The 72089-nt window shown below is 39.8% G+C and overlaps 3 protein-coding genes across 4 annotated transcripts in view; all 3 read right to left on the reverse strand.

Annotated features, from left to right (window-relative positions):
- Positions 1-6716: 6716 nt before the first annotated feature.
- Positions 6717-30322, reverse strand: ctnnbip1 (catenin, beta interacting protein 1). The gene is made up of 4 exons (XM_023427660.2): positions 30199-30322; positions 21010-21124; positions 19166-19256; positions 6717-10046 (listed from the first exon to the last, which is right to left on the reverse strand). The coding sequence occupies exons 2-4, from the start codon at positions 21103-21105 to the stop codon at positions 9988-9990; spliced, it is 246 nt and encodes an 81-aa protein (XP_023283428.1). The 5' UTR covers positions 21106-21124; positions 30199-30322; the 3' UTR covers positions 6717-9987.
- A 2642-nt stretch (positions 30323-32964) lies between these two features.
- Positions 32965-53593, reverse strand: pik3cd (phosphatidylinositol-4,5-bisphosphate 3-kinase, catalytic subunit delta). Of its 2 annotated transcripts, none has more exons than XM_087179637.1 (23): positions 53312-53593; positions 52228-52402; positions 51203-51431; positions 50259-50485; positions 49760-49936; positions 48390-48545; positions 47702-47788; positions 46410-46631; positions 43877-43973; positions 43333-43463; positions 43177-43239; positions 42916-43083; positions 41892-42013; positions 41656-41799; positions 41473-41572; positions 41216-41382; positions 40600-40709; positions 40285-40363; positions 40017-40184; positions 37009-37132; positions 36468-36613; positions 35976-36108; positions 32965-35887 (listed from the first exon to the last, which is right to left on the reverse strand). In XM_087179637.1, the coding sequence occupies exons 2-23, from the start codon at positions 52366-52368 to the stop codon at positions 35750-35752; spliced, it is 3129 nt and encodes a 1042-aa protein (XP_087035763.1). In that variant the 5' UTR covers positions 52369-52402; positions 53312-53593; the 3' UTR covers positions 32965-35749. The 2 variants fall into 2 exon arrangements, with proteins under 2 accessions (XP_087035763.1, XP_023283199.1); XM_023427431.2 differs by having other exon boundaries at positions 47702-47791.
- Positions 53594-59987: 6394 nt separating this feature from the next.
- The window catches only part of tmem201 (transmembrane protein 201), an 18450-nt gene continuing 6348 nt past the window's right edge, over positions 59988-72089 (reverse strand). Inside the window, exons 7-11 of the mRNA XM_023427526.2 lie at positions 67767-67987; positions 66545-66607; positions 66144-66434; positions 65740-65871; positions 59988-62616 (exon numbers count right to left, since the gene is read on the reverse strand). Coding sequence (XP_023283294.1) covers positions 62519-62616; positions 65740-65871; positions 66144-66434; positions 66545-66607; positions 67767-67987 — 805 coding nt within the window. The 3' untranslated portion in view covers positions 59988-62518. The remainder of the gene's footprint in view (positions 62617-65739; positions 65872-66143; positions 66435-66544; positions 66608-67766; positions 67988-72089) is intronic.

Consider the following 72089-nt stretch of genomic DNA (forward strand, 5'->3'; position numbering starts at 1 on the left):
CAGGACACTGCACCAGCTTCACTGCTCCAATTATTTATCTTGGGTCAAAGTCCACGCATAGCTCGGCCCCTCTGCGGGTCACAATATTCTTCACCCTGCTTTTTTAATGGTCGGGTTTGGTGAAGCACCTGACCCAACAGTTCATCCCTTCCATAACCACGAGTCACACAAATACACTAAGATTAGTCTGTCTCGTATTGAAATTGAAATATTCAAACATATTGAAAGGTTTATGTTTTTGGTTTACAAACAGAGGAATAGTAAAAGATACAGCTCAGAGTCTGTTTCATTAATCAATGCCAGAGCTGCTGCTGGCTGTGCATCTTTCGTTTCCCCCCCACAACCCCCTCAGGGAGGAACTTTATCACTTTTAGGTTTCAGCTTTTTGAAGTCCTCCAGCATTGGGTGAATTAAATTGAGGAAGTTTTTTTCTCTCTAGAAGAAAAAAAAAGAACCTTTCAGTGTCAAAAAGGACAAAACTTCACCATAATGGCATCAGACAAAGAAATACATTTGTATTATGAGCTCCTATTCCTATTGAGCTTTCATGTCTGAGACGCCGTGGCAGTTGGCTGCAGCACTTGTGTTATGGCTGTAGTTGGAGCTTCTCTAAACAGTGTCTAACTATATGCTGTTCCTGCAGCAACAGCAGTCACTCATGCTTATTTCAGTCAACATGATGCATACTTGAGGCCTGATGGCACAGCCGGAATCTGTTTATTATGACAGCCAGCAACAGGCCTTGCTTGATATTTAGAGGATGGAGCGGAAACTCGTGCGAATGATTCATGAATAGTAATTACATTTCTAACATTTGGTCTGTTTATATTTGCACACAGCATAGATTTGAGACATTTCCAGAGCACCTGGATTTGTCTCTTCAGCACCTGTCAAATTTTACTGTATCACAACAAATTGTTACACAGACTTTAAGATGGAAAATATCATAAATATTAACCTGATTTTATTTTTCAATAATAAACAGTTTTCTGGATGAATGTGCATCATTACCATAAATATTAGACTATTTTTCAAATGTCAGTGTAAGTTTTAGATTTACTGTGTAGCAGGAGTCAAAAGTTGGACACAATGATATACAAGATGTTTCTGAAATTCTTCCCACAGTATTCTCCTCTTCACATATATCATTTGAAAAAAAACAAGAGATGACATCTCCATATAATTTGCCTACGTACTGTATCGTATATAGGAAATAAATCTCACTCTGCGGGAACACTGGAGTGGGAATCCTGGAGGTGGACAGTTATGTTGATCCTGAGTGTATTGTGGAAATAAGCTTCTGTCAAAGTGATATCACAGCTAGAAAGAGCTCGAGCAGATGGCTGGAGTCAACACGCCTTCAGAGGAGCAGTGTGCCATGACACTCAGGTGGGAAACAGGGTGGAAGCTGCAGATCTTTGTTTCAACAAACACAGTGTCTCATGGCCCTTGGCTGATGTGCTTTAAAAAGGGATGTGTGTTTTTTTAATCACAAAATGAGATGAGTGTAACACAGGTGGTCCAAACTCATGACGCCACAGCAGCTAAACCAACATATCGCCCAGATTCAGAGCCACCAGGTGCAGCATTGGAAAAGCGTTCACTTCAATGAAATGTGGACCAAAACTTGGGTGGCAATTTAAAATCCATAAAATACTTTCAGAGGCAAAAGGATCTTAGAAATATTCTGCCTTGTTAGGGAAAAAAAACAAACATACTTTGGCTGAATCCCATTCTGCCATTAAACAGAATAGAATAGGAAACAGGTAAGTGCAACAAGTGTGTGTGTGTTTAAGACAGATATAAATATAAGCTACTGTCACCATCGAGCAGAGGGTCACCTGCGCTCGAAACCCTCTAAAAATACAGTGAGAATTTAATTTCTTCTTGTTGACCTCTTAAACTCCACTGACCTGCCAGGGCCAATCATTTCAAACTCATGCTCTGCAGTGAAACGTGGTTCACAATCACAGAACCTTATTCTGAATCCTAGTGGGAATCCCAAAATCTCTAAAGACACAGAGTATGTCAGGAAAAAAGACTATAGCTACACTAGCTGTTCTGTGACTATATCTGCCCATATAGAAATGTAATGTATGACATATATGTCCATATGTCAAGAGCGATGTTGCCATAATAAACCTATATAACATAGGCTATGTCTAAAATATAAACATACATACATACATAAACATACATATTTGTATGGGCTAGACATATATGCCAATATGTGGAATTGTTCCAGTTTTTAATAGCTTTCATATATAAAATATTAAATATGTGTTTGTACATATATTTCATATATGGAAATTCAGTATATGTTCATATATTACATTTGTGTATGGATCAGGCTGATTGGAATCTCATTAGTTTTGATATTTGGTCATAAACCAAAGTATAGACCATATTCACACGGCGGTCATTTTCCTCTGATGTCACGCTGAGGGTGGGAAGCCTCGCACACTTTAATGTCTCTGAATAAATCCTGCGTGAGAAAGCCGAGATGGTTGAAAAACTTGACTTGTTTACATTCAGCTTCCTTTGACTACATTGATAAATGGGCAGATGAATTTGCCAGATGTTGAAGGTAAGACCGGCCCACGTGGGAAACATTGTAAGCTAATGCCATAAATGTCAATTTTAGCTCTACTAAAGCTGTCACATGACAAATTAATCCACTGGCTTGTGCAAACGTTAAACATTAACTAATGTTATATAGTTTCATTATCAACCTGCACCAATGATACAATAATATGCTAACTTAACCAGGTAGAAAGATAGCACGGCAGCTAATGCTACACTGCAAGCTTAATTACATCCAGTGTGTTTTACTTCCAGGCTTAATAAACATGTCTGATATATATGATATTTCAGAATTAAATTATTTCTTTCCTAATGTATCATGAAACACTATCAAACAGTAACGTTTGCTAAGAAGTGGTTTAATGCTAACGTTAGCTGTTTTCTAATGGTAACTAATGGTTTATCAAATATATTGTTTTACTTTGAAACATGGGTCGATGTCGCTTCGGATTTTCAATACCCATTGTCTTTTCTGTTGCTCATCGATTGGGAAACGGTCGAATAGAAACGATTTGTCAGAATCTCTATGTTTATGTGACCTGCAACCTGGAACACAGCAGTACAACATTATTCTTTCAGTGACAGTATTTGAGCTTCCCACCCTCAGCGTGACATCAGAGGAAAATGGCCACTGTGTGAATATGGTCTATTGCACAAAATAAAAGTCTGACCTAATAGTACAGCTAGATTAGAGTTAAGGCATCATCAAAGTGTTTTATGGCAACCCATCTAATAGTTGGACATTTCTAATGTCAATTTTACGCTGGTGCTAAACGAAAAGCTTCATCCTCTCTACAAAATTTCATGGCAGTTCATTTAATTGATGTTAAGCTAATTCGCTTTGGGCCAATCTAGGTGACCGATGACTGTTCATCCCTAGAGCAATCCTGTTAGCATGGCAGGTACTCTAAAGTTATATATTCACATTTGAAGTGCTAACAGCCAAGCTCTATCCTTTATAGATGGGAGGTATGGATAATGAAAAGTGCTGCCATGAGGAGGTCTAGGACATCATCCCTCATCTGTCAGTAGACTGCTGTATTTTCTTTATAAAGACATAAATTCCCGTATATGAGAGTCAGGAGCAAAACACTGATCAAAGTTGTTTCAGTGAGATTCTAGATGCAGTGAAGAGCTTTGTGAGGGAACTCAGAGCAAATCTCATCTATTAGTAATGAGGTTTAGGGTGGACCAGAGTGTATCTGCAGAGCTCTGTGCGGGGCTCCGAGTGACTGTGCACTGCTGCATTACTCCACAGCATGCACGCCTCTCCCTCCTCCTCTCTGGATTCCTTCTGGCTTTGCTTAATAATGTTGAGTTATAAGGTGGGAGGGAGAGACACCTCCCTTGCTCCTGGAGCTCTTGGCGCTCACGCTTACAGCTCGTTTTTTTTTTTTTTTTTTTTGCTTTGAAGATGAAAGGTGGAGCTGATCACATCCACTCGGGCTGTAAAGTTATATCCTTCCTCTCAAATTTATGGGGAGGAGTTATTTTAGTGCCGGGTCAGCAGAGGCATGTAGTTTGAAACTTTCTTATAAAATAAGGCCTCTCATCCAATTATGTTGATTTTAAACTCTGACAATTATAAATACTGACATCAGGCATATTCTGCTCAGATCATGACTGTTTGATAAATACTGAGCATAGGAATTGATAGAGAAGTACAATTTGTAAAGTTTCTGTGGATATTTTGACTTTTATTTTCTGCCATGAAAACTTTTGTCAGACTCCACTGTTACTGAGATGAATTCAGTCTGACCCCAGGCGCTGTCCTCTGTGAAGGAGCTGAGTTTGGGTGGAGAACCACTTTGTCATGTTCACAGACACTAATTAGAAGTATGTAACATCCAGTTTCACCTTCTTCTTCCCTAAACAGCTGTCCTCAGTGTGTAGACAGAGCACACACACACACACACACACACACACACACAAACACACACATACACAGAGACACACTCATGGTTGCATAACGTGATGTGTGATAGTGCTGGTGGCAGTTATCGGCTGGCTGGTGCTGCTGTGCGCGGAGCTCTGGGTCTGATCTGTCTGACATCAGATAAACACGACGTCAAAGCTCACGTGTACAGTGAGAGAGGGAGCTCATGTTGTTGGAAGCAGAGACGTGCTGCTCTCACATGCTGCACTTAGTCTACATTTCTGCCAGCGGCAGACACCGGCTTGGCACCATTGTTCCTCTGTTTATCTGAGAGCCTGTGTTTAAATAATATCATAATGGATGTCACCAAACTCTGCGTCTTTTTAAAAAATAGAGTTTTGTATTAAGGAAGGACATTTTAACTTGAATCCACACAACTGTAGTGTAAATAAATGATCTTTCCACATTTACTCCGGTTGTTTTAAAGAGTCAGCAGCGACCACAACAAGTGTTCGACTTGTTCCAGTGAGAAACATCAGTTTTAATGTCAGTAAATGATAGCTACCGTCCAAAGAAAAAACTGTCCAGCAGCTGGTGTGTTATTCCCAGGGCTCGCTGCCTCTGAATTGCAGGATTCTTATGCATCTGTGAACGAAGGCTTAGGAACAGTGAACAGATGTTCATCATTAGCACAGGGAGAACATGAAGCCTCTTTCCCCTCATTTCTGGTGAGTAGATAGCAGCAAATTCCAACAGCTACCTCAATTAAGTCCTGACAGGAAAATGTACGAGGCTGTGGCCGGTTATCGTGGGTAACAAGGTAAGTGGTTGTGTTTTTAAATGACAACATTTTACAGTGGATGTCATTAACCCTGCGACAAAGACAGATGCTGAGTGTGAACTGCTGGAAAGCACAAGAACATGTAAGTGACAGTAAAATGACAACATCTCTTTTACTGCAAAATACTGACAAAAAAAATCACCCATCAAGGCCCACTTACTTACTTGTTCTGGAGCTTTTAACCAGATCATGCTGTCTTCATCAGCAGATGAAATTTGCTCAGTTGTCATTGAAAAATTCCAAAAACATTTTTCAGACCTCTGGAGAAACTGTCAGTCCTCGTAAAAACTGAGCAGCTTCATCCGCTGATGAAGACCCTGTCATAAATCACGACGCTTCAGAAGAAGCGAGTAAGTGGACCTTGAGTAAAGTTGCTTGGATGTTTTCACTTAATTTTTATTTGGAACAAAAGATACAGTTGTACACATTATACAGCATAATTAATTTTTTTACTATGTTCCTCTTTTTAACATTCAAAGCCAAGAAAATGAAAATGATAATAAAAAACATATTCGTGCACACAAGTCACACATGCAGTAGATGTGTTCACATTTACACTCACTAAAACCCATCTACATGTGTAAATAAATACATTTAAGGCTAAAGAAACTAAGGAGAGGCCGATAAAATAAATAAATAAAAAGGGGGAGGGATCTTGCTGCAGACATGTAATTGTGCCACTTTTTACCTCATTTATGGAGAAAAAAATAGCTTAAGGACCAAAAGGGAATTCATATAGTCTTATTAGTTTAGTTAAAATCAGAAATAGTGATACATTCTCAACCCAGGATTCACAGCAGCATTGAAATGTATTGACTTCAGAGAATTTTACAAATTCCATCTACTGATGAAAACCATAGAATACATGTCTGGGAGCTCCTGAACAAGCAAGTAAGTGGCCCTTGAGTGAAGTTGCTCATGATGTTATGAAGACTAAGAATTTCTCTAGATGTCCAAACAAGTTGTTAATATAATGGAAAATAGTTTAATAACAACTGAGCAAATGAGAGACATGCTTCATGTTAAAAGCCGCAGAATAAGAAAGTAAGTGTACTTTGAGAAGATTTTTTTTTTTGCTGTGTTGAAGGTCAAGAATGAACTATTGAGAGCTCAAATTCATAATTATTTAGCTTTACAGTAGCCCTGCAGTTTTCAGACCAATCTGAAAGTTTAGCATGTCTTTGTACACAAGCTGCATTTTTCACTTATCAGACTGAACACGACTCGTCTATGCAGGCGATAAGAGGAACAAAGAAAGTGTGATTTTACCATTATTATGACTTTGCTGAATACTTTTGCATGAGGCCTTATCTGAAGACAAGCAGCCATTATGGGCTTTAAGAACAAGTTTCTAATCTCTGGGCTGCATGTTTGAAGACACTGAACTTTATCATGGAGAAAAGAAGAAAAAGCAACTTTTCACTGTTTAAAATTTCTTTAATGGTTCAGTTGGTATAGGATTTGGAAGCATTAAGTCAAGACATGGTCAGCAGCCATACAAAACAAAACCAACTAATCAATGAGAGGAAAATAAAGTACAAAGGGAAAAAAAAAACCCTAAAAGAAAAAAAAAAAGAAAAAGAAAAAGAAAAGGACAATTAGGCAACGTCAGGTCATCACAGTAAAAAGATATATCAACCCTAGTCAAACTCAACAGCATGCTGACAATCAAAACTGGTAGCAAGTTCAGTGATGGTCACACACACTTCCAACACACACACATTCACACACATTCTCACACACACGCACTCACACACACACACACGCGCGCGCACACACACACACACACACACACAACTTGAATGAAGGCTGTAGAACAACCCTGATAGGTAAAATGTACAGTAAGACACCTTTTAGAGAAAAACAAAAACAAACAAAAAAACAAAACAATGCATAGACAAATAAAGAATGCTTTAAAATAAAAGTAAACATAAAAAGACAAATTTCTTTGTCATAGGCGGACAGCGTGACGGGTCTGTTGGCCGTTTACATTGCGATGATTGTTGAGGACATTCAAATAAAAATTATTGCCAACAAGACATAATGGATAACACCCATACAAAAAATGATTTTTTTTTTTTTTTTCTGAAACATTTTAAAAGAGCTAGTAGCTTCCACAAATGTCAAGAATGTACAAACAATGGTCATTGTGGCAAGGCTTCAAAGATCCTCAGCTCCACTTGAATGAACATTATAAACCACGAGGCAGACATGCTTGGCTTTTAAACGTTTAAACAATTATTTTAAGTTATACAAGTTAACAAACTGTATTTAAAACACATTAAATATTGAGCATGTCACTAGAAAAACATGTTGGCTGTTAACAAATATCCATTTGAGTTATTCCAGTTGAGTCAATAAACACAGAAGATATTTTTTTTGAAATCACCAAAGGAATAAAAACATGGTGACAAAGTTGTCTTTTCTCCATTGAACCAAACATAGAATCTCTGCGCTAAATATTAAAAGGATTTTTTTTGCAAATATCCAATTAATAATAGTGCAAGAGATACAGTACAGTCAGAGATAGCACACAGCTCTTATGTTTGGCTTCACATGTTTAGTTCCAGGTAGTTAGAAATTAGAGTTTGTATGATTTTAGTGTGAACAAAGAGCCACTGCTGAGCTGATGATACTGAAGAGTGACTCGTGTTAGGCTTTAACTATCTACTGGTTCTCCATCTTTAATGATGCGTTGGAGCAACAGGGAGTCAATTCAGTAAACAATAAATTACAACTACAACTTGTCTCTTATCAATTTTCTTAATCAATATGTTAATTTTATCTTACAGATAAAAAAAAACAACAAAAATACAATTGACACAATCAAATCATTATTGTATTTTCCCCAACTATCTGTACAATAAAAAAAAAGGTTTTACATGTCACAATAACCCAAAACAGTGGTATTTGTTTGGGGAGAATGTGTACACTTGTGTTTCATGTGAGTATGTCTGCTAGTGTCTTTAATTCTTAACACTTTCCTCATGGGGAAAGCATTGCTGCACTCTCAACAGCCTATGGTTCAAAATAAAGCAGCAGAGGAAAACGAGTGGGGCCTCATTTGTAACAATTGAGTACGCTCAAAAAAATACCCTCACCTTAACGCAGAAATCCCATCGAGAATGTCACAAGCCTCATTATCCTGCCCTGTTAACTCCCATAATTAAACATGAATGATTAATGACAGGCCTGTTGTGAGTGCTAATACACACATCAGTCAGTTTGTCATTCAAGTCAGACTACAAATTTCAACGAGAAATATTACACCGTGTAAAAATGTTGCAGATCTTGAGCCGCATCGACTAAGTGTTTTGTTTTTCTCACAGCTGCAGTGAGCCGTGCAGGATCTGAAAGCCAAATTATTCTGAAAGGAAGATATCAGTTGGTAAAGCAAAAACAGGCAGGGGTGAGAGGTCGGAGTTCACCGGAGCTCACTTCACTTCACCTCATAAGTGTGTCTGGTTTGTACAACTGATGCGAGTGGAAAAACAGGCTTTGATTCGATGTTAAGTGAAATGCATTGTCGGGAGGATTTTATTGTACATTTTACTTTGACGTTCCCCTATTAGAGATTTATCGGTAGAAAACATTTAACATGATTTATAGAACACTATAATGGAGTTGTACGCCGCTATAAGGACATTTTTAAGTTTTAATTGATGTACAGTATTTGTTAAGAATTATAACCTCCTATAAGGTCAGCTGCAGTTTACTATATTGTCATTCATTATCTGTTTATACGGCAGCCAATTATCATCCATTTATCCATCCGTCAGGAGGAGTTAAAGCGGTGACAAATGCATTAACAAACCTCAGAGCTGCTTACAAATACATTATAGTGTGTTATAAACCATTTATTAAATGTTTGTTAATTCTAAATCAAGGGACATAAAGTAAAGTGTTTATGAATTTATTTTACAGACTTGCCTTCAGCATGCAGGTTCCAGCAAACGTTTGGCCGCTCTCCAGAAACAGCTGTATCTCTAAATCCCAACATCTGCGTGGGAGATGGTGAACGCATCTTTCACACTTGTTCTTTATGCACACAAACTGTTTAGAAATGAGGCCCCTGGTGTGACAGAATACAGAAGCCTTTATAACACGACAGCTAAATCAAAAACAATTTCAGCCCCGTTAGGGGAAGCAGAAATAATTAAAATCTCTCCCCTAACACGATCAGTCATCACACTCACTGCTTGACCACAACTATATTTCTCTTTGCTTCAATCAGCTGCTGACTGGTCGATTCCTCCAGTGACCACAGCAGATAAAACACGTAACACTGCCTAAAGTCTCAACACAGACAAGATAATACAAAACAAAACCAACCCTCCCCCATCAAAAAAACAAAAACAAAACTACATTTGATATTCATCCACACAATCTGTGAGTGTTTTCACTGACTGCCTTGTTGCCAAGGCTTCAGCCCACAGTGACCCACTTGAGTGCATCTCAGGTAATGGTGTGCCAGCTTGTGTGAGGAGGAGTCGGGGTGGAAAAGGCTGGGGGAGAGTGAGGCGGCCACCTCCTGGTGTCTCTTCCCCACCTCTTCTGTCCCATCCTGGTGCCCCCTCCTCTCCTGAGCTCATCAGTGTCGTGTTTGTGGAGTTTGGGATGCTGTGGATCACGTGCAGGGCGGTATGGGGGTGGGGTGGGATGCAGTGGGGTGGGATGGGGCCCAGGGTCACTGTCGCCGATCCTCCGTCTCTGACCGTGAGAACGCCATCACCACGTCCTCAGCACCTGAGAACCAACAGCAGATTGTCAGATAAACCTCCTGAATCAATTACAATTAAAAACGCAGATTACGACTACACTGATGTTTGTATGACATGCTCTTCTGCCACAGCTGAAAACATCATACATTACTGAACACAGAGGAGAATCTGTAATTCACTGTATCTGTTGCAGCTGTTGGGAATGAGGGTTTATTAAGGACAAGTAAAAGTTACTTCCAGGTTCTTCTAACGGAAAAACTGTTTCAAAACATAAACCAACATCCAGAAATGTATCCCCTCTTACTGATAGACTATTTAAAGTGTCAAAAAAGAAAAAATCCAGACATAAAGTAGAAATCAACTGACAACTTGACTTAAATTCCAGCTGATTTGCTGCATCTGGAAGTATGACGTGTAAATGTCGAGCTCAGAAAAATGATATTTACTTTTCTGACTAAGTGGAAATGTGTCATCTGTTTGCTTCATATCGATACTGGGTGCGAGCTGCAGTGGGCAGTTTTGTGTCCACACTGATTAAAGTCTAAATGTAAGAGTACCTGCTGACCAATACACTTACAGAAACACGCAAAAGACATTATATACATCAAGATATATCCACGTGTACAATTCCCTCCTGTACTGAAATGTAGGAGCAATCAACTGCGATCGGACACACACACACACACACACACACACACATTTGGTCTCGATCGTGTGGCTTCAGAACAGGACTCTGTCTTGACGCATTGTGTGAGTGGAGTCATGTTTTCTACAGGTCCTTGGATCCTGTCGGTATCCTGAAAATCCTGTCAGCTGTGACTGTAAAGCTGAGAGGGAATATGCAGCCATGAAAATCCTTTTGGTGCATGCAGGTAATTTCAAATATTGCCATGTTCACCTGCTGCAAAGCCACTGCCTAACATCCCCGCACCCTGACAGCAGATACTGTGGCACATTGAGCGGCCCCGGTGACAGCAGCATCTACTCCGCCATGACAACAACGCCCATTCAATCTCCTCTGCTGCTGCAGCTCTGGCCGTCTGTGGGTAAACCATACTAGATTTCAGCTTTTCATATTGACCTCGCTAAAATGTGGAAAAGAATCAATAGGCACAAAGAAGAGAGGCTGAAATGATTTAAAGTACACACAGTCTGATTTCTTTCCATTCTTTTTATGCCTCTTTCTCTTTTACCCAGTTAACAAGGACCAAATGATAATTACAGCCTCATCTCGGTTGAGTCAACTAAATGATCCTGCCAGCTACACAATAGGACTTAGTCAGCTGGCTTTTGTTTAATAAGCAATCATTCATTAGTCTGTTGCCAACTGTGTTTAATCAGATCGTTTGGGCCTGCCCACACCTGCTGGGACAGTCTCTCCCTGATAAATGAATATACACTTTCAACTTCTATTAGAGTAAGGGCAAATAAAATTACACAATGTTCTTTCAGCGACTCATATATCCAACTGTTCTTTCATATAGGCCAAATGTTTTTGGCAAGAACTCGTTTTAATTTGAGCAATTCACCCTCCAAAAGAGAGAGAGAGAGAGGGGGAGAGAGAGAGAGAGAGAGAGAGAGAGAGAGAGAGAGAGAGAGAGAGAGAGAGAGGGGGAGGGATAAAAAGTCTTCAGCCAGATGAAGTAGGAAAGTATTAAAATCCCTCTTGCACTGTCATGCTCGGCAGCCTGGTGAAATGCATTTGCTGCTTGGTAATGGAAGCAAATTGACTGTGGAATATATAAGAACATAAAGTACATACAGCAACATTTCTAGTCTCCTCTAACCCTTAATTAAAAAAAAGCGTCTCTTAAAGTTGAGCAGGCCAAATGAAAACTGGGTGCTGACACCAACAGTGAGCTTGATCACATAGTGAGATAAAAACATCTGACAAGCTACAATCACATAAATATCATTAACACCAAGTTCCACACCTTTGCAGACGGTCGAGAAGAATTCCTGTCGGCACCTCGTGCCTGTCTGCTATAAAAAGACTTTCTTCTGTGCAGCCCCAAGTGCTTGTTAGATTTAATTATTGTGGAGATATGAAAGTAGGCCAGGGACTATGAGCTTCCACATGTATTTGGCACAAGGGGCGGACCCTCCTCATCAGACAACACAGACCCTCGAAACTGAATTTTTTTGTCTTTATCTCTAGTGTGAAGATAATTAGCATGTTTCTATGCTGCATTCAGGTCATCGTGAGATTGGTAAAATCAAGACTTCTGGGGGAGGTCTCTTTTAAAATGAACTTTCAAGTTCCCCTTCCCGTGGGAGCTCGCTGGCCGACCAAATAAGGTTTTGGCAAAGATAAAGCCAGTCGGCAAAAGCAGCACCAGGAGAGGAAACTACAGACAGAGTGATGAAGGAAAATATTGACAGACACATGCTGTTAGACTTCAATTCATAACATAAACCTCATCTGCATGGTGACAGTATGTTGGGATAATCATGCTTGAACAAGAGACAATTATGTAATAGCACACAATAGGAAATTTGACCTGATTTACACTACTGCTGAATAGCACTGCTGTTCGAGAAGATGTTTTGGCACAAGACCTTGTAAAAACAGCCATTTGTCTGTATAAATGTCAGTCTGAATGATTTTGTGGCTGTGTGAAGGAGTTCACCCTTGTGTAATGGGCAGTTCAGAGGACGGACATGTCAGACATTGCGCAACTTGAGCCCAATGACCAGCAGAATCGCTCTCAAAATACACCCACAGAGCTGAGAGAATGGCTGGGCTATATCTGTTTTACTTGAGTGTGTTGCCTGAGAGTCATGTTCGGACCTCGCCCTGCCACAAACACACACATGGTTATACAATACACACACAAATACACACACATACACACATGTAAGCTCTAGCCAACACGATGGAAACGTGAGGTCCCTCAAAGCTGTTGCCTAGCGACAGATAAAAATCAGACTGCATCAGTGGATGGCAGGCTGCTGCTCCTGCTGCTGCCTATGAGCAAACAGCTTCTGGTTTGTTTCAATGCAGCTCAGCGTCTGGCTGCTCCCCGGCCCCTCCCTCCACTGTGCACTGATCCCCCACCTCACCCTGCACGGTGGAGCTAAACAGAGCAGCTCCGGACGGTGGATTACATAAATAACAGCAACAACAGCTATGTCATCCAATTTGTCCTCCATAAATACTTTGAACGAAAGAAAAGCCCCCTCATTCATAACAGAAATAGTCTTTCCAGAAGAAGAACATGGAGGAAAGAGGGTAAGTATTTCAACACAGAGTAAAAGTCAAGAAATCAGGGAGAAACATGAAACATGTCTCAGGCTGAAATACTAGAACTATTTGATTGGCTGAGTGACAGAAAATCTTGGTCATTGAAAAATTCATGAAAAAGTCATTTATCAAGCAAAAATTCCTGGTTCCTGCTTCTCAAAAGTGAGAATTTGCTGCTTTTATTTAATTGTAAATTGAATATTGTTGGCTATGTTCTCTTGGTCAGAAAAACTTTACCTTGGGATCTGGTACTTTACCTGATGCTTTTCTGACATTTTATGTACAAAGCAATGAATCAATTAACCAAAAAACCAATCAAAAGCAAACAAAAGTCTCTCGTCACACACTGAGAGACTATAGATCAATATGTGGTTGAGAAAAGGTAGAAAAAAAAAAACCCACACAACGTTCCACTGAAACCTCTCAGGATGTGAAAGCTGTGAAATGAACCCAAAGGCAGCTTGTTTGAAGTTAAAGTCCCTCATCACTGAATGAGAAGAAAAGCAGCCATGATGATTCCAGTGTTGCAGTGATGAAGCTCTGAGTTATTAGTCAGAGCAGCAACAGCATGTGAGGTCACAATCTGTCCAGGGTCAGCTGAGAGGATAAAGACACAGGACCACCCCCTCCAAACACACACACACACAGACACACACACACACACACACACACACACACACACACACACACACACACACAAACACACACAAACAGAGAAAACGACAGCAGGGGCCGGTTTAAGAAGCCCGATACACAACAGGGGTGTGTGTGGTCCAGCTCAATATGTTGACATCAACAAACACAGCGGGTCTACTTTAACACAGCAAGTGCCATTAATGAATGATTAGCTATTTCAGGGTAACATAACTGCACTCTATGAGCAAATTATTCAAATATAAAGTCCTTTCTCTTATCTTATTCTTCAGTTGAGTCAGTTAAAAGAAAATGAAATGAATTAAATTTATGGTTACTATTACTTCTCTTCCTTCTTTCTTTCTGATTATCCTGGGCTCACATGAATATTATACAGGGATTTAAGTTCAGACCTCTGCACCGCTTACTAATGCTTGATTATTGTTTTGATGACATTTTACATTACACTACCATTAGAACCAGGCTCATTAAAAGTTTAGAAGAGAGACTGAGAATTGGAGTGTGTCTGTCTTTTCCACTGGATGCAGAAAGGCAGTCAGCCACATGTCTATCATAGCATTACAAAATATGAGAAAAGTTGATAAAAACAAAACAAATTCTAATGAACTATACAGGATATGAAATGCAAATTAGGTAATAATGCAGCAGATTTTTAGGGAGCAGGTTCAGAATGCAAAATGAGTTTGGTTAAACTTTTAGTTTCTGTTTCCAATTGAGCAGAGAATAGCAGAAAGAGAAAATGGCTGATCCAGCACATCTGAGTTGGAAACAACTGTTGTAAAACTACCGTATAACATCTGTCTACACAACCTCAAACCTACTGACACATCTGAAACAGAGAGGAGAAAATCAGACCTCTGTCTTTCAGCAAGTTGAGTCAGGTAGATGTGGTGGTTCATAAATCTGAGTGTCTGGCTCTGATTCATGCTGCAGTGAAGAGCAGGATAAAGTAAGAATCAATACCACTCTGCCCCAGCTGAGTCGCCAAACAAAGGCGGGTCCGTGCGCTGTGTCACTGTGCTTTCTGTTGAAAAGGCAGGTTTAAGGATTGCATGATACTGGGACTGTATCACAGACAAGAAACAAGATTGTATATTGATTGCTCAGGGCTGTTGTAATATCTGAAATGAGAAAGGCCATATTTTTGTAAGCATGGATGGGACTGACAGAGAGAGATTGGAATATCACACTCTGACTGTGTAATTAGCACTCCAGCTTGCCTCCAGGCCCCCTAATGACACCTGCTCCAATCTACCGAAGCAGCACGTCGCAACAACACCAAAGCCCACAGGGAAGCTCCGCTTTCCTGGGACAACTGGGGTTGCTATGGCAACCCTTCCTCGTCTCTCCTCTTTTGTTGAGGCCTCAGACGTCCTTCTGGGAGGAGTAAACTTTCTCCGTCAAATCAGACAGGATAACAAGTTCTGAGACGATTGGCTTTATGTGAAGCTCTGACAAACTCTATTGTTTTAAGTGACATGATGTCAGTTAGAGAAAGCCGTGAATGGAAGAGTTAAAGGAAGGAGAATAACAGCCTGCTTGTTAAGACAAAACCAATATATTCCCCATAGTATGCTGTAACTACTGTGCTGCAGAAAACTCTGCACCAGAGTGACACAGTTATTATTCAGTATACCCCAAAAAGGAGCAATTTACTCTGAAACAAAGCCATCCAAAAACCCAGGCCTCACTTAATGAGTTCACACTTCATTTCCAATCATAATAACAGCGTTTAAACATAGCATGTTTAGTCCTGCTCGCCCACAAACCTCTGCTTCTCTGTGCCGCCAAAATTCAGCTACATCAAGGTATTCACAAAGCTGAGTGGAGGAAAAGAAAAGAAAAAGAAAAACATTCACAGCTCCACCGCCTTTGGCAGAGAATTCCTCTTTGGCCTGATTAAAATTGCAAAACTAAATTCTGTATTTGCATGTATGGTAATCAGCCAATTAAAACTATCTGAAATGCAAATTCAGTGACCCGTAGACTTAAAAGAAATATGAGTGGCAACCCCCGAGTTGGTTTTCACTTGTTCCTTACAAGGAAAAAAACAAGAGAACATTTGACAGCTAAGGAGAGTTTGAGAGAAAGATTCAAGGTCTTATCGGATGTGATGATGGATGACAATGTTTCTGGACAGATTAGACTGCAACACCTACAAATTTGTTTTCTTATCAGAATATGTTAAGCTGCAACAACAGCAATGATGTAATCCATTTGTAACATCAGCTTCTCGCACCTACACTCCTATTTAACATTTCTTGAATGCAGTCTGGCCTTGACTGAGAATAATCAATATCTGAGTGTGTCTCCACTACGCCATTGTGCCCTCAACGCCCTCTAAGTAGCCACCATTCGATCGATGACGCCATGTCTGACACACGACACTATCGCTCCACGCAGAGACCCCTTGAGGACACTGGTATCAAGGCATCCTGCATCAGCATGTTCAAACTATGTTCAGCTTCACATCGCAGGGGGTGGATACTGTGGCTGAATCGGTTTAGTTTCTTACTCCCAACCGGAGAGATAACTCTCTCTAAGACAATGATAGGAACTTTTATGCTGTTGCTGGCTGGACCACATCATATACTTGTTTGCTATCTCAGTCTGAATGTGTGCTGAAGGTTACATCCGTGGCAAAAACTGGAGCATCAAAATGTGCTTTGCAGCTTTGGAAAAAATAGCTTCAAAAAAAGTATATAAGTCAGCTGTGCAGCCATGTCTGCTGCAGATACTGACCCAATCGGTATGAGTTCTGAAGGTAGAGCTGCTGGGACGGGTATACCAATAATACAAGATCAGACACAGACACAGACAAACAACTCTGCCTGGAACACTGCTGACCAGTCACAGAAGGTGTCCGCGTGGCTACTGGGACAGGCCGTGGTCCTACTGCATATAGCAGGATGCGGGAAAAGGTCTGCTGTCATTGTAATGAAGTGAGCACAGGGTGAAGCACAGAGAGTGCAACCTGATTTATCTCCACACCCGTCTGGCACAGACATGCAAGATTTAACCAGTACAATTAACAGATTGAACTTCAATTCAATTGTGTGAATGCCCCCCCCCCCCGCCTCATCTTCATGAATAGATTTCCCACAGTATCATTTATTCTATTCTATTCTTTTATATTCGATTCGTAAAACAAAATTACCTTGTATTATGTCACACTGGTAATTTGTTGTTTGAAGTCTGTGCCTCTGTAAAATGACACTTTTAAGAGGCACAATGACTATGCACGTTGCCAGGCAATAAAACGTTTCCTTTCATCTATCGTTTTTACCATATTACCAAGTCTAAATGAGATCAAATAGCGGGCTTCCCTCCTCATGTAACTGAACCTCTTCACACCACCTCAAAGGATCCCAAATGTGCTGATACTTACAAACTGCTGTCCTTCAGTGCAGTGTTGAATATTTAAAAGTGATTAACTCTCAGCTATCTCCACAATGCCTAATCACAGTACTTTAGACAAGATGCAGGCCACAAATAATTTATTGCCACACCGAAGAGCTGGCAGGCTGCCGGATGACACTAAATGTGTCTGTTTCTGTGATGTATAATGTATACTCGGAGCACCTTTAACTAGTCATATTCCTCCATAATTAATGAGGCTCTTCGTAGCTGTATTGACGCAGCAAAGACGTGGAGTACTGTATCTACTAAAGGGCATGAAGAAACAGAACGAGGCCAGGCAGCACAAACTGACAGCCAGTCTGCAGTTGTTCAGAAAACATCCTTCCTAAATGAATGATTTAAGAAAATCAGTACTGATCTCACATTTGGGCACAGTACTTTTTAAGATGTGACGCTGTCCGTCCTGTCTGATGCAATGCTTTATATTCTGCCTCTCTCTGAAGAAACACATTTTAATAATGAAATGTGTCTCTGATGCAATGATCCACATTAAAATTTTGATGATGCATCCCATACTGCAGAATGAGCCTGAATTTAACAAAATATGACAATGTAGTTTAATAGCCTGCAGGCTAAAAAAGAAAACACAAGAGAAGGACAAAAAGACAAAGTCACTGCGCCTGTTACTTGCCTCCTTAATACCTTATATAATCATAAACCTAATCCTTCTTCATCACAGAAAATCACATATTTATCTTTTTTTCAAACACTGATTGTTTCCTTGTAGCGAAAGGACACAGATATGGAGACAAAACACTTCACTAAAGGTAAAGTGTCGCAGCCAATCTTCCAGACTTAAAGCTCCCTTGAGAGGCCAATATCATATAGGACAAAGCAAAACCTGAGCCCCAGCAGGTTTTACCACAGTAGGACAGCAGGGCTCCTACATGACCCTCATGTTTGGACTGCAACTGGAAAGCAGCTGCTAGTCTACTTACAGAAAGAAATGAACAAAATAATTACAATTTGCTGCTACTCCATCAGGTAACTGCAGTGCCTCTCCACATGTACTACTTTTTAAAAAAATCTAGCACCCTCTTGTGGTTTAAAGGTATGGAAACTGTTCAGGAGCTAAACAAAGCTCAACAGCGCTCTCCAGTGCCCCGAAGAAGCATGAGCAGCATATGCAAGGTCATATTATTAAGCAAACCAAGTCTCACAACAACACGCACGGGTTAAGGTTACGGTTAGTGATATGCTTTCACAAATAAACACCGCAATTTTTTAAACGTGGTTCTCTATTTAGGCCACTTGTGAGAAGCAGTAGTGAAACTAGCAATGTACTCATGCTGGAGATGAGTCACTTGGTTCCAGTCAGCCACACTGTTTGCTGTGTGAGTAATCTCACAGTGCTGGTGGGCCGCTGAGTCGGCCTCAGAGCTCAGTCAGGGAATCCGTTAGGCCGGCTGGGGTACAGATTCTAGAGGAGCGATGTGTGCGGAGGGATTTTCCCTTGTTTTCAGTCTTGGCACAGTAGCACCTCTGCAACGTGTGAGCACGGTGTTTGTTTTAAATGTGTTTCGTGTTAACCGCCTGTCATAAACACAGACTGTTCATACTTGTTAAAACCAAAACATAAAAATTAGAACTACAGATATATTAAAACTAATAGTGCAACTATTGACCTGCATTGAAAATGTAACTTCATCACATTTGACAATGAAACAAAATTCAGAAAATTCCAAACTAATGAATAATTAGAAATAATTAAAGCTATAACAACACTAGCTGGATGACTGAATGTGTGTGTGTGTGTGTGTGTGTGTGTGTGTGTGTGTGCGCGTGACTGGCCTTTGAATGTGTCAGCGAGTGTGTCACAGCCTTACCCTGGTCTATGTTGTGCTGTGGTAGCTGGCTCATCTGACTGTGGACCACACCTGCGTAATTTCGGAGAAAAGCCTCTTCACTCGGCGTAAGCTGAAGAGGAGTACACAAAATACAATTTCAAGTTATAACACAAGCTCATCTAAAAGGAGAAGTCAAGCATTCTTTTCTAATGCCAATAATACTATTAAAACTATAATCATTCTCCAGGAAGCAGGGATGTAACATTGTGGAGTTTTTACATGAATTCATTTGAAGAAATAATGTATTTCTTTTTCATCGGTAGTGTTAACCCCCCCAAATCCAAATTATACATACTGACTGTGCACTGACTTGCACTATTGTATTCTTGTTTACAATGTACACAAACTGATTTTAATTTCATATAGACATTGAATGTTGTTGTTCATTGTTGTATATATTTATAGAGGAATCTCTTATTTCCACCTACTTGCACGTACACAATAGTTAAATGTGCTGTTTTTATCCGGCTCTGCTGTTCTTGGTTTTGGCTGTATACTCGGCCAGTAAAGCTGATTCTGATCACAAAGTTGGTCTTTCACTCGCTGAAAATCTTTTAATGTTGTCTCTTGGTGACTAGTGTTTCAATTCTGTGGTTAATAACTCTTTGAAGCACTTGTTTGTTGTTGATAGGAAACTCTACAAAAATGCAATTTAGAGCAACAAACCTAAGAGAATAACACTTGGGGTTATGAGTTGATAGTTGATAACGATGTTAGCTTTCAGCCATGTAATGGGAATTTCTAATCATGGTATCAGAAGATATATTAATTAAGAGATTTGGCCTATAATTTATCATATAACTAAATTAATGCACACCCTCGAGCTTATGTCCACACAGACTGAGCATTTACAGTATCAAAGTTAAACATATGATCCGTGAATGACGGCTCCATTTCAGGGTTGTCATTTCAGCCAGCGACGGAGGATTTTTCTGCCTGAAATGAGTTAGCCATAGTCATTAAACTATTCCTGAGAGTTGCCCAAGTCACAAAATTAAGCTCTTATCTGTTTGTCTGGTTAGTGTGCTGTCATACCACTCCCACAGGCTGAGTGTAAAGGGGAGGGGGCTGTTTGAAAGATGAAGACCTTGCATGAACAAGTCTTTGCCTTTGAATCTGCTTGATACTGTATCATCTGCAGCCTCATGATAACCATTCAGAATGCCGTCAGGTTTTTGTCCTCCAGAGCGCTGCCTCTGGAGACTTCCTCCAATTCAATGTCAAAAGTGGCATCTAGACAAGAATCACTACCTGAATTCCTGTCACTACCTGAGCAGAACAGAAAACATATCTGTGGATCTACTCTATGTGCTGCCTGATGTAGACGCACTGAATCTGATGGAAATACTTGCTGAGTGATGAAAGTGTTTATCCTCTCCAGAAATTATGAAAACATCAGTTTTCACACAACCAAAGTTTGATTTTTAGCATAGCTTCAGTATGTCCTCTGTCATCATCTCTTCAACAGAAGAGATGTGCTACTCGTAATTTACTGTGAATCTATGCTGAAGTTCTTGACATGAAATAATTTGCTCTAAGACTCAAAGTCTATAGAGTTTCTCTCTCAGCTACTGCAAGCACCTATCTTAACGACACATTTTGGCATGGTGATGATGGTTTCTGGTGTCGATGGCCAAGGTGGAAAGGCTGATTAGGGGCAGATTTAATAAGATGAAGATGACGACTTGTGACTTTGCTCGTCAAACAAAACACATTGTGTGCAGTAGCTGGACAATAAGAGTTTTTTTTGAATTTTGAATTTTATTTTTAATCTGTAAAATGTGAATACCCAACTACAAAATGCCACACCACACTGTACTTACATTTGATCCCATTTTCTTAAGCATGAGCAGGACCCGCACTTTCTGTTGGATGTACATGTCTTCAGGAGACTTCCCCGGGGCCTCCTCGCGGTTCATCCCCCCTGCTCCTGTGGCTCTGAACACACAAACAAATCCAGATTACACAAGACCTGTGAAAAATCACAGCTACGCAAACACTCACTCACAGAGTTATTAGAGGTTAAAAATACTCAGTCACACAACCTGACTAGTCATTAGATGACCGAATGAAATTTTTCTATTGTGAACACTAACCCCTGCAGCCTGGAACATTGGTAGTTAAGACTGTTTCAACCAGGTAGCTACATCGTGAGTTAACTTGTTTTTTTTTTCCTTTTTATTTCGTGTGTTTTGTATTACATGACTTCTGTACTGAATACAGCGCCGACAGAACCTTACATAGTGTTCTTGGCAGTGCTCTTTAGCAGATATGAGGTTTAGGCTCTTACAGTCAGCAGCATTGAGCTGACACCCCCTGGAGTATTACTATTACAACAACATAAAAGACAGACTGCATTTCAATTATCAAATGTTTTCTAATCTGACTTCTCAGACGTAGAGCACCAGGCTGGATGTTTTACCATTAGGGTAAATAATACAGATGGTCTGTGTGTGATAAGCACTTCATTCATATAATCCAAACAGTGATGATATTGGAAGTCAGTGGCCTTGTCTCAGTGCAGTCATAGTGCAGTTTTGGCACTTCGCAGCGTGAATGGCTGTCATTAATATTGCATGGCAGTTTTCACACAGATCTCGCCACTGCCTGCTCCTTCCATCTCTTATTCTCCGTCTAACTAATGACCTATTTTCACTGTCAGTCTGCAGAGATGCGAAATATAGGCAAAGGGGGAGAAAAAGGGGGAGGGAAAAGAAGGCGATAAAAGGAGCTGCCAAAGCTAATGCGGATGACGGAAAAGGGATAGGTTCCGCTGTGATAGCGCACACACATCAAGGTCGGCTGCTGTCGCATTAGATCTCTGTTATAACACACCAACAAGATGAGGCGTACAGCACAGCTTGCTATATACAGCCTAAATTTTCTAATTGAAAAATCTAAAACAAACAGCAAAACAAAAACTTAAAGGATAAATCTGGTTTATAGAGAGAATATCAGTATGCAAGTCAGGATTTGTTCTGCCCTAAGAATCTTTCATAAAAAGCCTACGGGAGCCACAGTGACTATGATAGTTCTGGCAATTTATTTTGGCCTCTTATCTATACAAAGGACCACTAATGCATGTTGACAGGCGGTTTGATGTGGGGTTATATTTAATTGAGAAGCTGGCTCGCTGTCCCCCCCGTCACCAGAGCCCAGGGGTGGAGGATGAATGGGGCACCGTTGGCCATTGGCTGGCGTTTGGGTGCCACTGTGAGCGTGTGGATTCATCCAGATCAGAGCAGCTGGAGAGCATGCTTCTGGCTACAGGCCTTATAATTATAGCAACCTTTGGTGGCCGTTTACTGTAAGCAACTAACACTTGACTTTGTCTTCTTGTCTGTTTTCAGTCACACACAGTGATAGCGGGACACTGAATAAAGGGCAGATGAATACATTAGTTATTCACTTCAACCTCCCGAGCGTCAGACATAGTTTAATTGGAGAGCCGCTGAAGACTCAAAGCAAGACAGACATGAAAAGATTGAGAGCGCTTGCTGGTGTCAGTTCAGTAGCTCAGTGCACCTTCAGGGTAGTGGTGGCGGTGTGTGAATGCGTTTGGGTGGGGGGTTGTGAAAGGGTGATGGTGAAGGGGGTTCAGGGTGGGTTGGGGTGGGGGCGGGGGGGGCCCCAGTAGCTTCAGAACAGCAGCAGTGACACGTTTGATCAAGTATCCGAGCTCCTCGCCAGAGAGCTGCGACTCCAGGCACAGAGACCTACCAGCGAGACGACACACAGTATGAAGAATGACAGAAACTCATGAGCACAAATCTGCCAGTCTCAGAAACACGCTGGGAATAAAATGGTCACTGTGTACGAGTGGATAAAGAGTAGAGGATGAAAAGGAAAACTGAAAAACACAATTCTCTAATTGCCAAAAGGTGTCGTCTCGTCTTTGGATTTGTAAAGCCACAAATGATTATAGAACAAACATCCATTAATATTCAGGAATATTTTGAGACTTGACAACTTAAACATTTTCATGTCTGCTACTGCCCATTAATCATCTGTATAAATAGGCCTACTGCTTTCACGACTGATGCATTTCTGATCCTCTGATGTTTTGCTTTTGAAGTTTGAAAAATGGCCATATTTAGTACCATCTATGCTCAGGCTCCTGACTGTTTTGAGGGTTGCAATTGGTATTTTTACCAGCCTGAAAGTTTTATTTTATCTTATCCCACTTTCACAGTGATATCTGCTAAAAGAACAACAAACGCAGTACATGAAATCCCATAGGGAGAGTCTCTGTAGCAAGAAGAAACAATGTGGAATTGTAAATGAGGGTGATCAGGGATGTTCTTTTGTTGTTGTGACATGTTTGTGAAGCCACTAAAAAAAGAGTAAAGGGGAAGCAGTCAGATCCCATCTTTTTGTGGAGTTCACCTAGTCTTCTTCAGGCTAGAGGGGGCAGAAACACTAATTTGTAGATGACTATTTTGGGCTGCACATTAGCTACAGAACTGGAATCATTACAGTTCTCGTACTCAGTGAACTGGATGACAACATGTATACAACAGTGATTAACACTGTGCATATTATTATGTAATGGGTAGTTTCATCCCTGCACTCCTACTGAACCAACTAGGTTTCCAGCCATGTTTATAATTCCAGCAATGCTCCAGATGGTGCCTGCCTCACTGCCACAGACTTAACCTCTAAATAATGCCTTTCAGGGTATCAGTGGTACAACATTTGAAACACACTGGCTGGGTTCAGCTCAAGATGAATTTAAAACCAAGAATCACACGTTTTCAGAGTATTACGGGCCTGCATTTGAAAATGATAAAAAATATGACTGCTGCAACTAACTGTTTTCTTTATCTTTTTTTTTTTTTTTTTTAATGAATTTGCTTCTTGAAGTGTTAAACAATAGTGAAAAAAATCAAAATTTTCCCGGGCTGTTAAGTGAGACTCAGTGTTCTTGTTTTATCTTAGACATAGACCAAAACCTGAATATTTCCTTTGCCATCTTAAACAAACTCTACAAAGTCTAAAACTCAAACATTTTAAATGATGCATTACATATGAGAAGCAGAAACCAGCTCGGGATTTCTGCTTAATAAAATGACAGATGATTAATCAAATCATAATTAATTTTCTATTATCCCCTTACTCAATTAACTGACAAATCGTTTGCACCATAGCTGCAATGATTTGTCCATAAATCAATTAGTGCAATGCAAATTAATTTCATTTCTTCAAACTCTGTTCTGATTTAACTCTTAGAAACACTTAAGACATAAAACATAAACTAGGGCTGCCGATTAATCGACGTATAATAGAGATGGCAATATGGCCAAGTGCAATAACCAAATTGCAGGCGCTGCAATGTTTTGATAAAGGTAAAATGTGTCACAACATTGTTGTGCATTGTTAGCACCATAAGCCTTGTGGTGCTACATAGACGCCTCGGCCTATAAATCATATTCTCTAGAGTCTAGACGTACAGGGACATGTTGGTTTGGTACAAGACCCAACAAAAATCATATCATTATCGTTTTAAATTATTACGCAATATGATTTCTTTTTTAAACCTTGCAGCCTTAACACAAACTCCTCTATTTATTGAGGCCAGTGTCTGAATTACATGTTTGCCACTTCAGCAATGAGCCAAGTCCATCTAGACCACTCACTGAACTACTTTCTGTCCAAGACATGAAAGACTTGTCAAGAAGCAGCGACAAACAAGAAAATTACTAATGACAAAACTGCTAAAAAAAATTTAAAAAAAAAAAAAAAAAAAATCTGTAAATAGCATCTTAGGAAGAAACCTTGCTATGTGTAGCCTACTAGGGTCATTCTGGCATTATTTTGATGTACATGGTCTTCTGTGTAACATTTCTTAAATAATTTCAAGGACAAGAAACAAGGATCCCGTTCGATTCCTTTGTGTGTGCCTGATGTTCGGCTCTAGAGGTGGGCTGGCTCAACACTAATCCCCGGAGGGATGCTCAGCCTCAGACACATGCGGCTAATGTTCCAGACGTAATCAAAGGCTTTCTTTAATGCTGATCTAGGCCTAACCCCCCCCCCTGCCTGTGTTGCGCTCTTGTCAATGTTGTGATGTTGGGCTGAGCTGAGGCCCTCTAGGCAGCCCAGTGAAATCACAACATCACTGACACTGAACTGAGAAAACTTAAAGGAATGACAACAACATGGGGGAAAGATTCAAATTTCCAATCTGCTCACATGGCAGTGGTGTGAGAAATAAGAGATATATATTGCATTAGGACTGCAACCTCATTATCTATCTATCAATCATTCAATCAATCAATCAATCAATCAATCAATCAATCAATCAATCATTTTTTTTAGATTAATCATGAGTAAAATGGCAATAACAAATTCCCGGAGCCCAAGATGGCATCTTAAAATGTCTTATTTTCTTATAGATATTCAATTGACAATGATATACAACAAAGAACAGCAACAAATCATCTCATTTAAGACATTGGAATAAGAGAATGTTTGGCTCCTTTTCGCCATTTTTTCTTAAAAAATTATTGAAACACTTAATCAAATGCAAAAATTGTCGGTCGACTAATCGATTAAAGGTGGTTCATCTTTTATGGTATTTTCATATTTAAATCATGGTAATCAAAAATGTCAGTTGCTCTGTGTAAGTGCTAACAAAAATCTTAAAAATTTGTATTTAGGCATATATGAATGTGTAATATATGTACTTTAATATATGAATTTAGAGTTCAGTTTCTCTGTTGTGTAAAAATCCCAGGATATATATAATTCTTAACAGACAAAACATTTATTTCTAACTTTTGTACAGTTATTTTGTGTTTTGTTTGTCTTACATCATTAAACTACACCAACATGAAAACCAAACATGGAGGAGTTGCTGCTACATTATTTCTTTCACTTAAAAAGGTTTCAACACAAATAAAGAGACAGGTTTCTCTTTGATAACTTCTGTGCTGATGAATAAAATATAACCATCAAAATATGCCCTGTTTCAGAAGGATAGAAGGTGTAAAATCATATTGTGATTTAGAATCACTGTTGTTGTGATTATTTTCAGCGTTTACAACAAGTACTGCAAAATGTCACACAGCTCCTGCGTATGGGATTAGGTTCACATTTGCTGCCTGACAGAGGCTCTGTGCAACATTTCTACAGGACATGTACACGTTCAGTAACGCCACTTTACAACAGAGAGAAGCCTATTCATTGCATGGCCACTGCATTCCAGATCTCTAATGTACATTTGTCTGTATGTGTCTGTTAGTGCCTCTGAAAAACAAAAACACGGCCTCTAAAGACGGTTTCAACACTGTGACCAGGCCACACAGTGCAGTGAGGGTCTGCTGCCAGGGATTACAGTATGCAATGTGATAGGCCCTCACATTTGCTGCGGGTCATGAAGAGCAGAAGCTGCCACAGCGCACCACCGGCCCAGTCCCACATGGCCCAGTCCACTTGTTGAGCTTGTTACTGGCTCTGGCTGCTCACATGATGCAGGACGTCTGATTGTTTCACAAATCAGATTCCTCTAGCGAGCAGGAACAGAGGAAACAGGCCTCTTGAGTTGGCTGACTGTCTTTGAGTGGGCTTTAGCTTTATACAAATGCTGCTAAAAGCCTAAACATCAGTGGACCTAAGAGGTCAACAGCTTCCACAGAGAGGAAAAACTGAGAAGGAAAAATAGCTTGAAGTCAGTCATGAGCTGCTGTAGCATCCCGAGCAAATGTGTGAGAAACTTAAGTAGGGCTACAACCCTGGTGTGGCTGCCAGCCGAGCTGCCAACAACCTGGCCTGGTTCTGTGGAGCAGCTGTGTCACTGCAGGTACACACACACACACACACACACACACACACACACACACACACACACACACACACACACACACACACACACACACACACACACACACGCGCGCACACACACACACACTCACACTCTTCTACCGATGGATAACCATGTCAAGAAACCTGTTAAAGCAACTAGAGATCATACTGAAATTAGGACAAACATTATTCTCATTTATTGTCATATTGCGGTAAAGATTATGTTCTCTGATTTTATAAAAAATACAGATATCAACTAAATGAGTTAAGAGACTTTATTTGACAATTGTTTCTTTTTGGCAGCACACCCAACACTGCAGTTCAGCAAAATAAACAGCAGTTTCATTGGTTATTTTTAGAGCTGCAGTGATTAGTCCATCGAGAAAAAATTTACTGGCAACTATTTTAACCATTTTTTAATGTGAAAATGTCACATATTCTCTGGTTTCAGCTTTTAAAATGTCAGGATCCAATTTATTTGTCACATATGATAACTAAGCTGGGTTTTGGACATCATTGATTGTTTCACTTCATAACATGTTTAAAGGTGTGAACAACCCCTCGCAGATTCTCAGAGGAGAAGATGAGGTCCTCTAACTGTATTTTGCAATTTTTGCTTGTTTTTCTGACAATTAACCCATCGCCTTCAACCCTTATCATAATTTTGACAGTGATTTCAGAACTGCTGCCAACACAACATAACTTACACACATTCAAATGAAAACTATTTGACCAGCCATGACCAGACTGACTCTCTCAGGGTCGAGCCAGCGTGGGGTCTTGAAACAGCATGAGCCAGACGAGCAGACACTGCAGGGCAGAAAGGCTCTGGCTTGGACTTACTGGATGTCTGCATGCTGCCTTTGTGTGGAGCCATCTCCTCACATGTACAGTGCCCACAACAATGGCTACAGTATTTGGGGACAATGGTGATGAACTGGATTGTGAAAACATGATTGATAAGTAGGTCATGTCTTGTTGTCACCACGTGAGGCATGAACTCAAACAATCCTGCTCAACTGTACAGGCTTAGTTCATAGCTGGGTTTCTGGGTGTGCTTAACTGTTCTTTGACTATTTCTGTTTCCACAATAAATTGATGCTAGGACCTAGAGAGACTGAATTACAGCAGGCTGGATATGACATTTCCAAAATATATAACTAACGCCATTTGGAAATTATTCATCAACAGTTAAAAAAAAAAGATTTCCCCATTATTTAAGCTTCTAAATTGGCCTGCAAGAAATATATTGTACATCTGCAATACTGCTACAGTTCAATTAAGAACTGGTATGAAAATAAACAGTTTTTCAGCAAAAACACTTAACAGTAAGATTTAGACAACCTGATTTTCTAAATGGTTCCACAACATGCAATTTGATACAACCGAGTTTTTCACAGACCATGCTATGTAACATAATTAAATATGGTCTATGATCTCAGAACATCTTTTCTCGCTCCTCTGGGTCTCTCAATGGAATTGAAACAGAAGCTGCTGCCTTAAGCTGGTCCCTTGGGGGTGCGGCTGTAAGATTTCAAAAGCGCCAACGTCAAGGCAGGGCATAAAATTCTGATTTGCGAACAGTTATATGATCTCTCTGCTTGGAATGATACAATGCTATGCAAATGCACAGGGTACCACGCACAACAGACAAAGAACTGCACACAGAAAAGATGGCTATGACTTCAAGTTTGATTCTAAAGTTGGAGGCCTCTGTCATTTGGACTAAGGGTGTAAACGACGAATAGATGCAAGCAGCTCTTGTATCATAGTGTCAGGCCACGATGCCTGGTTAATGCTGACAAGCTGAAAGGTGCTTGTGCCAAACGCAGAGCAAGAGGTTATGAGATGAACCAGCCCTTCCTCCCAAACACTGCTCACAGGCAGCTGATGAGGTCCCCTCGGGGCTCGAGGGAGTTGAGCAGCCGCTGAAGAGCACCTGCCCTGAATGTGAGGAGGCGAGGAGGGGAGAGAGGCGAGGCCAGCGGTCTTAATCTCTCTCCAAAATCCAGCCAGCTAGGGGAATGTGCAAACTAAGGCAGGCTTGACATACTGTGGGTCCATGACCAACTCTGCTATTTGCCAGGAGGATTCAGTGTGCTCGCCTGTGGCCAAGCTCTGACACCCACTGACTGCAGCACTCATCAATGCCCTGCTGCCGGCAGGATGCCAGCTTCACCACTCAAAGGGTTGTCAGCTATCTGACATGTGGGGGTAAGCAGACACTGTAAAAGGCAGGGTGGCACAATGCATCTATGGGTGGCATGATCCAAAAATAGAGATTCAATGATAGAGTTATGTGAAAAGCAAACGTGAACATGAAAACTAATTTGAAAGAAAGTGATCAGATGTTGACCAGCTTGCGTGGTTGGAGCAGCATTGTAAATGTTCTCTTAGCATTGCCTTGGCTGACTGGTGGGTGTTTGGTGAGTGGGACAAATAGGTCTGTAATTAGTATTTTCATGCAGGCTTGAATCAAGTACGTGTGGTCTGCTGAATCTCTTGTCAGCAGGAAAACAGAAAACTGTTCTGAGGTCGTTATTTCAGACACGTTACGTACAGTAACATCATGATGGTGGGTACAAGTAAAACAAACTGTTAAGGTTAACGCTGGCGACAATCTGCCTAACGCTCACTAACGTTAGCTGAGTAACTGATCGATTTTATTAGTTTTCTTCAAAGACAAACTCTGAATGAAAAATACATATAACACAGCAAACAAAAAACCCAAACCGCAAACACACTAGACTGAAAGTAAAAAAAGCAGATGGACACACATGACTGTGAATGGTCCTTGTTATCATGTTGCGGGACGCAGACTGTTCAAACTGTAGCAGCGCTCTTGCTAGCAAGCAACGAGCCTTCAGCGCAATCTCGATATGGATCTGAAATAATATCCGCCATGGAAAAATGCGTAGACACTACTCTTAATGACTAACAAATCGTCTTCATTTTAACCTGGACAAACATTTCATTTAGTCTGTACTAAACCCACGCGACCCTTGGCAAAGCAGTCAGTGCTAAATAGCCAAGCTAGCTCGCTAGCATGCCCGAGACAAAAGCCTGAATGAAGTTCCTATGGGTGCAAACACCATCCAGGTACCGCCGCTGTGCCAGAAGTGTAAACGCTGGGATTCAAACACACCTATCGTTTCTAAAAACCCCTGACAATATGCACCACGTCAAGAAAACGAGACGTGTGAGCTTACCCCTCCTGGTCCAGCTTTTCTTTCTTCTGTGCTCTGTTTGAATGGTGTGTTGTTGTAGGAGGGCGTCCTGTTCCGGGGTCACATCCCTCCAGTCGGCACAGCTACGGCGGACTGACTCAACGCAGCGAGGGTCCTGCTGGTTGATCAGTACTGCTGCCGGCCACCGGGGGCGCCATCGGCACAGCCAACGCTGCACATATCAGGGATCAAGGGTCAGCAACTAGGCTTAACCAGGGGCCTGTTTTTTCAGCCTGTGTCGATGTCAATGTACAGACAATGTATGATTTCTTGTTTTATTTGTTAAAGTATTTTATTTTATTCATGAATAGAACAGATTTATAGAACTTGCTGTTCTAATGGAAGAGCAGTATGACAGAATGGAACTTCAAGGGGCCCCAGGGCAGAAAATGGCTGTTGGGCTCCTATTAACCACCAGTGTACATGGTCGTTTCATTATTTCTCTAGGGAACCACTTGGCCATCAGTTGTACAGGTGGTTTTTTGAATAGATGATTCACAGAAAATTGACTGGCAACAATTTTTTTTAATTTGATCAGTCATTTTATAAGCAGAAAAGGCTAAAATAAATTAATTGGCACCAGCTTCTCAAATGTGAATATTTGCACGTTTTCCCTGTTTTCTATTATAATAAATTCAACATATATGGGTTTTAGGCTATTGGTCAAACAAAAGTTAATATGTTGTTTCCATAATTTTCATAACATTTTATACAATGAACAATCAATTGATTAATAAAAAAAAGAGATACTGATGAAGAAAATAATTGTTGGTTTCACTACTTTCCTTATTTATCTTGTTTTCTGTGTGTCAATTACTTGACACACAGAAAATATGGAAGCAATTTGATAAAACACAATGTTAAAACAAATTAGTAAAATATAAACTAGATTTTCACACAGGCCCCCCCTACAACACCAGAGTACAAGATAGAGGATGATGTGTGAGAGTTGATACTGTACCGCAGGGGTACAAATTTCTAACAAAATTATGTAGACCCAAATAATATAGAGCAGACCTGGGGTTTTTGGGCCCCTGAAGGTTTGGGCCCCCTGGGTGTGTGTTCGCTTTGGTTATCCAGCCTTGAAGGGCAGATGTCATTGTGTGAGGACTGACAGAGTTACAGCAGCTTATGTTGCTACTTGTTGACCAAAAATGACTCATATATGTATGCTTTGTGTTGCTTGAAATGTAATTGATAAGTAATCAATACTTGATACACATTGCCTACTTGATTTGTGGTTGAATTTACATAGTGTTGTTGTTGTTGACGCCATTTTGAATATATACAGAACCGCTTTTTTCAAACAAAACAAGCATACACACACACACACACACACACACACACACACACACACACACACACACACACACACACACACACACTGCCACCAGGCTGACATAATTACATTCAAATTACTAGGGTATGCTGTAGTCAGTTCCAATGCTGTTAATTAGGTAGAATGAAGTCCAGTCCAGACGGGTCCACCGTGTCCAAGACTGGCATATCTTAATGAATACTTCGACATTGTCATAAAGGGTGAGGGTCAGTTTTTCCAGAAGGATTATTTTCTGCACCTCCTTACACCAATTGTCCAGTGCAGGGATGTCTTTGGAAATCCTGAATTTGAGAATAGTCTTTCTTACCCACCTCATCTATCACGTGTATCTTTGCACATTTCCTAATGAATTGCATTTAATACACTTAGAGTCTTACTTCTCACTAATGGTGTACTATGAAGCCTGTGTCATATTTTAAATTGTGTCTCTTTATCAGTATTACAGCTCAGAATAGAAAGTGTATTTGATATTACTGATGCCCAGATATTTTCTTCTATCTGACATTCTATATCACTTTGCCATTGCTTTCAGATGTGATGAGAAATAAATCTTTTTGGCATGAGTTGTTTAAGAATGTCTTCCAAGAAATACACATTTGGAGCATGTATTTTATTTTTGGTATATAATGTCTTAAATGTAGCACACCATTTCTGTTCTGTTGTTCTGTGTCACCTATTTGTACTCGAAAGATTATACTTATTGGCAATGCATTTACATTGATATCTAGGCTACAGCAGATTTATGAAGAATTATGAAAAAGTTTTGATGTAACTATAAAATTTTGTTTTGCCTTTTCAAGGTCTCTAGGGTCTATTGTAAAACTGTAAGTATCGAAACACACACATCTCAGATAATACAATACAAAATGATTGATGTTTGCAGGGGGGGACATATTACTTGTTGGGGTATTAATGTTATAATGAATAGTCCACACTGTTGCTATTTCTTGTCCCCATATAAGGAAAAGCCATAAGAAATCTACATAACATAGAGTTGTAGATGTAAATAATATGGTTTATGTTGTCAATAAAGACATTTCTCGCATTGAAGTATATCTTTGAATTTTGTTACATCATTGCCTAAACAACAAACCACTGTGGACCCATTAGATGGACTTAACATTTGCCAGAACAATTCTGCCTAATCAGAAATCAATCAATTGCTCCAGCCCCAAATAATGGAAGCTTGTTTGAGTATATTCATTAAAAATAAGAGATTCATAAAAAGAAACATTTATTCACCTTTTCTCTGTTCAGTTGTATAGAGATTGCACAAAAATGGAAAAGAGTGGTGACTTTAGAAGCTGTTGCCTTCATTCACGATCAGCCTTTTTTGAGCAAAAAAAAAAAAAAAAGGAGAAAACGAAAGCTAACATATGACTTATAGCTTAGAAAGACTCAGTGAGATCTGCTGTTGCAAACTGTTTATTGAGTGTATGTTTCCCTCCCATCAGCAAGTGAAGTAAAGGTGAAAACAGGATGCAGACAGATAAAGGACAGGTCTACATGAGACCTATGCTAACAGGACAATTCGTCTGCTTTAGCTGCACACATGTAAATAAGGCCTGAGCCTTAAAGGATTTGTACCATTTGACACAATTCATAAATTACAATCAGTTCAAAAGGCAACAGCAGTATATTTTAAATTCTGCAAAAATAGCCCATAAACTGAGTAGACTCACTCCTCCTGGCTTAAAGCAGCAGTGATTAGCTAAGCCCATTCTGAGGGACACTGATGACTCATATTTAATGTCTATTCCACAGTGTATATTTCAGTAGTTTAAGGTATTTATGCTGTATAATCTACAGCTACACTTGCTCTTCTGTAAAAGTCATCATTGTACAGAGACTCATACAAACGGTAGAGATCATTTACGCAAAACAATAAGGCTATGAAAAGCACATCATTTTCTTTCTCTGACTGTTCCTTGCAGGACTGACAGCAGGATATACAGCATGTAAAGTAATATGAACATACCATAAAATTAAACCCTCACACAGCCAACACACCATTCTGCACAGCATTCGATATGCCAAAGTATAGAGGTGTTTGACATTGTAAGCATGAAATCTCTTTCATGGAACCTGGCACATCAGTTCGAAAAAATGCAATGGAAATCACAAAGCATAACTTAAATATCAGAAAACAACACATACTCGTAAACACACGCACACACACACTCACAGACACACGTACTGCATCATCTGAGATAGGACACATATTTGAGATTAACACTTTCAAAAGGGCGTGTGAACAGTAGCACATTTTCAGAAACTCAACTGTGTCTATGGCTTACACCAGTCCATAGATTGTCTTATTTGCATCGTACTGAAGCTTGTATTCAATATTTTGGTATTTTCACCAAACATCAATAACATCTTTTTGCCTCGCGCCTGAGATCATTTCTTTGTCCTTTTGCTACTGGCAGTCATGTCATTATATTTAGATATTTTGTGAATAACTCTCTAGACAACAGTTTGATGAGAAAATCTATACTCATCTCATATCTCTCTTTTAAAGGGATGGTTTGGTTTATTTGATGAAGGGTTGTGTGAGGTAGTCAAGCAGAGTCAGTGTGTTACCTGCAGTAGATTAAGATCAGCACGCTGCGAGTTATGAGAGGCAGCAGGGAACACGGTACACTAGCAGAGCGATGTGCTGCCGGGCCAGAAAATCGTGTTTTGGACACTTTTAAAAGACGCCCACCGAAACAATCCAATATCCATTTAAATGTACACTTCATGTAGAATATTTGAACGGATATCGGATTGTTTCGGCGGGTATTTTTTACAAGTGTCTAAAACACATTTTTTCTGCCGGCCCCATGCACAGTAACACATCCCTCTGCTATTGAGCCGGTGCTTTCAGGCTCCTCTCGTAACTGGCAGTGCTCTGATCCAAATGTACTGCAGGTAATACACTGACTACGCATGACTACCTCACACAACCCCACATCAGATAACCTGAACTATCCCTTTAAATATGAAGCTGGGCCCAGGAGACAGTAAGCTTAGCTTAGCATTAATACTGAAAACAAGGGGTAACAGCTAGCCTGGCTCTGCACAAAGGTAAAACCAAATCTGCCTGGCAGCACCACTAAAGCTTACAAATGAACAATGTGTCATTTTTAGAAGCGCTGCTGGGCAGATTCTGCTGCCTTCGGACAGAATCTAGTTGTTTCCATCTGTTTCTATCTGGCTCCAGTTTCACATATAACAGACAGACATGAGAGTAGTATTGAACCTCTCATCTAACTCTCGGCAAGAAAGCAAACCAGAATATTAACCAACATGTCAAACTATTCCTTAAATGTGTAGTTGCTGTTTAGTGAGGGTCTGCTGGGTATCACAGTCTGGTACACTGGGACGTTTCAAAATAAAGATCCCATTCAAAGTTATTTTCTCATTTTACAATAAACTGTAAATGTTATAACATTTCCTGTCTAGTGGCACTCCAAAGGCAACATACTGTACTTCAAGGCAATATTACACATCATTAAGTGATACAGCAGTAAAACACATATTTAACATATTTTTTAAAATATCCTTCATGGCTTTGTACAAGTACTTCAAAGTTACCACATTAAATAAAATACAATAACATAAAAAAAATAAGACACAATTGCAAAGAGGCAGTTGAAATGAGAGGAAATGATACAGCCATTAAACTGTATTGAAAGACTTGAGGTGAAACTGCCACCCTGTTATTTTACTGTGACTGGAAGATATCATCTAAAGTCATCATAAATCATCATCACTGTCTGCCGTTTGCTCCCTGCTGAGTAATGCAGTCGGTGAGATGATCTTTAAGTCTCTGCTTCTGTTTCAGTGATTCACACCTTCGCACGAGCAGGTTTTCAAGTAGCGATTTCAACAAATCAAAAACACATGTGTATCGTCTGTCTTGATATGTCTCCAAGGCAAAGGCATCCCGTTGTTTGACGGGGTAAAGATGACTGTGATGGATTTCTCTCATTGTGAAAATATCTGTGTGCTGAAATGATGCTCATTGTCTTTGGATGCCTCCACTTAGTCGTACTTTACCACACACAAGCCAGTCGTATGTAAACATTTGCTGAGTGTCTTTGAATGTCGTCAAATAAAGTAAAAACATTTTATTGTATTTTCTTCCCTTTTATCTCCATAAGTTAAAATCCATCATTTTCTGGCTGGTCCTCAGGTGTTCAGCGTTCTTCAGGGTCTGTTATCTTTGGCCAAGGAGTGCATCATCCAGTTGACCTTGGTCTTCCAGCTCTCTCGCAGGGCTTCGTTAAACTTGACTTTGAAATTCTTCAGCGCCTCCTCCTCTGATTTGCCCAAAGCCAGAGAATCCTTTTGGAAACAAGAAAAACCAAAACATTGTCAGCATCATTATCAGCCTCATTACCAGCAGCAGCATCAACAATAGAACTGTTGCTACCTTTAGGTACTGGATGTCTTTGAAGGAGGTGAGCTCTGGCAGTCCTGCTGCCTTCATCATGGCAAAGAGGTTGACGAACAGCGTCCCGTTCCGACACAGGATCTTATAGGCCCGCTCACAGTACTCCCTGAACCTGACAACATGGATGCAACAATCAGTTATCAAGTATAAAACATGTAAAAAAAAAAATAGAATCCCTGATCAATACACAAACCAGTACAAAAATATTGTACCTCTTTTTTTTAACTGGTGAAAAAACAGAAAGACATGAAAGTCACTGTGACCATAAAACATAGACAAAAGTAAAAAGGGGTTCCCAGCCCAACCACCCAGCGCCACATCTGGGGGCCCACGCAGCAGACAGCCGGGGAAGCCTGGCAGGGGCCCATCTCCCACTTTCCCCCTCCTCTTTCCTCCAATCAAGGGTTTTTTAAATTGGGCACATAGGTTTAAATTTAGGGCAGTTTATTATATAGTTTAAAAATATTGTACCTCTCAAACTTCTCACTGTTGTTTGTCCTTCCTTGCTGGATCACATGGACAAAGTCATAAGTCAAGATGAAAGGCACACGCTCCCTGTTGATCCCTAGTTTCCGCTTGAAGTTGCCCAGGAAATGCCCAAAGTCGATGTGGAACAGCTGAGGGACAAAGGTTAAAATTATGTTAAGTAGGTTCTGAGTCACTGACCACACTCACATTTCTTAAAGACTCACTAACTGTTGAGTGACTTCAGTGATTTCACTCTAAGATGACACTTTATCTAAGACTAAATAATCACTGGAATTAAATTAAAAGTTACAATCAAGTAGCTTACTATTAAGGCTGTTGGCTAATTGGAAACTTTATCGCAAACCTTGACACACCAGTCAATTTGACAATTTCTATACTATTGATTTTGGCAGCTGTAGTAATGTAGTAATGTAAGTTTGAGTTTTATGTTAAAAGTACAATCTATTTCCTTCTTTGCAGCCTCTTGTACACTTAGTGTCGTAATTATTTCTTGTGATGTAAAATATCAGAGGTAAAACCTCACCTGTCCAGTTTCCCTGATCATGATATTGTCATTGTGACGATCTCCAATGCCCAACACGTAAGTAGCTACACAGTAGCCAGCACAGGACAGCGTGAACTCTTCTATTGCTTGATCAAGTTTTTCCCTGGTGACAAAAACAAAAACAAGGATAGCGTACATCACTACTACATAAACACACATGTATCGTTCAGTCATGAGGCAGGGTTTTTTTTTATTGCAGCCATATAAAATATTCACAGAGGAGTTCCTGTGGCCGATTAATGATTGACTGACACGTCCTTCCACGGTCTAGACGTGCATGGGGTTCACTGTGTTAAGCTTTAACTAATTCTCTCCGCTCCATCTCAGCCGCTGCAGCATTTCAGCCTAATAACCGCTCTGTTCTGTCGCGCAGTCAGCTGGGCCTGTGTCGCCAACGTGACGTACGTGAGGCTTATTCATTACATCGAATGGTTCTCCTTCTTCAAGGAGCTTTTAGAGGACACAAGACCTTCAGACTGTCTGGCACCGAATGAACATCTACTCTCATTTAATGTGGCTAAAGCTGTAGTTGCCTACGCACTTTGTCTTGGTCTGTCACAGTCTCACAGTGCTGCACAGTTAATATTTTGATGCGAACAATTCAGACCACACACACACACACACACACACACACACACACACACACACACATACACACACAACTGCTGCAAGTTTCAGTTACTGCATTCAGTTACATGAAAAAAATTAAAAACTGGGGTCTTGACATGAAGTGAATGGCAGTTCCTATAATTTCTATTAACTCAAATATCATAAACATATCTGGAAACAATTTGTTTTTAACCCCTCCATTTAGCATTCATAACAGCTGTATAAACACTTAATTAATAGTTCATAACAGACTATAATGTAGTTGTAAACAAATATAAGGACCTTTAATAATGTTCAGTATATGTTATAACTTCTCAGATCTGGATCTTTGACCTTCAACAGATCCAGTCTTTCTCTCTCTCTCTCTCTGCATGTTGTCCTAGTCTCTCTCTCCCTCTGTGCGTTTGTCTTCCTTTCTCCTATATGTGTGCGGTGTGCTTCAGTTTGTGTATTCTGTCCTCTCTTCATGGAGGAGAGGGGGTCGTATGGCTTGGATCCAATCTGTTTGGCGGTACCTGGATGTTGCTCCTCCTGGATAAGTTTTTTCCTATACGTTTACAATCTAAAATTTTGTCATCCTGGTCGTCTATACTGTAAATCTACTTTGTGGTTAAGTCTCTATTCTGCACACGCGACATCTATTGCATGTCTGTCTGTCACGGAGGAGGGAGCCCTCCTGCGGTGGTCTCCCTGAGGTTTCTTCCATCTTTTTTCCTGTTAAATGCTTTTTTAAAATTCTGACTTGAGGGGCTCCGAACGGAGGGTGTCGTATGCTGTTCAGATTGTTAAGCCCTTGAGGCAAATTTGTGAAATGTGATATTGGGCTATATTAATACAATTTGACCTGACATGACTATGAAGAACTGCGTTTTGCGATAATATTGTTCATTACCTGTCATACATCAGCCTCACATATGGTCATAGTCTTTAACAAATACATAAATAAACAATTAAAATGTCCTTTTATCGGCTTATGGCTACACTAAAGTGTGTTATATAAGATTCATCAGCTGTTTATGTCAAACTGTTATGTTACCACATATCACACACACGTGTATCTTCTCTGTACTGATCAGGTTGTCAAGTCATTCCGATCTTAGTCGACACAACAGAGCTAGTGCGATGACGCGTTTAACGCCTCTACTCTGTTTCAGTTCTCAAAGATATCAAAATAGTTCTAGTGCTAGTGAGAGCGCACATGATGTCACATATCTTGCAATGCACTCGGACACGTTATCTGCGATGTCGAGAAGAAATCAATACAATGTACCATTTCGTACTAACAGTAAATGACACTGTTTGAGCACAGAGGGAAGTCAGGTTTGACTTTGGAGCGAAACCCCTTCGCATATAGCAAGCACACGTTTTTTCCACAAATTTAAAGTTATAATATGTAACTTTTCCGCATTAAAATGTCTAAAAATGACTCGACCTATGTTATACCATTTTTTGAGTTGTGTTCTTACACTATCCCAAATGTTTCCAGCAATTCTCAAACCAGAGAAAAACACGATTCTAATATGGTAACGCTCCGTGTCATGTGGTCACCTGTCAATGACATCATGTCACCTATGCGCATGGGTCGCATTGCAGTTTCCTGCCAGAAGCTCAAAATGGACTTTTGTCTACTTCTAAGCCACGTACACTTTTTACACCTTGGTGGTTTCAAACTATATTTTTAAACCAGATGAAGGATTTTAGTCGTCGGACGTCTGGATCTGAAGTTATCAGAGAAACAAGCTGAGGAAATGTTAGACAGCTCAGCTCCCAGCTGCTGCAGACGTCCTGTCATGTGTCACTGAATTGTGTCGGTGAATCACTGATTTTTAAAGTGAAACTGCTTTATTCAGTGTTTTTTAATGGTTACAATCTGTTACAAATAATGGTGGTGAAGACAACATCTCCCATGATCCCTCGCTATTTCATGATGTCACCCAACACCGTCTTTTATTATTGATTTGACTGAGAGGCTCCTAGCAGCAGAAGTTACATACCGTGCGTTTAATACTTTTCTTTTGTTTTTCGGGGATCTCGACACACACCACCAATTTGTTTTTATATGTTTTTTTTCACATTTTGACTATCAAAAGCAGGTAGTAGGGGTGCTGCAGGAGATATAAAGTGTCAGAGAGGAGGAATGGCATGGAGTAATGTCTGTCTGGACCCTTAGGCCGTCAGCGTGCGATCTAGCTCCGCCATTTCTGTTGTAAATTACATTGTGTCCCTTAAAACTCAATAACATTGTGCATGGTGGCCTTCTTAAACAGAGCTGGGGTAAAGATGCTCATCACTTCTACAGAGATCAGTACAGTATCTGAACAGTAGGAGATGACATTGTGAGGCTTAGTAACCGTGTCAGAGTAGTTCATCACACTCACTCAGGATTCTTAGATTTGAGCCAGTTGAGCAGAGCGTCCTTGTTGAAGGCAGCAGTGGCAGCGCTGTTACTGTTGTTGCGCTGGATGTTAGCGATGGTGTCAGAGTTCTTCACTACCTCGATGAGCCCCATCTTGTTCCCAGTGGACAGGCAGCCGTATGGGATCATCCTGTGAGTGTGGGGTGAAATTGACAGTATGAAGTTGGTGTAGAAGATCTCTTTGTGCGAAACACATCAACAGCTGCTGCAAACAACTGCTCCCACTGTACCTGAGATCAAGGCCTTCTTTCTTCCATAAGGTCTCCATGAGCTGGATCATCTGCAGGGTCAGCATGTCTTGTCGAAGATCTTTAAAAAAAGAGAAAATCTTAATTTAAATTTCCTGCTAACTTTCATCCTTGCGCTGCTTGACTACTAACGTCCGACATCCCTTTCCAAACCCACTAGGTATGTTTATCTTTCCGGTACACTGTAATGTACAACCAAGTATTTCAACCCTTCACTGTGTTGCGCTAAACTAAAGCAAACTACGGCTTCAAACCTGACACTGTGTGGTCATGAATTCAGATGTTCTTGTATCTCACCATCTCCATTCTTGAAGATGATGCCCACCATGTCTCCTTGAGTCCAGTGGTTCTTATACATCAGCCAGAGCGGCTTCATCTTGGAGTCCATGAATCTGCACTTATCTATACTGCAGGAGTAAACACACTCATTATGAATACGTGATCATCTTAATAAAGTTACTAATATTAATAACAGTGTTTCATGTTAATAGACTGAGGACAAAATTACTTAATAAAATGCTGTTTGTTTGTTTTTTTTGTTTTTTTTATAAAATATGGTGCCACTTTTAGTTTGTTGGGGACATTTCAAACACCAAGAACAAGGCAATTTTGTTCACAGCAAACAAGCTAAAAATGGCACCATCCTCACCTGTAAAGTTTCCAACAGTCAGAAATGAGTGTAAAATTGTGTATACTTTGATTTAAAATACAAAATGTAGCGGTACTGTCCCAATTAAATATCAATTTGCCAATATGGTTCCTAAATTTATTATTTTGTAATTCAGCAATATAATCCCCATAAAGGGATCAGAAATGCCCCATATAATTAAATTATGGTGGAAAAATTTGCAACTGGCAAAAACGATTATCCTGCGGCTTTTGCGTGTGTGTCTACTGTGTGTCTGGCACTAACCAGATCTCAGCGAGGATGATGCTGGGGTTGAGTGGTGACATCAGGTCTGACAGGGCCTCCACATACGAGTCCTGTTTGATACACGTCTTCAGGTCCTCTGCTGTCATCCTCTGGGAGCCCGACTTAACAAAGTCACTCAGGGCCTTCATTTTGCCCAAAGCCTCGTTCTGTGCGGCAGAGGCTGAGATTTAGTACAAAACAAATACACACATCTCAGGCCACTGACTTCATCAGTGTGTATGAGTGAGTGCGATTACCTGTTTGGATAAGAGCTTGATGTGGTGGATGTTTCCCCTGCAGTATGCTTCCAGAATCAGGCCAAAACGCAAACTCACAGACGCCACGTGAATCTCTGACCTGCGATGAACACAAATTCTCCCATAAAACAAAAGGCTGCAAAATGCAAGTGATCTTGTGTTTTCTGTTGGGCTGCGTCTCACCTGAGATGCCAAAACAGAAAGTGTCCTATCCTCCTGTTGGACAGAGCCCTCTCTAGCAGGAAAGTGGTGAGGTCACAGTCTAGGTAGGACTCGTACTTTAGGACCTGGACCAGCTGGATTAAATACTGCAGCAGTTCATCATCACTGTGTGCAGGGAAAATGGTCCATTAACGATTGTGCTATTAAAACTTCAAATACAAAATGTCTTATCGACATAAAAACAAATCTCCTTCTACCTGAGCTTCCTGAGGCATCTGATAGTGAAAGAACGGACAGTCGGGTCGGGAAAACTGTAGTCTAACAGCTCCAAGGCATGGATGGCAGGGAGGTCCGGCCAGTTCTTCAGTAGACTCACCATCTGAGGAAAATCAGTGATCCTTTTTTTAACCTTGATGAGAACAGTTAAATCTCTGATGTGTGAGATGACAGATTATTTTAATGTACTGGATTTTTTACTTTTAAGCATTTCACTGGTTGGTAGTGCTGAAAGGATTAACAAGCAGCTACTTTGATTATCGATTTGTCACACTGTTGAAGTCACTTATCAAGCAAAAATGTATTGCTGGTTTCTCCAGGGTGATGAGATGCTGCTTTTCTCTGCTGTACATCATTCTTGATTAAATATCTGAATTAAATATCTTTGGACAAAATAAGCTATTTGAAAATCACCATTGTGAATTCTAAGAAATGTGATGATTATTTTTTGTTTTTAGCCATGCTAGCAAAGTCACCCTGGCGCTGGTCTACCTCTGGTCCAGACTGAAATATCGAAACACTCTGTTTTGTGACCAAACACCAGAAAACAAATGAGATTCCCATCAGAATTAGCTGAACTTTGTGTTTAGTGCTAATTTGCAAATGTTGTAGCATGCTAACATGCTAAACATTACAGTGTATACTAAACATTAAGCGTGTTAGCATTGTCACCGTGAGTATGCTAATGTTAGTAAGCTAATGTCTTCTTCTAACATTTTAAAAACTAAATTGATCGATGAATCAGCTCATTAATTGTATCATTAATTGTAACAATAAATAAATATATATTGTCAGCTAAAGTCCTGCTGGTTGGATCATTAAACATGACATTGATATTGGCAAGTCAGTAAAAATAATTAAAAAGTAAAAGTTTTATGAAATATGTGAAATTACTGAGCAAACAAACACGTCGTATTTAGCAACAAAATCTTAAATCTATCTTGGACATTTTCTAGGTGTTCTGTGTTTTGACCACAGTGGGGAAATTCTTTTCTCCATTCATACCTGAACTACGTCCTCTCGCTTATTCCACTTGGTGATGAGGAGCAGCTTGGACAGACTTTCAGGATAATGGTCGCGGACGTCGGTGCGGAGCTTCCACAGGAGTTCCTTCTCATCCTCGAAAAACTCAGTGTAGTTTTTGTTGTCCATGATTTCTTTTAGTTTCAAGTACTAAAGAGAACGACCCGACAACAAATTCATATAAAAGCAACAAACAGCTGCTGTATTTTTTTTCTGTGAAATGAGAGATGTAGAAAGTCTTACCTCTTCTTTAGTGCCACTAAAGAAACTGATAGATGCATCGCCATTCTTCTCTGTGTCGCTGATCTGAAAGCAGAAAGCAGACGATTTTTTTTTACTGACAGAATTCCAAATCAAAATTTTAGGATTTACTCAATATAGTCTTTTGGGCAGAAGTACCTTGTCAAGCGGAGGATAATAAAGCGGATGTGGTCGGATGTTGGGGAAACGAATCAGAAGCCCGGCAGCACTGTCCACATTGGGGTTCTTCTCGACTGTTCCCATCGGGTTCAACAGGTCACTTTTGTCATCTGTGATAAAAATGTCACATATGAAACCTGTCATCATTTTATCCACTTAGTGTACTGTACTCCCTGTACATTTTCACAGTCAAACCACTCTCTAAAAGTGAGTGTGCATGTTAAACTATACTGCTCTTTCAAACCGCATAGACAGATAAAATCATTTTAAACTGCAGTGTAAACATGTAGCTCTATTTGACAGCCCAGCCTCTGAGGCCAACAAACAACAGCCATTTCCACTTCTTAAAATCGCTATCTTGTGGATCAGCAAACACATAATATGTGGGGTTTTGATGGCGCCACATGTCACTTTGGGTATTTCAGCCCTCACTGTGTGTTCTCAGACACTGTGGGGGAGGCTGTGAACATGCGAGGTGTTTTTGAAGAGGAGGAAATGTAAGAGGAGGCAAGGCTGAGAGTACCAGGAACAGATGGCCATGTGGACAAGAGGAACTCCCCGGTCTTTAGCTGGTCCTTGTAGTCGAACACCATGGTGTTCACCCAGGCTATGGGACAATCCTGAAAGGAAAGAGATAGCGGGACGGGGAAGATTAGGTTTGTTGATCCACTTTACAGACCATCTGCAAGCAGTACAATCAGGGAAATGTCGGTGTCTTTGAGACTGAGTTAAAAAAAAAAGGAGGGAAGAAAAAGAGGGACAGAGGGAGAGTAGTCCAAGTCTCTTAACTAACCTCCACTGTTTTCAGTCAAAGTTAAATTAAGATTTACTCAGTTACAACAAAATCAGGTCAATTAGTGGAATTTATCTCTATCAAACTACATACACTAGTTGAGATATAAAATCATATAAATCATCTCTAGTGTCATTCTGCTCTTTTCAAGCTCTTTTCGTTTCTAAAAGTAAAAATATAACCAACTCCTATTCCAAACATCAACATCCAAAAGACACACTGAAGAGTCTTTAAGATAAAGCATTTTCATCAATCAATCAAAAACAATTTGAATAATTAACTGTCTCTTGTAAAAAACATATGCTTTATTTTGGAGGTTTTTTAAAATATTTTAATGACATACTGTATAGAAGTTTAAAGCGTGTCCGTGGCTTCTTTTATTTGATCATTTATCACATCAAATAATAAACTGTAAAGCAAAGAACTTCTGCTGCTTCTGGTAAAAGATTTACATGAGTGGGATTCTGTATTTATAAAGTCTCGTGTGTCGTGGCTAAAGCTAACATGTAAAGCAGCAAAAAATAGAAACAAGTTCCAGGCAATGATCAGAACAAAAATAGCTTGACCGTTCAATGTGTTGAAAATGAAAAAAAAAAAAAACACACACACGCAAAAAGCGGAGATGCACATAAACAACAAACTTGGCTAAAATAGCTCAACTTCTGTCTATCTTTCTGCCGTCTGGCCGCGGGACTTCTCTTCCGGGCAGAAGAAGAGAGAAGTGGCTCGGAAAGCAGAAGCAGCCTCGATACCAATAGAACACACCTGGCGGCCATGTTTGGGCAGAACTCCCACAGCCGCTGCAGCGCATCAAAACAAAAGATGCCCAGACCACAGCCGCCAAAAAAAGGGAAATTAGTTGCTGCTCACTGTACCTCTCAGTGTACAGACAGTGGGTGTGTGGAGGATCCTTCCAATGTGGGCTCACAGTGTCGTAATACAGATGTAAAGCATTAAAAAAAAAACAAAAAAAAAAACTCCCTACTGACTTAATTAATGTTACATCAATGTTGTAATAGGGAAGTGAAAGAACATATTCATTTTTTTCATGTTACATGTAATCGGGGCTACATCTTAATATATTTTGTATTATTCATTAATCTTCCAATTATTTTCTCAATTAATAAATGAAATGTCAAAAGAACTGTTGAAAAAATGGCCACCATAATTTCCCACATGTTCGAATTGCTTCTTTTGTCAAACGAACAGACCAAAAAGAAAAGACGGTCAATTTACAATGATATGAAACAGAGAAAAGAAGCAATTCCTCACATTTGAGAATCTGGAACCATCCAATTAATTCAATTTTCTGTCAATCGACTTATCAGTTCTGTATTGGTTCTAAATGTAGGCAATTGTTATATTGTTGTAATGTATTACTGTCACATTAGACACCATTAGACATCATGGTTTCATGCATATTTGTCTTTTAAATCTCATTTACCATCTTTTTGTTCTATGCTTTGCCAGTCATGTATAATAATATGTAAATGATGTACAGCTGCACAACGACTCGCTGTCCAGAACATCCAATATGTTTGTGTCATGGATGTCGGGGCGCCCGGCGAAGACGTTTACTGTTCTCCCGTCGTACTGTCTCTGACTTGTGTCAGATGGTGACTAGTGTCAAAAAAGTTTTTTAAAATAGTGATTTAAAAAAGTTCTGCAGCTGTGTCACAGCTGGACAGATGTGATCGGTTAAGAAAGATAACTACACACAACACTTTGATAACTATGTTTGAGGTCTCCTTGCAAAGGATTGTACTTGTTATATGTTGTTACTCTGCAATAACCAGTATTTGCCACAAAAAGTCAAATATAGCAGCGCTCCCCTGTGTCCCCTTGAGAAAAGTAACAGTAGTAGAAAATTGCTTTGCAGTGTTTTGGGCCCCCACTTTAAGTTGAGGTAAAATGCTTTGTGGGCTGGAGTAGAGTGTTATAACTACGAATGAGTGTGAAGATGAATTTAGAATTCCTTGAAAATGTTTGCCAATTCCTTCCTTCCTTGGAGTGATGTACAGATAAAAGGGCTGAAGCGGATGAAAAGTTAACCACAGCCTTGCCACTGAACACACTTGCACAACCAGACGCAGCAGCAAAACCCACCCACACAGCACCCAACGTCTACACACACTCAGTACTAGAGAGGAAACAGATCTGTTTGTGCTTGCTAACAAGTTCACACTCACTGGCCCAAAACGCCTTCGCCTACTCAATCACAAGTTGTGCACTAAGGCCCGAGTACGTTTTCTGCCCGACTCACCGCTTTCTTGTTCTTCTTTTTGGTGCCACGGGGTTTCTTGGTTTTCTCAATGACAGCATAGAGAGCAAAGCACAGGCGGCTCATGCGAGGCAGGTCGGCCACGTTTATGTCAAACTCCAGCTTTTGATCCCACAGCGGCTCAGAGCCCACTGTCACCTCGGAGCTTGTCACCACCTTACAGAGCAGTTCGCTGCCATGGAACAGACCAGCCTGCACCACGAGCTGGAGGGGAAACACACAACACGACAGCGATTAGATGGAGGCATGACGTGTGGTTTGGAAGCTGAACAGCTTAGCACATCTGTGAGGGAGATTGTTTTGTGGAAGATGTAGAGACTTCACTAGATGATTCAGTTTCCTGTGTCACTCAGGCTATGAGTCAAAGGGTCTACACATTCATAACGTGAGCAGGTTACGATGCCTTTCAATGCTATGCAGAGTCAAAAAATGATAAACAACCAGGACAGTCAAAATTCAATACTGTACGGCCATTAAGCTCCTGGCTTTTGCCAAATCAAGATAGTCTGAATCTATATTTACAAAATATATGAGTGGCTATTCTCCCCCAGGGTGTGTTTTCAAAGCAGTGCCGGCCAACTGCAGAAATGACTGATAATTATGTGACAGGACAAATTTGTCATGAGTCATGATGTGCTCCAAGGCAGCAGACGGAAGTGCACTTACACTTAATAACCCAACTAAAGAATAACATAGTTAGTTATGAAACCGAATCACAAACACAGACACACATTAACAGGGTTCCCTACTTGTCCTCTCACTCTTTTTCTTTTTTGTCAAATTGGGTTGTAAAAACAAAAGAAAAGTGACAGCAAAAAAAAAAAGAAAAGAAAAAAAGGAGAATGAGTATGTAGTGTGACTGGATATTTCTACGTGTTCTATGTTTTTTACAGGGAGACACTTATCAAATTTGAACATAGGTCAGAGCCTATCTGCAATAGTAACAGAATGCATGCATCGCCTTCAAAAAAAGAAGTGCGTTGACAGTGAGAGAGGGAGAGACAGCACAAAGTCTCTCTTTTTTCTTAGAATCTAGGCCTCAGAATGAGACGTAAAAACCAGATAGGCCCTCCCCACTTCCTGTTTTGAAGTTTTAACCAACCGCCTTGATGAATTATGGGAAACGTGTGGTCTGGACCATGTGACCCACCCCCCTATCATTTACATGTCAAGCCTGCTGTTCCTACAACTGAAATTAAGATATTGGTAAACAAGTGAATGCCACATTTCATTGAGCAGCAAAGTCAGAGAAACCCACGCAAAACCACACCAACCTTCATTCCTTCGTCTGCATTGACACGGTTGCCCCGCAGCAGGTGAATGTGAAAAGGCTCATTGATGGACCACAGAGAGGAGGTGTTCTGCTACAGATGGGAGAGGAAAATTTGTTTTTCCCTGTAATTCTTTACAGTTAACTTTCATTAATAGCATTCACTGAAGTCTAAACTCATAAAACTGCTGCTACAATTTCCTGTTTGGCAACATGTCAAAATATAGAAGCAAGGCAAAGCAATATTCAACACTTTCAAAATAAAGTAAAAAAAAAAGGGAACAAGCTATGAAACTGGAAAAAAACTGACAGAAAGTTCTCGGAGGTTCAAATATGTGTTCTTATCACATTTCATTGTGTGAATCGCTTTTCGCTAAAAGCTTAAAAACATACAATAGCTTTAATTTTGCCACTGCAGTTATAAAGTAGGGTCCAAAAGCCTGACACCACTTTCCCATACACTTATAGGAAAATACTACATATACATATATATGTATGTTCAACTACAGATAATGCAAGCAAAGGTGTCACGTGTAAATGATCTACATTGTGTTGCACAGCATGTTTCCAGTGTGACAAAGTCCACGTAGGGACAACTGTGGTTAGGTATGAGAAAAAGGAGAAGGAGGGAGAAAGAGAGAGAGAGCACCGCTCTGTTAATGAAAGCCACCAGCCGGCCGCTGCCCTCTTACCTTCTTCAGGGGCAGTGGAGGAGGTCTGGACATGGAGCGACTCTTGTACCCCTGGCTACACATTCTGCCCTGTTCCTCCTGATACTTGCTGATGGTGGAGTGGTGCACCATGGTCAGATGAGGGTTTTGGCCATTTCTCAAACATGAGAAAATGTACTGATGGAGAGAGACAACAGGAGGGGACAGAAGCAGATATTTTTTTGTTTACTGGTACAGCCATCAGTCAGTTCACCCACAGATATTTCCCAGTGTTCTGATAGCACTGGTTAACTCCTGGAGGCTGTTCATTTGCTGTAGGTTAATGCAGTTGAAATCTCATTATGTGTGGATGGATGCAGTTCCTTTCTGCAGGGCTGCTAGACAGATATGAGTCACCCCTGCAGGTAGCTGGAGTTTCAAAATCAGCAGTGGAGTCTCCTGCCACCAAAACCTTGACTCACCCCGCTCCTCAAAGACACTCAAAGATAAACAGCATCAAATAGAAAATCATCCGCATCCACTAAGAAAATATCTGCTCTAGTGCCGACAAAAAGTGTTCAGGATAGTTGGGTTTTTTCATCTTTTATCATTTTACAACACTGAGGCACAAATAGAAAGAAAAAGACTTTTTAATGTCAGTTATTTATCCTAATAAAAGTAATTGATTGTATAAGTTTTAACAGTTTGATTTCAGAATAGACTGAAGTATTGAGTGTTTGCCCTGCTTACAATGATGCATGAGTCATGAGTGGTTAAAAAATGTCACAGTTATAAATATCCTCCAAAACCGAGCGTCCACATCAGGAGACCAAAAGTGAGGGTGGCCCCCCCCCATCGCATCTGCTCCGTAAAAGAAGGAGCCTACAGGGTAAAAAAAATTACATGACACTAATGGAGGCACGTGGGAGCCTCTGAAACAAAGTGGAGGAATGATTTTAGCTTTATGCTAATCGCTGTTTGGCACAATCAAAACACCACGCATCAGCAAAAAAAAAAAAACACCAGCACAGCCATGAAGCATTGTGGTGGTGGCATCAGACTCTGGGGATGCTTCTCTGCAGCAGATCCTGAAAATATCATGGAGGGAAAACTGGCTTCAGTCTGAAAGAGAGCTGAGACACCGGAATCGCTTCCAAACAATGTCTTAAAGTCCAAATCCAGAATTTCCGGTAGCTCTCGAACATACCTCTTCTATCAACTCTCTCACGTAACTAGACTGTGCCTGAGCAGTTTGGCAAAGATCCTTATAGACTCAGGGTGCCTCTCTACTTCATGCTAAGGGGGTGAACACTTACACAACCAGCATGTTTGTGTTTTGTATGTGTTGTAAAGTCGGATTCTATTGTAAAGGTTGGACACTGAATTTTCTGGGCGTTTTTGCGGTCACTCACTTTGAACTGGCGCAAGGGATGCTTCCCATAGATGAACTCCCAACTCCCATTGACCTGTAAGGTGTAGTCCTCTGGCTCCTGTCGCAGTGAGCGAAAGACGGTGGCCTTCTTCTTCAGGGCGCTCCTCATCAGAGCCCCTGGGTGGTCCTGAGGATCCTGCTGCAGCATGAAGCTTTCCTGTAAGAGCAACAGACAATACGATTCAAGTAAAGTGGCCAGCTTTACAGAAAACCCTACAAAATGTAGCTTTCATGTCTGTGGATCTTGTTCCTGAGAGACGTTTTTGAAGGTGGTGTTTGTGGTGTGGGAGGGGGATTTCCACAGGTGCTCACATTTACTTAACATCATCCTCCACAAGCTGGAACCAGTTTTTCCAATCCAAGCTATTGTGCTCTTTGTGGGGTTCCCTTCTGCTGCACCATCATACCATTACATTTGATTTGATTTTTCTCAGCGCACAAATATGACTCATAAAAACTACAGCAGCAGGTCAACTCACATCACAAGCCTCAAACTTGACGTTAATGAAAATCTTCTTGGTGTTTTTTGACTTTGCGCTCCCACACGGGGAGCAGCACGGCTCCAGGTCACATGGGAAGCTGTACTCCATCCACTGCTGCCATGGCAACAGCTGCCGCTCCTGAGCCTTCTCTTCGCAAAACGTGCGCATCTTAGTCCGAAACTCATTCACCTCGTGGTTCTTCTGGGCCTCAAACTCATGCAGACCTGAAAAATCATTATCAGCGTGTCAAAAAGGAAGGAAGACTTCACTTGATGTGGAAGATTTTGTTGATACAAACATTGACTGAGAGGTGGATCTACAAGAGAGACGGCCATGATTTTATTAACTGAAACTGACTGAAGTGAATACTAGTGAAAAAGGCAAAAGGGGATATGTGATGACGACTCTGGCAACTTAATGTCACGATTGAAAACAAAGAAAGAAGAAACAGCTTCTTTTTTAATTTTTTTTTTTTTTTATCAAAGTTGATTCATGTGTTAGTTTACGAACTGTGCCAATGGCTCAGAAAAACGGCTGTAATTTGATTCCCGCCACAGGCTTTAACTTCGCCAACCTCTGAGTCACTGTCTCTTCTCATCTTTTTTTTTCTTTGCTTGTTGCTGTGGCTCTTTTCCTGATTGGAACCCCCCCCCCAACCAAAAATGATGCTGGTTGTTATTAGTCGACTTAAAACAACCTCCTAGCCACAGCTTCTTTGTTACCTAAAACTGATGATGGCTATGTGAGTAACTAGTGGCTGGACCACGACATCAGACTGAATCATGAAAAGAAAGGAAATGGAGACTGAGTGACAGAACTCTCATCTGACTGAAGGCTGCTTCTTATCTTATACTTAGTAACTGCACAACAATACCACCGACCACCAAAACCAGTGTCACTCCACCAGCAGATGAGCTCCACCAGAGACGTGTGCTGCTTACCTTTGCCAATCAGCAGGCTGATTTGGGTGTTGGTGAGTTTTTCCACTCGGTCGCCCTCCCTCGCCACCAGCCTCAGAACGCACATGAAAGGCCTCACGTCGCTTATACGCCTCGATTCTTCCTCCAGTTCCTCCCTCTCTGCTGTCTGGTTGATGCAGGTGAAGACGTACGCGTCGGGATCACCCAGTGCACTGAAAAGAGCCTCGCTTCTGGCATTTTTCCAAACCATCTGAAACAAGAGACGACAGCCGAGCGTGAGGTCGAGAGCAGAGTGTTTATGGCCTGAAGTGTGTGGCGTGTTGTTTGTGCAGGTAAAACTGATGCCTGAGGGGTCGTGTAAACATTCAAAACACCTCAACCAGTGTTACTATTACTGTTTGCAATAGCAAGACTAAAAATAAGAATAGCACATTTGCCACCACGCTGATTTCCTTAATTAACGTTATGAGCTAAAACGATAACCGACTGTACAAGAGATGACCCTGGATGTTTTTGAACATTTTATAAAATTCCTTGTGAATTACCCAGACTGGAGAGACGTTTCATCTCTTAATCATCTTAACAGCTTCCAAGAGTATCATTACTTAACACAGCTAAATCAAACAGCCTGAAGTGGCAGAACTGTTGGCATAGAAACTGGCACATTCACATTTAACAGCAGATCTGCTTCAGCAGAGAGCTGGCCGTGTATACCAAGGAGGAGAGCTGCAGCTCCTTCTCTAAAGGATGGATCAAAAATGGATCAAAAGCACAAGTGAGCATTGTTCAGACTGTGCTGTGTTTTAATCAGTTTAATGCTCAAAGGAAATATTAAGTCAAGCAATTTGTTTAAAAGCATATTGAGTAAATATTGTAAATAACAACTGCATTTTGAAAGTGTGGTCATCGGAGCCGCAGTGCTGGGCTGCAGTCAATCAATTACAATCTGTTAGAAATACAGTGCCCGATTATAATAAAAAAAAGAATGTGTCTGAATGGGAAATCAAAGTCACACTATGAATACATGGGGATGTGAGCGGACGTACTTTTTTGATATTTTTGATGGTGTCGTTTGGAGGCACAGGGAATTTGAGGAAGATCCCAGTAGGCAGCAGGAAGTCCATCATGATCTCCCGGACACCCTCCTTCGCCCATTCCTCCTGCATCCCATACTTCCCCGGGGGCATGGTGACTGCCTCTCATTTACCGTCAGCTCCTCTGCTGCTCACCGGAACACAAACAAGAGGAAACACAGCTGGGGTTAATATGTCCTCTATTAACATGTGTTACTGTAGATCTACGTGTGCAGTAGGTAAGGCGGTGTGATACTGTGTTTTCTTGTTTGTTCCTAAAAACCCTGAATGATATATCTTAGTGTGAATGGCATGAATGAAAAACACATGAAGGCTGATCCCTTCTCCATCTCCTCACTTCTCTGCCCGTGGTGGCCACTTCAATGCATATATAAGAATATGTCATAAATAAGACATTGAGTTGTAAACTGAGACCATAGTCTTGAGAGTTTGTGTGTGTTCTTGTAGTTTAGTGCTGCTATCAGTTTATTATAATGTGCAGGTTAGTACACAGACTTAGTTCATTCAGCTCCACCTTCAGAGACTGAAGGTTCTGTCAGAATGAAGAAACCATTTCTCAGGGGGTCAAATAAGGTGAAGGCACACTGCAAGAAACAATTAAACGCCACAAAAAATATATCGCAAAAATATATCTCATATATATATATTTCATATCGACAGTTTAATTTCCTGCTCTTCAAGTGAGTGTGCAGACAGACAGCAGTAAGTTTCGAGTGTTATACTCAGTATTTGTATTAAAGTAATTCTAGACTATTGATTTTGGTAAGAGGAAACTTGTGCTGTGTGAGCTGCAATGTGTGTAGCGTCAGTGTAGACTGACTTACACCTCTATATAATCATATAATAATCACATATAATCTTTTAACACGTTAAAAAAATTTAAATAAACACGTTTAAAATCAGCCCCGCGAAATGAAAACAGAAGGTACAGACGCAGCGACAGTCCGATATAAAACGTGAGGTGGTTCTGCGTGAGGAAAAACTTGTTCAAATGTGATGGCAAAAGCGTTGCCAACCTGTTAGCGCAGACACTTGCCTGTCAGATCTACAAGGCGGTCATCTCCTCATGGTTTTTATCACAGCGACGATGGAGGCTGTAACATCACGGGGACATGTGAGGCTCCGGCGGCTGCAAGGCTGCGGATCGATCCGTCAAGAGAAGAGAAGAGAGGTGAGGAGAAGAGAGGTGAGGGGAGGTGAGGTGAGGTAAATCCAGCTCGAGCGGACGAAGTCTTTCCCTGCGTCGGTCAAGTGCGCCGTCATTCATACGGTGATGTTGTTGCACTGACTGACCCGGACTGAGCGGCTGCGCTCTGCCTCTCCAGCCCCCTGTGGGCCAAGGGACCGTCCACCAAAAGTTTACTTCGCGGGAAGTGAAAGTAAATTTCTCACTCTTTAACCCCCGCCCTCCGTCCCTCCTTAATACTTGTGCTTTATGATTATTTTTAAATGTACTATCATTATCTTTATTGTTATTATTATTATCATACCTAAAATATAATTATCTCGTGTAGAGTTGAAACCCTTAGTGGTAAGTCTTTACTTGAATTTATTCCACTATTTATTTTTCATTCATATGCATATAGTTGTGGTTGTAATTCAATCTAGTTGTAAAAAGAAATAAAAAGATTCTAAGGGTTTAATCATGTGCAGGATGTTCTTCAACACTTCTAGCTTCTCCGTTGAAAACACGCTTCACATTATTACAACTGTGTTTTACACTGTTATCATTATGTGTTTTATCTGTTTATACACCAGCCATCTTATGAGTGCCCACAGAAATTAATCAACACTTCCATCTGATTGCAACGACTTATTACTTTATTATTACTTAATTGTTTTCAACCATTTAATAAAAGTTAATATCCCTCTTGTAAGGGTTGAAGTAAAGTGTTACTCAGTGTTAGTCGACTATCTGATAAGCTGATGGAGAGAGAATGAAGTGTTAGCTATATTTATAACTGATGAGTCATTTAAGTTATTTTTCATCAAGAAATGTCAAGTATTTAGTTCCAGGATTGGCTGCCTTACTAACTAAATAGGCCCATCATTGCATTTTGGATGGTGGTGGAGGAAATATTCAGATCCTGTCAGTAAAAGTAGCAACACCTTAATGTAAAAGTAAACATAAGTAAGAGAAGTATAATGTGAAAAAATTAGCCTGAAGTATCAAAAGTAAAAGAATTCAATGCACAAAATGGCCCCTGTGATGATATTACATTCTTGGCTGGTGCTTTCATGATTATTGCTGGTGGGATCAGCATTATACTGTTGTATTTAGTCAGATGAAGCTAATTCATAACCATTTTATAGCAAACAAATCTGAAATAATTCTCGATGTTTTAGAAACTCGTCAGATGTTTTGAATATAAACTTTATATGTAAGTAAAAAATATCTGATGACTGAATGTAGTGGAATAAAAAGTGCAACAATTCCCTCTGAAATGTAGCCTAGTGAAATAGAAGTGTAAAGTGGCATCAAACAGAACAAGCACTACATATTTTAAGAACAGTGGCCTGCTTCAGTAAAATGGTCACATAAAACAAACAATTGGAATATGTCACCTTGGGCTCGGGGAAATTAGAATGGGTTAGAATTTTACAGACAAGTTGATTAATCAATTCATCAAGAAAAAATCAGCTGATTATCAATAATAAAAATAATTGTTTGCCACTTTAATCTCTGCTTAAGGACATCATGTATCTTAAATCAAGAAAGCTTCATCAGTTTGTCTGTCAATGACAGTAAGAAAATATTGAAAATTAAAATAATCACTGACAATATATGATATATGCAAACACAACAGTACAGTAACTACTTTCTCCTTCTGTTTTCCTTCCACCTGACTGCAGAGTTTCACAAGTCTAATGCGCTGTGACCCAAAATAGACCAGAAGTGTCGACTTGTTTGTGAATTTCTCGTAATTCAGACGGAGGTGGGGTACTATAGTGTCACGTAAGAAAGTCGAGACCCCTGTGATGGGACTTTGTGTTTTTATGTATGTATTATATATTCAAGGAGATTGAACTTTACAAATGAAGCTCTTGTTTATGTGCATTTAACAATATGCAACCAGTCATAAAACACAGAGAAGAGCATTTAGAAAAGAAAAAGTTTATAAATTCCAGAATGTACATATAAATGTAAATAAATAAACATGCCAAAAACAAATAAATGCACAAACTGAGATTGTTTCCTCAATATTAGCCAATTAGACATTCTAAACTCTCCAGACGACCCCTAACGTTTGTTAACCACAGCGAACTTTACTTGATTTATTTGACAGTTTTCAAGAAGTGGATGTCTGTAATCACACTCTGAGGGATTGGAGACTTTCCTTCCTTTTTCACATTTCCAAATGGTAACCAGAGGATCATTGACAATTTTAGTATTGCAGCAGGTAGTGAACAATGACACCGCTCTCATGGAAGTGGAGCTCAAACCGCAGTAGTAGAAAGGGGAAATGATGGGGCCACCATCAACAGCATGACACTTCAGCTATTCACTCTCGGCTCCACTGTGTGTTTTTGTGCATCAATATACAAACTACAGGTAAATATATAATATAAATACACGTGAAATATTTGTTGTCTCAGTTGTATTTATGTGTTTAGTTTGCAGGTGTTAATCCTTCACAGTGGGCTAGTACCTCTGAAAGCTCTGGTTTCCTGTTTGTATAATGTAGGATACTGCAGTGAGCGCTTAAGATCAGGCAGACTCAGTTCTTGTATTCTGAAAAACACAACATGTGTTTGTGAGTGCGCTTCAGACCAGCTGGTGAAAACAGGAAGTGATTGTGCAGAAGAGAAACTTTTGGCCAGAGCTGCAGACTGAAAGTATGAACCTGCTTCCCACCCGCCGCCCCTGATCAGTCACTGAACTATTTTCATGTGTGAGCCAAAAAAAAAAAAAGCCCCGTGTGTCAACAAGGTACAAAGTTGTGTCTGACAAAACACAGTGCAACTGTTTTTGACAGGAACTCAGACTTGAACCCCAATACTGCACTTCATACTTACTGTAAGGGTTACAGTTTGGATTATTTCTGCTGGGATCTGAATGAAACTGCTGCAGTAATGAAGTCCTCTTTAGTTAAAAACTTGAACTTGAACTGGAAAATGCTGTGTTGATAAAAATCGCAAAAAGTTGTTTCTGTGGTGCGGGGGTGGGTGGGTCTTGCCTTGCTGGATGATGACTGGATATTTTTTCTGGCCCTAACAGTATTTTGACAAAAATTCTCAAGAAGAAGAGATATTGATCTCAAGAGACCATCTGGATTGAAAAGGTCAAGTAAAAAAGATAAAAATAAACGACAGCAAAAGAAATGCTAGGAAATGAAGAATGCAACAACAACAGCAAAACACTCACAAAGATGAATGATAAAACTGCAAATTATAATTTTCACAATGTGTTACTTAGTGAATGTTAGAGGCTAGCTGTTCCCTCCTGTTTCCAGTCTTTATGCTAAGCTAAGCTAACTGATTTCAGCTTCATATTGAAGAGACTGATATGTGACTGGAATTGATCTTCTCACCCGTCTCTTCACAAGAAAGTGGGTAAGATTATTCAAAATGTCCTTTAAACTGTTAATGATTTTCTTCAGATCACGATATAAAAGACTGAGAAACTAAGTTTGGTTTTAGAGGGAGATGTAACGGAGTGAAAGCAGCGTTAACAGTCCAAAGAAATTCATGCAGTAATGAATAATTTGAAAAAGAGAAAGTGTCCTGTAAAGAGAGGGAAGGAGGGGACCTGAGTTGGATCCTTGAAGGACTCACCATCACCATGGATCACCATCCATCATGTCAAAGAGAGAAGTGAGGTCTGAGAGGAGAAAACATAGCGGTATGAAGGGTTAAAATCAGATCATTTGAGATTCTCACACAGGCTGATTTACATGTCTTCACTGAAGTGCTCCAAAAAATGACTGTAACTTAAATAGGGGAACAGCTGCGAGTGAACAGTCTTCTAAAGGACTTTCTCCTAAAATGAGACGCGGAACATTGGACAAAAATGTATTTAAAGGTCCCATATTTTACACTTTTTGGTATTTCATTTGAAATTTAGATATCCACAAGAATCTGTGGTTTTAAATACCAAAAACTATCTCAATGTAGTTTTGCATCTCCGCTCTCATACTTCTCTCACCAGCTCTAGCACGAACAGAGCGATTTGTGTAGGTCTCAGAGCCTCTCCTCTAATTGGCTGACTGTTGTTTGACCGTAGCTTACTCTGTAGCTTAGTTAAACTCACTGGTAAATGGTCGGCGCTGAAATGAGCTGAACAGACGGTCAAAGTTGGACTAAAATGCTCTAGAACTTTATCTACTGGTTTTTAATCTTTCTGTCCTTGGGAGGCCTGTGCAATGATCTGTAATGATATAGACTGGCTTCCTCAACATTTCTCTGTCTTGTAGCTGTAGCTCAGTGACATTTTATCTAGTGCCATGATCAAAATGACCGAATTCCTGCAAAACGAATGAGGCCTCAGCTTCAGCTGAACTTTGTGTTTAGTGCCAGTTAGCAAGCGCTAGCATGCTAAAATGCTAACAAATTATCAGCCAATCAGACCATGTCAAATTTGACCATCTGTCAAATGAATTTTACTGTGAAGCATAAGTCCTTCATTCCCTCTGCTATCAGGCTGCTAAATGCAGACAGTTCTCATTTTAAATGATATATTTACATTTAAATTTTTTTAATTCAGTCATTTATGTATTTATATTATTTATTTACTATTGAAACCATAACATAATGTGTTTATTTAAATCTATTTTACTTGTTTTATTCTTATTTATTTTACTTATCACTGCTTGTTGTTCCTTGTATTGATCAACACATGCTGATCTGTAAGCATGTCAGCATTTAGGTCCAACCACCTCCGTGCCAGAGCGCAGTCTCACAGAGCCACCTTGTTTAAGGATCGGTGTCACCGTCATGTTTTAAACTGAGTAAGAGTAGAGTAAGACAACACCTGCTGACAAGACAGAGAATACTGGACGCTACAGTGTCCAAAGACTGAATAATGTTCAGGGCAAAATATTCAGGAAGCAGGTTTTCCATTTCACAGAAACTGGTTGTACAGAAGGAGACACCGGTTTAAAATGTTAGCTTTACAAAAAGTGTTTTTTCCCTCACAGCTTTCAGACATGAGTCAAGGACAGAGCTGTTAGAAAAACAACCAAAAATGATTATGCCAAAAAGGGATTGTTGGGGTATGGCAGTTATATCAGACAACATAAAAGAGAAATGATTTAGTCTTACATTTCCCAATATATATCAAGTTTTATCATAAAAGATTTGTAATTTATTCTTTTTGTACAGATTTACTCAGCTTTCCCACGTTCTCTTTAGTGAGGTAGCATTCAGCCAATGTTGGGTGTGAGGTTTCATTGTCCTTTTGAGAGGAACAGTGTGGTAAAGACTGGTGAAACAAGTTGTGGACAGAGAAAAGGTGGTGGCAGAGAAGTGGAAGGTCAAAATCGAACAAACAAAAGAGGAAGCAGCAAAAGCAACCGACAACCGACTTAAGTAAACAAAATGACTGTGTGAAGACCAGAGGGGTTAAGAAAAGGAAACAGTGAAACACAGCTGACCTGTAATGATATGAAGGCGACGGCTTGAAGTTCAGAGTTTGACCTTTTTCATGTATGGGACCATAACTGTGATTGATTTGGCAGAAGATATGAAAGTTAAAATTAACAACACAAGAAAAAACAGGAAGCTCTTAATGTTTCAGTTTGATCAGAAGGAAATGCTGGTATTTAGTTGACTGTTTGGGATTATTTTGTGTTAATTTACACACGGCACATCCTACTGCGGGGATGTAAAATAACTGGACTTCAGGATTCACTTCTGATAAGTGAAACATTTTACAAAATTGAGAAACAGGTTAAATGGCTGAGTAGTCATGTGACCACTTTCAGAACCTGTACGAGGAAATGTGTTAATCAGTAAGAAAGAAATCAAATTTACATACATTTATATAGTGCATTCAGAAAGTATTCAGACCTGCTCTGTTTTATTCACATTGTCCTGCCAAAATCATTTAAATTGACACATTGAATCTACATTCAACATTTGTGGATGCAAATCCATGAGCAGCTCTTTCCTTTTCTTTTAAAAGAGAATAATTGTTTTATTTATCTAGATCCATAGAAGCTTCTTTTCTTTGTCCTTGGTAAGCAATGCACTTAGTTCTTTCCTCATCACCTGAGTCAAATGCAGCCTTTCATTGCTATGGCAACATTTTAGATATCTGACTCGCCCTCAAGGCTTCTGCGTAAATTCAGTGAAGAAAACTTTCCATTTTTTAAAAAGAAAACCATCATCAGATTAAATACAAATGTGAAGAGGGAAAGATGCTGCAGATTGAAGGTTAGTCCCTTAGTACTGCTATCAACCAAACTACTGAAGACTAAGAGATAAGTGTGTGTGTGTGTGTGTGTGATGGCTTTTACAGAGGGGGATAAGCAGCATCTGTGTTACTGAATGTTGCATGTGAACTGTAGCTTCATCATGCTGCTGTACCTGTGTTGTTCTTGAATGCCTGAACCAAATTTCTCAATAAAATCTAACCCTAATCCTACAATGTGCTGTTAGTGCCAGAAGGGGGCGAGTTAAGCAAAGCTTGCAGAGCACCCATCCATCTCACACTTCACCTAGAAATAGCAGATTTTTGTAGCTGGACAGGAAGTAGATGCATTACACTAAAATTAGAAAAAAAAACACTTTATTCAAAAGTATTGGTCCAGATGAAACAAGCCAATGTTGTTCCTTACAATCACACAGACCAAACAGCTCTGCACACAAACATTTGCGTTGCTGAACATAACAACCACCCTTCAAACCATTAGTGAAAATAGTGATAGAGAACATAAATTCATACTTCTACTTTCATTTGAACATAATGGTGATGTCAAATAAAACAATACTTTAATTACACTTTAAATACAAATTCAAAAATACATTTATTTTATCTTGAACTGAACAATGATGATGAGGTTTGTCTCATTCAGGAAAGTTCAGCATGGCTGAAAGAACATTTACATTTCAACATGTACATGATCTTTCAATTAATGAGCCTTCTTCAGAGAAGAAATAAACATACGCCAGGTTACACATCACGTACAAATGCACAATTTTGTATCCAGTATGTTGAAAGGTTATGATAGCTTTCAATAACTATTATTCATTGTTCTAGACGATTCCCACAGATGTCTTTCAGTAGCAAGTTTTAGTTTCCTCAGAAGTTTTACATTTAAGTAATTATTACTTTTACTCTAATATCGGGTGCATGTGAAAATAAACAGCCAAAAGCCTAACAACATGTTTTACAGTAGAAACAAGCCAACTGCAACCTGTTCACACACATCTCACAGATGTCCAAATGCACAACTTTTTGTAAATCATATGTTCAACATTGACAAACAATAAATCAAACATCTGTGCTCTAAATCTCTAATAGAACAATTTCAAATAATATAAATGGTTATCACATAATCAAACACAACACAGCCAAGCACAAAAAAAAATTGGAAAAACATTTCAGTAAAACAAGTGCAAAAATCTTTCCAAGTCAACATGTAGAGTTTGAAGTTATAAGAAAAGCCTGTATATATTTTACAGCTCAGTTAACTTCTCTCTCTCTCTCTCTCAAAATCGCTGCCATTTTTTATGCAAACGTCATTTTTAAAGATTAGAAATAACATTTTTTATTGCACTTGACCTTAGGAGTTTAGCCCCTTTGAAAGCCTGTAACAGGATATCGATAAGAGACATCAGAAAATCAAATGGGTTGGTGAAGAACTTTTTCTGTAGTAATTGTGACATGTCACTTTGGTATGAGATATATAAACAAATGGCCATCATAATAAACGTGTATAACAAAACGCACCACTCTTTCCCAGCTGAATATACAGATGGGTGAAAATTTAAAGGAAAAACCTGAATAAATGAGTGTAGAAACATACTGAGTGTCGATGCTTCCACACAGGTACACTGCATGGTACAGTGAAACATGCTCTGTGGCACTGTACTAAACACTTTGTTGGTTTTTCCTTTGATTTGTCACCCGTCTTTAGAAAGACATTGGCAAACACCAGTGCTGTGAAATTATGACATTATAGAGTGAAAATCTGTAGAAATTTCAAAAATGCAAAACCAATTACACACCATAAATATAACGTGCTGCTTAATGCTTTCTGATTTTTGGCTACTGTAGAGTGGAAATATAACACTCATCACAGTATACCATAAATTCTCAAAATAGTGTCCAAGGCCTTCATTTACCCATTTCTGGGACAGGCTCACATGAGAGACAGACCGTTATTCTGATTTCCCCATATTCCCAAATTAATGCAAGCTAAACTTTTGCAACATTTACCTGTTGTCTTGATTAAAATCAGTACAAGGTCTGTCTATTTCCACATCACTTATTCCATCATTACAGCAGGACTCAAGTCAGGCGTTCCGCTTTGGCTTTTAATGTGAAGAAACATCAAGAAGTATTGAGTTTTGTTAAAAATGATCAGGAGTACGCCAAAGAAGAAATGGCTGGAATTAGTATGGTATTAGGAGTATGAAAACATTATTTCTGTTCAAAAGAAAAAAAGAAAAAAGAAATGACATGACTCTTGTACTGAAATTATGCTGAACTTAACATTTCAGCTGTTTGTAGCAGGCTACAGACAATTCACCCAATTAATTTTTTTTATCCAGCGTATTTGTGACATGGCCATTATTTGAATATCAGATTTTATATATGAGAATTTACAGTAAGTAGCTAAGACATGACCCTCTGTGTCTGAGCAGCATCAATTGAACAGTACAGGTTTATTGCACATTTCACAGCATGGTTTTTAAAAAGCTATCGAGCATCAATGCAAGAAATGAGCCTTTTAAAATGAATTACACATGCATCTGTGTTCATTTAAGAGGAGCGGTGACAAACCAAAAGACGAAGCAAGGCCAGATCAGAAAAGCAGAAATATTCTTGAGCAGTCATGAGTGTAAATATTTGATTTCACCTTACATTTTTCTTCTAATCAAAAGGGAGGTATTGCTGTTGAAAATCCATCAGCTGACATCTGTATTTTTACTAAGCACCAACATACAATAACTGCCAGATGTTTTCTGGCATTGCTGAATGACCTCAAGGTCTACAGACATGACAGGGTTGTCAAGGGCCAGAGGCCCATTCACTCTGTGCAGGTCACAAAAAAGAGCAGCAGACCTTATTAACAGTTCATCTCCAGTAGTGGTACATACAGAGACAGGCGAAGAACAGGTTGGCAGTCAGGCTCCCTATTAAAAGTCCTGGGAAGAGAAGACGCTTCACAAAACCTGGAGAAGTCCCAGAGAAAGCAAATTCATTTCATGAGAATCATCATGATTATGCATCAATGTGGCATGAAGGTTTTTCCATTTTCTGCACATGTTTTACAGTGATGTTACTGTCAGCCAATATATTTTTCCTAGTTATAGTTTAGGTACATGTGGAGCGGACCATGATGAGTATTTTGAGACCAGTGTATTTTCTGAATATACAGGTTGCATAAAACCCTGCCTTAACAAACAGGGAAGCATCGATCTGATACCAACCTAAATAAGTCAGATCGGGTATCAACCAAATGTCATGTCAATGGTCCAGATCAAATACACTCACCATGCATTTATAACACCTATACTTCTGTGGCAGCAGTGCTATGCAAAGACAGGTCAGGCGCTTTAGTTACAGTTCACATCAAACATCAGAACGGGGAAAAAATGTGATCTCAGTGACTCAGTGGCATGATTGTTGGTGCCAGACGGGCTGGTTTGAGTGTTTCTGCAACTGCTCATCCCCTGGGATTTTCACACACAAGAGACTCTAGAGTTTACTCAGAACGGTGTGAAAAATAAAACAACCAAAGAGTGTCAGTCCTGCGAACACACACGCCTTTTCACGTGGGTCTGGAAGAAGGACTCTGAAATTAGAAATGCTCACTGAGCCTTTCAGATTAAGGGAGTCTTTGTTAATAAATATATATATATATATACTGTATATTTGCCAGAGTGAAAAAAAACATATACTCTTGGATACTGTATTTTCATATACGCTCCTAGACCCTACCAACAAATCCAAATGCTCATTTCTATTTTTATGATTGTTGTAGTACAGTCTCCTTAAAGTTTCATGTAAAAACATGCATAAATTAACTGTCTATAAACCTCTTTTTCATATAGTCTCTGGTTGTATGTAGAACATTACCTGCATTTGTTTAACGACAATTATAATTTTACTTTTGTGCCTAATGACTGAGCATGCAGTGGGACATTTCTGAGCACAGACAAATAATTTTTCACAAATTATATTTTGAAGAGAAACATTTTTGAGTAAATAATAACTTAACCTGAGCAAAAAAAATCTATTCTGTGCTCAATAAATGTACTTCTCTGTTTGCTATTATCCACATAGTTGCACAACACTAATGTCTGTCATTCAGTTTTAGTCAGTTGTTCTCTCACAGATCTCTTCTGTGTGCACCTGCAAGCTTGCTCAGTCTCTGCCTTGCGCTCTCAACATGTGTTCTCTGGCTGCGCTCAACTCTGCCTCCACCCTTGCTCAATATTACACAGCGTGACAATGTGCCACATTCACAGACTTGGAGAAAGTGCCGCTGATTGGCTGTTTCATCACCACTAGTACAGTATTCCGGAAGCACTGTTAAAAACCCAGTAGAGGGCGAACCCTGGATGTATGGCCGAGCGGCAACCTCTGAGGCTGAAAAATGAAGCCAACACATAAGCACCAAAAACTGCAGTTCTTCAAATGTCCACTTGAGTTTGGCTCCAACAGTGAGTCAGTCTCAATGGACTCCATAGTTAAAATGTCCAACTTCACAGCAGAAATAAACATGTTTACAGCCTGGTACCAAAAAAAAAAAAAAGATTTGTTCTCTACGATTAATTTCCTCCATGACAACTGTACAGGGGGTGAATTTTTATATACTGTAATTCACCTGTTTAAATTATATTAATGCTTGAAGTTCTGCATAATTGAGGGCATAGCTGCTTTGAGTGAGAGGTGGGTGAGCGTATCCTTGCCACAGGCCGACATGCACCGAAGTCTCGGCCCCACACACGCTGCTCCTCTTTGCCCATTTCTGGATCAACCAGGAGTTTGGTGGAGTCAGATACTGGCGAGATGGGGACGATAGAGCAGCTCACTCCGAGCTTCAAGACCGCTCTTCAGAAATTGGAGGCTACGTCCATCTTCATTTGCAGTCTATGTGTATGGCGCGTACCACAAAGGCTTAGTCTGAACTGCAGCAGCCACAGGTTTGAGTCCAACCCGTGGCCCTTTGCATGTCTCCCCTCTCTTTCACTAACTTTCCTGTCTCTCTCACTGTAGCCACCTGAATAAAAGGCAAAAAACGCCCCAAATATAACAACAATAAGGAAATAAAAAGGAAACTAAATCATGTGGAGTTGACATATTTGAATTGGATTACAACACATATTTGGTGAGTGTTTTTATTATTGAGTTATGTGATAGAAATGCCTATTTAATTTAGTGTATTATAGTGCAGATTGGCTTCATATTTCAGCCTCTGAGGTTGCTGCTTGTCCATACATCCATGGTATGTGCTCTACCGGGTTTTAAACAGTGCTTCTGAAATACGATAGTAGCGACCTGATTGGTGACGAAACCACCAATCAGGGTTACTTTCTCCAAGTCTGTGATTGACAGGTTTCGTGGCACATTGTAACGCTGCGAAATGTTGAGCGATCGTGGAGGCAGAGTTGAGTGCAGCCAGAGAAGACATGTTGAGAACTAAAACTGAGTGACAGACATTAGTATTGTGTGACTATGTGGATAATAACAATTGGAGAAATACATATATTGAGCACAGAATCGATTTTTCTTGCTCATGTTAAGTTATTCTTTGCTCAAAAATGTTTTCTCTTCAAAATATAATTTATGTGTTTGCAAAAATTATTTGTCTGCGCTGCGTCCCACTGTGTGCTCAGGAATGAGGCACAAAAATAACACCATACACAACAGAGTAATCATTGGACAGAGCACTGAAGGCCTCTCTTCTCCGTTTAGAAAAATGTTTTAGTTTTATCTTTTTTGTCTACCACCTCGTCCACTTAACTAATAGAAAGACTGTAAATACGAGTTCCTAGGTTTAGCAGGGATAAAATAAGATTTTCTTTTTAAAGTAGTTCTGTTGCAAGTTGCTCTAATCAGGTCAATTTATTTGGATATTACAGTCCACAAGGATGAACAGTACATATGAGCAAGCCTATCCTTCAAATGCTCTACATCAGACCAGGATTACAATTTTGTTTAAGAAGGACTGGGACCAAGATGTGGTTATGACAACCAGTTAGACAACATGAAATCAAAATTGAATGATTTCTGACAGTTCATGGACATAAATTCCATCTCCCCGTCATGTTTAAAATCAGTCTGCTTACCTTTAAGAGGAGGATCAGTGCTCTCCAACCCCTGTGTGGTTGTGCCAACCAGGCATGCGGAGGACCCAGAGGAGCTGCCTGTGTCACTCTTCTCTTCCTTATCAATCACACTGCCGTCTCTCATACTCAAATCTGCAACCAGAAAAATCATGAAGTCATGGAATCAGGTAAATGATGAAGCCATTTATAAAACCATCCAAACATGAAGTTAAGGAATATATTTCACGGTTGTGAAATCTTTTCTCTCTTTAAAGCCACTATATGTAGGATTTGAGATGGTTTATTTTCCCATCTGGTGGTAGTATCATGAATGACACTCACTGCAGGGAGACAGCAGTGCACAGTGCCACAACCTACTACAACAGACATTTTACTATAAACAGTTTAACCTCAGGGGTACTTACCATGTTGGCTTTGAAAGGGTGATATGTCAGGTGAAAAGCAGCCATTGTAAATGGGAGAGGCCGGCCTTCCAGTGGAATATAATGGCGACACAGGTGGGGGTGAGAGCTTGGGTTCTGGCTCTGTTGAGAAAAGCCACAGTTTCTGGCTACAAATGTTGAGGCGAGCAGGGCTGATGAGCGGGCGGCGTTGTCTGGCAGAACCTGAACTGGATGTACATGACCCAGCTATTGAAGGAGGTGGAGAGGGGCTTGGTGATGATGGGCGGCTCCCAGACTTCAGTGAAAAGTAGTCTGTGCCAGAGAAGCAATGAAGAATGTAAATCAAGCGCTCTAAAAGGCTTAGGAATTGTTTAAAATACAGGTCTCAGTAGAGATAACAAAATTACCAGGAGTTTTAATACCTGACGGCGGGGAGTCTTTGTATTGTGAAGCTGGTCTGCTTCCGCTAAACAGGTAACCAGAATCTGAAAATAAATAAAAATATACAAATCGCATCATTCACTACAACCATGTACCAGAGCTTTCCTTAAACCTACATTCGCCAGTCAGTGTCAGTTGGTCAGAAAAACACAACCCCAAATTAAAAGTTTATCTGTGTCTGATAAACCTAAAAATAGGCAACTTTATGACAACACATTAAGCCATAACAATATTACAACTGAATGGTATTTAATAGTGGTTTATCAGTTAGGTTATTAAGATGATTTTCTGCCCCCTGGTGCCAAAACAATTATTATTCATTTGTCTGCCAATGATTTCATTGGTTAATCATTTGATCTAAACAATCTAAGAATAAAAATATGATGAAAAATGCTGATTGCAATTTCTTCAATTGTAAGGTGAAGTCTTCCAATAGCTGGTTTGGTCCAAAATTGTTACATAAGAAACAAAGTCTGGCAGATCCTCAAAACTGAGAAGATGGAACTCAGTAATATTAAGAAACGATAATACAGCAACAGGACCCTTTATTGTTCTTCTATAATATACGTTAAATGCAAAGTCTTTTGCAATTTAATCATGAAATATACAAAAAAAATGTTTAACTAATTAATTAGCCAAGCCGAATTATTGGCCAATATCAGCTGTATGTGGCATTATACTGGCCAACAGGTAAAGAAGTTACAGTACAGAAATGCCAAAGACATGTGACACAACCTTCACTACAAAGTTTATCCTCCAGATGTCAGATAAGTTTGTTTTATTTAAACTGTAAAATTATATGATTAAGAGATATATATATATATATATATATATATACATACACACACACACACACAGAAAGTAAAGCGTCTTTCCCACATTTGCAAACAGTGGCATGTCCCAATTAAATGCCAAGTAGCAGAAACTGAAAGTACAGCTGATGAATTTTATCAATTATAGATCTTGTTTGTATGCAAGGCAGCACACTGCAAGAAGCAACTCAAGATCAAACATGTCTGAGCAGCTATGGGAAGCTAATGCAACAAAAACTGTAGACAGCTGAATATTACTATTTACCCTGACATTTACCAGCTACTTGAAAAAGAATTTGCACTACGGTGTCAATTATCTGTAGTTTTTTAATCTTCCAGTATTGGATTAATGTTTTTGTCTGTCAACTAAGAAAGATAATTTTGATGTTACCTGTCCTTTTGAAGGAGGGTATGGTGCCAAGGGAGAGGGCTCTACTAAGGCGCCCAGGCAGAGAGGAGGGGGAATCGTTGCACTTGTGGCGACTCTGTTGGCAGCTGATGAGCTTGGAGAGGTTCGGGGGTGGGGTGGGGATGAAGGACTCTGCCAGGTCAGGAGAGAGCAAAGGAGGCTGGCTGCTGAAGGGGGGGACTGCAGAGGTGCCTGCAAGGTATCTGCAACACAAGAGCAATGCAACGGTCTACTACCAGAAATCAAAATTGTATAACAAAACTGTCCAAAGGTTTCTATATCACAGAATTAGCTAAACAAAATACTTTTGTGCTAAAACAGTGCAGTTACATTAGATGACTCAACCAAGAGCATTACAAATAGTGCTGTAAATTTTCAGTTTGGGGTTGTATGTGTAAAGAAAGTCCTCAAATGTGATTTAGGTTCCTCGCCAATGTCAATATACAACATTCTTGACATTAATATATATATATATATATATATATTATATATTCTGGAATATATAACAGGTACAAGAAGTGTCTGAAATCAAATCAGTGCTCAATCTTTGTTCCACTAGAGCACTTTATTGATGGCAGCAGTCTATGGCACGGCTGTCACTAAAACGTTGCTGCAGCTGTTGGACAACACAAAACAGCTGAAAGTGCCTAGAGAACCAAGCTGCATGAGAAATGCTGCCCAGCAGTACTGCTCAACACACTCACATTTTCACAACACACAATCTGTGGCCTGAAGATTTTATGCGTCAATCTAGTTTCTTTTCAGTTGCAATCAAGTTTAGTCTTAGAAAAAACAGAATTACATCCGGCAGTTGTATGTCTCAGCCATTGCAGAACATTATGATGCGACAGTGAGGGTGACCTTCAATCATTTGGATATGAATAGTGAAACCTTTCAATTTAATCCATTTAGACATTTGCGTTAAATTGTGTCAATAAGCATATGAATTCATGAATTATGGCCAAAATTGTGTTTCTTGAGATCAGTGACCTTTAACCACCAAATTGTAATCAGTTTACAGTTTTGGACTCGAGTCCAAGTGAATGTTTGTCCCAAATTTAAATTCCCTCAAAGTGTTACTGAGAAACCGCGTTCACGAGAATTGGACAGACGGACGTACGGATGTACAAACCGAAAAACACCATGATTCTGGCCCTGACTGTTGACAGCGCATAACAGTCACAGCAGTCATGGCTAACATGAAGCTGACATTTTCCTTAAACATCAATGCTGTGTAATAAAGTTACTATTTCAAACCAGACAAACATACAAGGAGACAAGACAGTGTGTTTGTATTGACGAAAAACAAACAGAAGGCATATCCTTTCACCAGTTGTTTATTACATCGAATGTACAGCAAGCATTCCTACAAAGTCTTCAAACTGGAGCCTGACATTAAAAGAAGACACCCAACTTCAGCAAATCAGCACCCAAAAGACAATACGTTTCATTGGGTATGTTGCAGGACGCATTTCAGCATTGGTTGAGCTCCATTTCTGAGGCTGCTACATAATGTATAAATATCATGATCTGATCAAATTGAGATTTGATTTCATTAGCTTATTTGTACTATTGACTGGAACTGAAAATTATTGCTTAACTGTTAAAAAGTAACCTCTCTCTCTTTTTTTTTTTAAAGTATTGGGTCTTTTAGTGTTTCTGCAACACACACACACACACACACACACACACACACACACACACACACACACACACTAAAACATTTAGGTATAACATTATCACATTTCAGCTACATATTGGATCCGTAGAATAACACAGTGCATTAAAAATATTAACATTCCCGGTTCCATTAGTAAAAAGGTAGTTCTATAGCTATCACTGTTAAAACACTACAAAATATGTTTGTGGCAATGGTATAATGTTGAAGTTGCATATGGCAACTTAAACTTGTGATTAAAATACAAGTGTAGTACTTCAAGAGCTAAATGCTTGACACAAATGAAGGTAACAGTCATAGTTCAAGTAGATAAAGGAACTCTCTAAAAAACACAAATATAGCCATATACTTGACTATATATCATGAATATATCATAGCATAAACATGCACACTACAGATTTATAGTGAACACAAACAATTTAGCAGAGCATGTAAAACATTCGCAAAGATGATACATTTTAAGTTGTATCTTACATATACAAACAAAAATGGTAAATAATATTATTATGTTGTACTATCGTTAGAATATCTTACTTTGAAAACGCTGCCATGTGCAGACCATTGAGCTTCCATTGTCAATGTAAGTCCATCAAAATTAAAACACATCACATTGCTTTATTAAAACATATGTGGCTCTCTTGCCTCCTTCAGGGTGGATATACATGTGTTTTAATTTTGATTCGTCTTAGTCAAGAGTTTAAGATGCAGTCATTCACGTGATGTATTTTATGAAAGGTAGGGAGCTACTCTAGGTCATTACTGATAGACGCTATATTACAGAGACTATATAGCATCTCAAACTTTGCATTTGATGATTTTTTTCCAAAGGCAAAAGTCAAATTAAGCTTCAAAAACGTGAAAACTGTTCTATATGAATAGTAAAAATTATACAATCAATACCTTGCTCATAACCTACAAGTGCATCTGTAGTGTCTTAGATTTGGCAGCAAAAATTCACAATTTAAAGCTTTGAGATTACTGCACCAGAGGCGCTGGTTTGAAAACATAAATCCATCTACATGACAGCACAACATGCAATTTAAACTGTACTCTACCCACCAAATACAATTTATAAGTACTCTCTACAGCTATTAGTTTGCAATACCTAATGACATTGCTGTCAAATAAATAGGCCCATTCACTCAATACATTCCAACAAGTAAAAGAAAAATGGGTTAATGGCAATACATTGGCCAGGTGAATGTTAGTGCATACAACTCAGTCAGTTTCGTCCATCGGTTTTGAATACATCAACATGTTAGACTGTTGGTAAAGGAAAGTCCAGTGTTACTGGAAGTGAAGCAATAAGTGATAGAAAAATCCAATATATTTTGCTGCATGTGATAATGCAGCGTTTTCAGATTCATATTCTATTTAAATAAAAATTTGCAAGAGATGACAGTCCAACATCTCACTGAAGAAAGGTAACCCTTTCCGGACAAGCATTAACCGTGTACGTCAAATATTTCTAATACTGCTGAGTTTTTTAGTGGCTTATCTTGCATGAGCACGACATGTGAGGCAAAACCTTACATCACGCATCAAGCCTTATAACTAACATTTTTACAAGACACAAGAGTTCCTCTCAGTGACCACAAACAGTTGAGCACTTTGTAAAATTTACAAGTTCAAGCACTGATACAACAAGGCCGCCTGAAACTACTACTCTGGCATGATTACCCCAAGAAATGCCAAGACAAAGCAAGTACCTGCCAGGCAGTCATCTAGAGGCATTATTTTACGCAACAGCTTTTGGCACAGCAAATAACCACATAGCATGCATGGGAAAATGTTCCAGCTCTGCCTTGAGAACTGATAAGTTGCTTCAGCACTGATGTCGTATTCCAAGGAAATTCCTTGCAGATGTCAGTCATGAATAGCGACGGTCAAAGGTGTCACGGTGAATACTTTTTAGAAATGTCCAAGGCAATTCTTTGTTCAGAAATTGTAGATGTGAAACAATACAGGAGGGGACGTGATTACTCAAAAATCATATCTTGAGTATGGCCTGCAGTGAGTATTTCGTGCAATGAGCTGTAGGCTACATCCACACCAATACGTTTGAGTTTTAAAATGCATAACTTTTGCTATATTTACACCTGGTGTCCACACTACTATGAGTTTGAGCCCTTACAAACTAAACGGGGCCTGCAGCATTTTCAAAAGTCTCCGTTTTAGGGAAACTCCGGAGTTGCCTTTTCGTCTGGAAAAACTGAGATGTTTCGAAATGAAGACGCAGGTGACCCTTTTTCGGAGGAAAACAAATAGCAGCCTCAACTCATAGTGGTCAAGGTATGTCTTTGCTAGGAGCTGTTATGCAGTTAAATTCTGCATTTTATAGTGCTAAGAAAGAAGTCTCTTTTCACCATTGTGGTTCTTTGTTTGTAGTAGTAGTAGACGATCTAGGCATGCACATATCAGTGTAAATATGAAGCAGTCTATGTCAATGGTCATGTGATATGCATTTTCAGGTATGTTCGTATGGGCGGAGATGATTTCTGATACTGAGCTCAAAACCCTTTTCTGGACGGAGATCATTTTTGTTTTATAACTGTGTTTTAAACTAGAAACATTTTAGTGTGGATATAGCTGTAGTTAGTGAACAATTTTCTACACAGTCACACCAG

Source organism: Seriola lalandi, unplaced genomic scaffold (assembly GCF_002814215.2).
Source record: "Seriola lalandi dorsalis isolate HSWRI2012SDOR001 ecotype SW California unplaced genomic scaffold, Sedor1 jcf7180002054861, whole genome shotgun sequence".
Lineage (NCBI taxonomy): Eukaryota > Metazoa > Chordata > Actinopteri > Carangiformes > Carangidae > Seriola > Seriola lalandi.

Coding starts and splice junctions, on each gene's coding strand:
- pik3cd (XM_023427431.2), bottom strand. CDS start 52,368: ATGCCCCCGGGGAAGTATGGGATGCAGGAGGAATGGGCGAAGGAGGGT. Junction 37,133..40,016: donor CTCAAATCTAAGAATCCTGA/GTGAGTGTGATG, acceptor TTTTGTCACCAG/GGAAAAACTTGATCAAGCAA. Junction 35,888..35,975: donor AAGACATCCAGTACCTAAAG/GTAGCAACAGTT, acceptor TGTTTCCAAAAG/GATTCTCTGGCTTTGGGCAA.
- ctnnbip1 (XM_023427660.2), bottom strand. CDS start 21,105: ATGAACCGCGAGGAGGCCCCGGGGAAGTCTCCTGAAGACATGTACATC. Junction 19,257..21,009: donor TTAAGAAAATGGGATCAAAT/GTAAGTACAGTG, acceptor ACTCCTCTTCAG/CTTACGCCGAGTGAAGAGGC. Junction 10,047..19,165: donor ACAGCACAACATAGACCAGG/GTAAGGCTGTGA, acceptor GTTGGTTCTCAG/GTGCTGAGGACGTGGTGATG.